The sequence below is a fragment of the Poecilia mexicana genome, unplaced genomic scaffold (assembly GCF_051168715.1).
Source record: "Poecilia mexicana isolate PSO_F unplaced genomic scaffold, ASM5116871v1 scaffold_20, whole genome shotgun sequence".
NCBI classification, from domain to species: domain Eukaryota; kingdom Metazoa; phylum Chordata; class Actinopteri; order Cyprinodontiformes; family Poeciliidae; genus Poecilia; species Poecilia mexicana.
Genome location: NW_028263389.1, coordinates 21675107 through 21746636, shown reverse-complemented (window position 1 = coordinate 21746636; position 71530 = coordinate 21675107). Strand labels below are relative to the sequence as shown.

General features: G+C 40.8%; 4 protein-coding genes across 6 annotated transcripts in view; 3 read left to right on the top strand and 1 right to left on the bottom strand.

Moving 5' to 3' along the window:
- Positions 1–18101: 18101 nt before the first annotated feature.
- On the bottom strand, positions 18102–35357 carry dusp19b (dual specificity phosphatase 19b). The gene is made up of 4 exons (XM_088001133.1): positions 34877–35357; positions 30458–30504; positions 25035–25187; positions 18102–18470 (listed from the first exon to the last, which is right to left on the bottom strand). Exons 1-4 carry the CDS (start codon positions 35103–35105, stop codon positions 18288–18290), a joined length of 612 nt encoding a protein of 203 aa, XP_087857259.1. The 5' UTR covers positions 35106–35357; the 3' UTR covers positions 18102–18287.
- A 522-nt stretch (positions 35358–35879) lies between these two features.
- LOC148153469 (gamma-aminobutyric acid receptor subunit rho-3-like) lies at positions 35880–53853 on the top strand. 3 transcript variants are annotated; one of them, XM_088001132.1, is made up of 9 exons: positions 35881–43643; positions 44338–44398; positions 46399–46501; positions 48285–49804; positions 49914–50051; positions 51206–51358; positions 51951–52012; positions 52414–52545; positions 53327–53853. In XM_088001132.1, exons 4-9 carry the CDS (start codon positions 49747–49749, stop codon positions 53627–53629), a joined length of 846 nt encoding a protein of 281 aa, XP_087857258.1. In that variant the 5' UTR covers positions 35881–43643; positions 44338–44398; positions 46399–46501; positions 48285–49746; the 3' UTR covers positions 53630–53853. The 3 variants fall into 3 exon arrangements, with proteins under 3 accessions (XP_087857257.1, XP_087857258.1, XP_087857256.1); XM_088001130.1 differs by having other exon boundaries at positions 35881–44398; XM_088001131.1 differs by having other exon boundaries at positions 35880–46501.
- A 3035-nt stretch (positions 53854–56888) lies between these two features.
- On the top strand, positions 56889–70059 carry LOC106932346 (uncharacterized). Its single transcript, XM_015011006.2, has 15 exons — positions 56889–58935; positions 60555–60696; positions 60774–60884; positions 60958–61006; positions 61155–61291; positions 61386–61489; positions 61560–61670; positions 62575–62835; positions 62927–63006; positions 66961–67176; positions 67722–67800; positions 67875–67976; positions 68047–68135; positions 68207–68279; positions 69173–70059. The coding sequence occupies exons 1-15, from the start codon at positions 57001–57003 to the stop codon at positions 69299–69301; spliced, it is 3618 nt and encodes a 1205-aa protein (XP_014866492.2). The 5' UTR covers positions 56889–57000; the 3' UTR covers positions 69302–70059.
- A 1387-nt stretch (positions 70060–71446) lies between these two features.
- The window catches only part of LOC148153468 (disco-interacting protein 2 homolog C-like), a 15325-nt gene continuing 15241 nt past the window's right edge, over positions 71447–71530 (top strand). The window contains exon 1 of the mRNA XM_088001254.1: positions 71447–71530. This exon is cut by the window's right edge and continues 500 nt beyond it. The gene's annotated coding sequence lies outside the window, so the exon portion shown is untranslated.

The window sequence follows — 71530 nt, the reverse complement described above, 5'->3', positions numbered from 1 at the left end:
GTCTTTTTCATGTTTAAGAAAAAAAATGTTGGGGAAAGCTTCCAGTGCTTGGAGGATTGAAATAAAGTCTCAGGGTTTTTATAAAGGCAAGACAACATCTAGTTCTTTAGATTTAAAACAAGACCATTTTAAATACCAGGCATGAAAATAAGTCTTTATCCTCTGAAGAAGTCTATGTTTTAGAATTTGAAAGTAACCCAGGGACTATTTTCTTTTTCTTCAGATAAAAATCCCTCTTGCCTTGTTTATAATAAATAATCCAGCTCTAATATTTATAAGACTTTAAGGTTTAGTTGAAAGGAACCACAGAACCTTCTACTCTACAAGGCCTTTGAGCTGTCTATGGCTATGTTCTAAAAAGACTTATTTAATTCATTTATGACAGAGACAGCTCAAAAATATAAGACAAATGTCTCCCTAAAAGAGACGGAAAAGAGAATTCTTGGCTTGTTATAATCTCTGGCTTCCGATATTTAGTCCCTTATAAATCACAAGAAACTGACTGCCAATTCCTTTATCTAATCATCATTTTTATGTTCTTTCTCTTTCATAAATCTGTGAACTTCCCATTCTGTAACTCATATTTTCTCTTCAGAACATGTTTTTTCTCTTATCCCTTTTCTGTTAATCAGAAGAACCAATGTTAGAAGAGAATTAAGGTTTGACTTCCTGTATACTTTCCAGAGGAGTAAATCTTAATGTGCTCTTTTTTGAAGTTAGGGATTTATATTAAAACGGACCATTTATTTTCTCATTCCTCCAGAGAAAACTAATCAGTGAAAGCAGCTCTGAAAAATGGATGCAGTGAAGATGCAAATGAACATCCTAAATCAGCTCAAATCTGTATGTTTAACCTTTGACCTGCACTGGACAAATTATGGAAACATTGAAGGTTGTCACTAAAAGTCAGAATGATACCTAAACATTTTTTTTATCTTCAGTCTAACAGTATGTTCTCTGGTTAGACTGAGATGTAGGTTGAGTTAGACCAGGGGTGGGCAACTCCAGGCCTGGAGGGCCGGTCTCCTGCAACTTTTAGATGTGTCTCAACTTCAACACACCTGAGTCAAATAATGAGGTTGTTAGCCGCATTATTGGAGAACTTGACTGCACTTAAGAGATGATTCTGCTGTTGGATTCAAGTGTGTTGGACCAGGGAGATGTCTAAGAGTTGCAGGACACCGGCCCTCGAGGACCAGGATTGCCCACCCCTGAGTTAGACTGAATATGAGAAGGAAACATATGGCCTAGTAAAAGGAACAAAACTGAGACACAGAGAAGCCACAGAGGGCGCAGCTTTGCCAGGCTGAGCTGGCCAGAGTCAAGCTGTCTCAGCTTCAGTCCCAACAACAGAACCTACATCGACTGAAAACCTAACAAGGTTTCAAAATGCATTCCACACTCAGTTAAATTTAACATTTTAAAGTTTAAAAAATGGCCTAGAAAAATCACAAATGATGTCAGGAAATGCTGTTTTAATTAATTTCTGCTTTTGCCATTTATAACTGCATTATTGAATGAGTTTAATATGATTTTTTAATGGGACAAATAAGCAGAAAAAAGACTGTAATTCTGAAGAAGGATTATACTCAGTTTTACGTTTGTCATCAAACAAAAATCCAAAAAGCATAATGTGCATTTGCATTCAGACACATTAGGTTGTCATTTTATTTAGAGAGAACACAAGTCAGTACTCTAGAAGTCTCCCTCTAAACCTGCAGAAAGACAGAAAAAAAAACAGAAACCACAACAACAAACAACATTCTAAATAAAGTTAACGTTTCTTTACTTAAACAAGTCCGGCGCATCACCTGATTATCAGGAATCATTAGCCAAACACATCCAGGTCTCCTATAAATATCCCCATTAGGTGACCTGATACCCTCAGGTCAACTTATGAAGGAGTGAATGCTAGTACACCAGAAAGGTACAAAGAACAAAGAAAATTGTCTTTATGAGTATGAAGTTCCCTTTCAGTCGATTCACTCAGTACAACACATAGAGTATGGGATATCACACCCCCACGTGGCCTAACTGAAGACACCTTTAATCACGCCTTTAGGCAAATGACGTGTGATGATGGGTGGCAGGCCCTGCCTGCATATAAATACACCCCCATCAAAGTCATTATTCAGTTCTTATGCTCTTCACCTTGCTGAGAGCACCTAATTTCCAACCCGTGCTTTCTAGCTGCTGCTAGCTAGCATTGCTCTTGTTTTTTCCCAAAACTAGCTTAACTGCTCCTGTTGGTGTTAGCTACTCCTGCCTGCCAGTTAGCGTGTCTGCCCGCTGAGCGCTAGTTGTATTTTCTCATTTGTCTATTTTTATTTTCTTTGGTTTCGTGGTTCGGGATGAGCACGAAGCAAAAAATGGCGACATCTATGGCTAACACTTTCTGATGTCCCTGATAGGGACAGGGCCATATACTTGGATGAGCCGGTGTCTACGGATGGGCTTTTTGGACAATCCCTTGATGCAATCCAAGCGAAGTTCGAGCTTAAGAAAAAGCAAATTGAAGCTCTTCGTTGCATCACTCCCAGACGTGACGCTAGGTCCAGGCCCAACATGAGCGCATGCAAGCCGGTGACGGCACCAGCACCACCAAAGACAGCAGCACCACCCGCAGCTCTCAACACTACAATTTCACAGCCGTCAAAAAAGCATACTCCCCGCTAGTCGGCTTGGAGAAAAGGCCCTCCTCTGGGTTTACAACGAGATTTGATGTCTCGAAAGAAAAAGCCTCAGTCATCCTAACGACGTGAGACGGCGTGACAGAAGAGAGGCATCAGAAGCAGGAAGACCTGATTGCTGCTCATTCGTTTATGCGCAAAAGGCATCTTGTTTCTTCTGTTCAGGGTTCCAGCACCAAGAGGCGCTGCGTTTTCCGAACACAGTCTCCCAAGTACAACACCCCAATGCACACACTGTTTGCACCTTCAGGCCCAGGTTTAAGTGGGTTAAATGTTTCTCAAAAAACGAGAGAAAATGTTCGGAATGTTTGTGTAACTGTTCCACATGTTTCAATAAAGAGTGCAATTTTCTTGCCAAAATATAAAAATCAAAACGCTGTGTGCCACAACGTGCACAACAGTCAAATGGAGCTGCTCCTCTCCGTTCCAGCAGAGGGCAGCACCTCCTCGCCAACAGTGCGTCAGGTCAGCTGTCTGGCTGCACGCGTACCTCTTTGGCATGCATGAGCACTTTCCCCATGGATGGAAAGGACCGTTGCTACGGGTTACCGGTTGCAGTTCCGGATAAGACCCCCCGGTTCCAATCAGTTATAAACACAACTGTAGGGTCCGAAGCAGCGAAAGTTCTGAGACGAAATAAATACATTGTTGGCAAAAGGAGCAGTGTGTGTGGCTCCTACTTCGGAAGCAAACAGAGGTTGGTACAGCCGCTATTTTGTTATTCCGAAGAAGGGAGGTGGCCCACTGGTGAGGGAGTGGAGACTGCATCCATCCGTGGTGGTGCAGATTTGGCAATGGTTCGGCAAAGCTTCAGTGGATCTCTTTGCCACCAAAGCCAACACCCACTTTCCCCTATTCTTTTCCATAATGGATCACAGTGCTCCACTGGGAGTGGATGCCCTTGCTCACCCATGGCCTAATGTGCTTCTGTATGCATTTCCCTCAGTGGAAATGATTCTGCCAGTACTGGACAGAGTACGCAGATGGGGCCTATCCTTGATTCTGGTGGCCCCTCGCTGGCCAGCAAAGTCATGGTATTCGGAAATAATCAGCTTGCTGGTAGTGGAGACTTGGAAACTCCCCACCCACCAGGATCTCCTCTCCCAGGGGTGGGGGGAGTATTTCATCCACACCCAGAATTGTGGATGCTGCATGCCTACCTGCTGAGAGGTCCAGCTTGTTAGCAAGAGGCCTTCCTTTAGATGTGGTTGCAACCATTCAGAGTTCCAGAGCAACTTCCATGGGGGGTTTATATGCATATAAATGGCGTGTTTTTGAACAGTGGTGTCACAGCAAAAACATTTCCCCCTTCCAATGCTCCATTGTGGATGTTTTGACATTCCTACAGGAGCTGGTGGATAAAGGTCTGTCTTTCTCCACAATTAAAGTTTACTTGGCTTCCATCTCTGCTTGTCATGTTGGTCTTGATGGAGGGACACCAGGTGCTCATCTCCTGGCTGTGCGTTTCTTAAAAGGGATCCGTAGACTGAGACCAGGGGTAAAATCTAGCGTTCCTTCCTGGAATCTCCCTGTGGTCTTGGATGCTCTTTGTAGCACTTCACTTGAGCACCTTGAGTTGGTTGATTTGAAATTTCTATCATACAAGGCAGCTCTGCTTTTTGCTTTGGCAACTACAAAACGGGTTGGGGACCTGCATGCACTTTCAGTGCACCCCTCTTGTGTTCAGTTTTCAGCTGATGGTTTAAAGGTCACCTTAAGACCAAATGCTGCATATCTCCCTAAGGTGATTGCTTCGGAGTACAGCATAATGACCATTGAGTTTTCTAGTTTTTATCCCCCTCCTTTTGCTTCTGAAGAGCAAGGAAGGGTGCATTTGCTGTGCCCAGTACATGCACTGCGTCTTTACATCCATCGCACTCAGAATGTGCGACTGAGTGATCAGCTGTTTGTGTGTTTTGCTAATCCACCTAGAGGAAAGGCTCTGTCCAGACAGACACTCTCTCATTGGGCTGTGGAGGCTATTTCTCTTGCTTACAACAGCAAGGGCCTCCCTTTACCTCATGGTGTGAGAGCACATTCAACCAGGGGTGTAGCGGCATCCTGGGCCCTTTTCAGAGGGGTCCCTGTGAGTAACATCTGCGGTGCAGCCAGCTGGTCTTCACCATACACTTTTGTTCGGTTTTATCGTCTGGATGTGACAGCCGCTTCTGTGGCTCACTCTGTTCTTTCTGCTGGGTTGGAGGTTTCAAACTAACTTAGTGCATTTGTCTCAGGTTTAATGGCTGCTCCGCAAGGCGTGTATACACATACTCTATGTGTTGTACCGAGTGAATTGACTGAAAGGGAACGTAATGTTATGCATATAACTACTGTTCCCTGAAGGAAAGGAACGAGGTACGACACCTTTTTCTGCCCCGCTGCTTCAGCTTGTCTTGGTGAAGAGCAGCCATGGAACTGAATAATGACTGTGATGGGGGTGTATTTATATGCAGGCGGAGCCTGCCACCCGTCATCACACGTGTCATGCCTAAAGGTGTGATTAAAGGTGTCTTCAGTTAGGCCACACGGGGGCGTAATATCCCATACTCTATGTGGCAGACAAAATATGTGACTGTCGTCATAAGTTGTGTAAGATTTCTTCTTTGAAACACGGTGGACACTTTAGTAGCTGCTAAACGGTGTCATTTTGTTAAGATTACTTACCATCACATTCTGTGTCCCGTCACCGAAGCCCTGCAGTTCGGGACAGAGTTCTGAGATCTCAGGGAGTCATCCGCTTTAGTCAGCGCTATCCAATCGGAACACGTCTTACATTGCTCGTCCTTAAGCCCCGCCCCGGATGTTCATGTAAGCTTCGCCAAAGCAAATAAAGTTGTATAAGCAAGAAAACGAGTTCAACCAAAAAACAGGAGCTTCAACCAAAAAACAAAAAAAAGACTCAACCAAAAAACAGGAGCTTCAACCAAAAAAAAAAAAAAAAAAAGACTCAACCAAAAAACAGGAGCTTCAACCAAAAAAAAAAATAAAAAATAGATTCAACCAAAAAACAGGAGCTTCAACCAAAAAAAGTTTTAAACAAAAATTAGTGACTTAAATTTTTTTAAAAAATCTTTAAATTTTTTTTGTTTCATAGAAAAACATTTTTATGATTAAAAAGTTTTTAAGATTTTTTTTTTGTTTGACATGATTTTTGTTTGAATAATTGTGAAACAAATCTAACTCCATAAAAATTCCTCTTCCATACATCACTGCATTAAGCTTGATCCTCTCATCACCTCTACTCATTTTCTTCTGTCCTGATTGTTGTAAATATGACAAAATTCAAAGAAATGCATTACCCATGTTTTTTAGATGTATTTTAGATGTTTTATTTTTTTTATTTTTCTGGTGTACATTTATGTTAATGGCCAAGTAAAGTGTGACCACTGTGACAGACTACCTCTTTCTGCGATGACACCTTTCCTCCTGCTGTCAGACCGTTTTCCCTCACCGCTCACTGGAATGTGGAACAAGCCCACCAGGGCCCCTCTTCTCTGCAGTGTCCAATTCCACAGTGGACCAGTTAGTTGGAGGAGAGCGTGGGTGGCTCATGCAACTCCACCAATTTTAAAAGTGTTCTAAGATCCCTGGGAGTTTTACTGAGAAAAAAAAGAATATTATTAATCCTGATGTTAGAGAAGGTGTCTCACTCCTGAATCCAAACTAGAAGAGAGTTCCATAGTTCAGCAGCCTTTTACTTACTTTTTACCGCTTAACATTTCTTGGAACCATACATATGTCAAGTAGATTTTAACTTAACATATTATTTACAATACAGTCATAATATATGTTTGCTAATCTGCCAGTCAATCTACTTGTCAATCTGACATAAACTGACTACATGTTTATGTGGGAATTTTTTCTGCCATAATCCCCCCCATGGTGCAGTCATTACAAGTTTTGAGAAGAAAGACGTGAAGTACTGCTTTCAAAATATAAATGTAAGCAAAAGTATTAGAAGTTTTGAGAACAAAAGACATTCAGTCTTTCAGTTTGAAAGCTGAAAGCAGAAAAATTTCCCCATACATGTTCGCAATGTAATTATTCAGCAGATAGAGGTCAAATAGTTTTCCAGATTTCATCAGACTCTGGTGGTGAATCTGTGTTTAACAAGATCTTCTCTTATTCTGATTAGCATCTGGTACAGGGAAGAGGGAGGAAGGTAGGACGGGCATGTTATATTTCTTCTGACTTTTACGATGGTGATATGAGACGTCTGTCATAACTCTGTCAGAGGAAGCCAGATGTAAGCAAGGGCTGAAAATTATAATTCTGAAAGAAGCCTGTTTCAGTGAAGCTCATCATGTCACAATCCCACTGTTGGTTCTGACTCCACATCCAAACCAGTTTGTCTGCAGAAGTTGCAGTCAATACTCCACTAAAGGCTGTTGCAATCAGTTTCTGCTTCATTTGTGTTCTGATTGTGTTGGCTCCCATTGATCAACAACTCTAAAATCCGTCCATAGACGGCGGCAGCTATTATTACTTTTATAAATAGTTTGCTGCTGTGTGACGTCAACACTTTTCTGCACCCGCTGGTCGCTTTGGAGTCATAAACCATTCACACAGGAGTCTGATAGCAATCGCATTTAATTAGTAGTATGAACGACCACGCAAAGAAAAGAAAAGGATTTTAGCAAATGACTGGAAGTGAGCATCAACAAAAGTTAGATGAACAGCCAGATCTCGTGAACTTTCCCACAGTGGGCCCTGCTTATCAGTGTGTTGCTGTGAAGGCACACACAGCACGGTTGGAAGTTCATCCTCTTCTGTTTCTGACTTTCTGTCCTGTCAAAGAATGGCCAAGCTTCAAAAAGTGTTTCTCCCTTCATGGCTTGGTGCCAAGTTGTAGATGTCAAACAATCAGTCATGGACTCTAGGAGTAGATGATGTTTGCAGCACTCAAATTAACCCTTGACTGACAACCATGTCCCCCAGCAAACAGAGGCTTTTACATTTGGCCTGAAAAATACTCAAAGGTCCGTAAAGAAAAATGCAGCCTTTCAAATATACACGTAAACATAAAATCTGTAATAACCACAAAGAAGAAGAATCTAAATTAATCAAGGGACAGTTTCACACCATTGAATAAAACATCATGATGCAATCAAAACTGCTGCTGATAAAAATAAATAATTCCACTGTAGATTTTCAGTCTGTGCATGATAAATAGATTCTATAGCTGCAGACTCACTAAATATCCAAGGTCAGCAAGTTTAGAGAAACTCAAATACTAAAGATGACATCATGTACAAAACCTGAGGGAAAAATGATACTGTAGATCATAATGTAACAGTTTGAGGTGAGCTTTATAAGAAAGTAAATAAGTAAAGGTTTAGTTCCTGAGCATTTTTCAAAACATATAATGTGAAGTTCTTTAGACTTAATAGAGGGTTAAAAATAAAATGCAAGCTGAAAGAAAAATAAGATGAAAATTTAACTGGTCAAAGAGAAAATAACTTAGAGAAGAGGTAGTCTACAGGTGGGATTTGGAACAGTCAAAATTTACAGCATTCCTGCTCTTCAGAGACAGACTGTTGTGAACTCAGTACAGTACTCAGATGTTTTCAGTAGAAAACCTTGGTCAGAAGACTGGAGGGGCCTGGAGAGAAAACATGGAGCTTGTACAGGAAGTAAACAGCTGGAGCACTGAGGGGAACACGCCTGTTGGCTGTCAGCACAAAATGTATTTTACTTTCGTTGTTCTCTTTCAGTATGAAAAGCCTGTTGATGTCCTCACTTCACATTAAATTAATAACCACTCTATTCCAGTGATCCTCCTGTTTAGTCACCATGGTTAACTTCTGGTTTTTTCTCTGTGTCTGAGCCAAATGAAGGAGCGCTTGACACTACATGTGTATTAGCATTGAGTATTAGCATGTACGTTAGAAGTGACTTCTCAAGGGTCTTAACACCATGTTGTGTTAGTATGGATGATGGAGTTTAGAGTAGAATAAAACAGAAAACCCAGTATTTTCTCACTGTGAGGGAATCCATGTGTACCAGCAGCAAGTTAATAGTAAACTGAAGGATCTTCAAACTGTGGCATGTTAGCACAAAGCCAACCTTCCTGATGAGCTTATTTCTCAGCTGCTGCCCAAAGAAGATGGCTGATGCCACCATGGAAACAAAACAATGTCTTCAGGAATGTCGGAGCAGGTAGAGCCTGCTGAGTCTTCCTGTTTCATCAGTACATGTGTTTCCATTGCAAATGTGCACAAAATCTTTTTGATACTCTGCTAATGTACAAAAATATACACAATTTGGCAATTTGTGTGTTTCCATTAAACAAGAAATACAATTAAAATCACACGTAAAGAAGTTTGTTCACACATTAAAAAGCATGGATTTACATGACATATACATATTTAAGCCATATTATCTGTAAAAAGTGTAATACGTCTTGCACTCATACTCAGTTTGAAACAAACATAATATCGCTGCTTGTGTTTGGTGTTCCAAACACAAAATCATCTCTCTTTGTCCCCAGACTTGATTATGGATGTCTTCATACATTTCTCAATTTCTGTGATGCCACAACCCCAAACCCAAATTAAAAAGGAAAGGGGGTAAAAAAGACAACATGTGCTGTTTAAAGTCTGTGACCTGATGACAGGGAACCAGGAGTTGATAAATGATCCCGTCTCAGTTTTAAAAAACAGAGAATCTTCTGGAATGAAGTAGAAAAACACTTATGCTGTTGGGAGACCAACAGTTTTAGACGTGTCGTCAAAAACAGGTGTGATACTCTGGGTGAAAAGGGATCAATTCAATTTTAGCACCATTTACAACAACATGTCATCTCAGGCCTCTTTACACAACACAGGAAACAGATCTTTATCTGTAAGCGCCTGCAAAAGAGTGAGACAAACTTAAAATTAGTTAATTAACTCCAAACAAACAGGGATTGTTATTTTGAAAGTGCTACAGTTGATTATCAGTGTTTGCTAACCTTTGCAGGAACAAATAATTTACTTTCCCCTTGATGTCAATAAAGTATTTTTATTTTATTTTAAGTTTAATTGAATTGAAATATACCAAAGTTCAATGAGAGCATACTCCATTTTCTTATTGTAGGTGAGTTAAAATTACCATTAGTTTTTAATATTTGTAAATGATTTTGTTCAAATTCCACTACGTTGAAACTATAAACTATGTTTGATTTAAATACAAATCAATTTTGTATTTAAATCACATTTTAAGGGAGCACCTAAACACACATCTACACACTTGTGAGGGAAAATCAGAAGAAGGGTGTAAGAATCTCAGAGCTGGTTCTGTTGGACCTCACTGTTGACCATGACATGTTACTGAACCGACTGGAGAGTTGGGTTGGATCTTCAGTCCAGAACTCATCTGGTTTGATTCTTACATAAAGAACAGAGATTTATTTGTTTCATTAGGAAACTTCTCATTGAAGCAGACAGAAGTCACCACCACATGCCATGGGCTACCTCTACTAATTTAATATCTATATGCTCCTGCTGCTCAGGTTACAACAAGAAATTAGCTTAACTATAACTATACAGATGATACACAGCTCTACATTATGATGTCACCAAATGACTCTGAACCCATCCAATCACTGAACAGATGCTTAGACCAGATAAATGTGTGGATGTGCAAAAACCTCCTCCAGCTGAACAGAAACAAAAGTGAAGTTATTATCTTTGGACCTAAAGAGGAGCGATCTAGAGTTATAGATCTAGAGTTATAGATCAAGAGTCAACACACAGCTTTAGTTATTACAATTAAAAACCAGCGATCAGGTCTGAAACCTTGGAGTAGTGATGACCTCTGACCTGAACCTTCAGAGCCACATAAACCTTCTATCTCTAGGATTAGAGGACTGATGTCTCAGCGTGATCTAAAGAAACTCATCCACATGTTAATCTTTAGTCACATCGTTTACTGCAACAACAGCGTCTTCACAGGTCTGGATAAAAAAAGTCAATCCTCCAGCTGCAGCTGATCCAGAACGCTGCTGCTGGAGTTCTGACTAAAACCAGGAAGATGGAGCACATAACACAGTTCTACAGTCCTTCACTGAGAGAACAGACTTTAAAATACTGTTTTTGATTTATAAAGAAACTCACAAAGTCATATTGCTGGTATTTGTAGAAACAAAAGAGTTGCAGACAAACTGCTGTTAAGGAAGAGATTCTCTGAATTAATTAATTTTAGAATAAGTTTGGCTCTCTCTCTTCCTCTTAGATCCCAGGTTCTCTCGGTGGGCCACGTGTAGCCACAAGGAAAACAACAACAATGAGTGTTGACGTCACAGAATTACAGAGTTTAATCCAATATAAAACAATGCATAAAATTACAACAGAAACTGCAGAACAACGGAGACATACATTCATTTACCTGACATAAATGGAAAGAAAGAAAGAAAGAAAGAAAGAAAGAAAGAAAGAAAGAAAGAAAGAAAGAAAGAAAGAAAGAAAGAAAGAAAGAAAGAAAGAAAGAAAGAAAGAAAGAAAGAAAGAAAGAAAGAAAGAAAGAAAGAAAGAAAGAAAGAAAAGCAAAGACGTGCAAGGACGTCTTTGGAGAATTGCAAGAGCAAATCTAATTTGTTACTCCTGTGTAGAAAGTTTTATAGTGAAGGCGTATTCTTATCTTTAATTTATTCAAATAAGGCGTATCTTTGCTCATCCAACCAGGAGCTGTCTCTGACCCTTTATCTGAAGCCAGGAACCCCTGCCATGTTTACGGCTTTTCACAGATGAGTGTGAAAAGCTAGAACTTCTCCTGATTGTTTTCCCACACAGACAAAAGGCAGTTCAAACGATCCTAGCAAACCATCTGCTGTAACTACAGGTAACATAAAGGTCAATAGGCCAGAATACATTACTGATTTCAAAACCACAATTAGGGTATTTGAATCAAGACATGTTAAGTTTTAAAACTAGCTTATTTTAAATTTATTTTCTCAACACTGCCTATCGGCTGAGACTAAACAGAATCTTAAAATAAAAGACAAAACATCTCCAGATTACATAACGTGAAGAGCAACTTCACATTGTAATGATTTGCTTCAAATGTTGTTAAAATAACCTAGTCAAGTGTTTGTTTTGTGCAGATCCGTCATGTGAAAGTGCCTCTTAGTGATGACAACACTGTAACCCTATTAAATAAAAACTACTCCCAGTGGTCTTCAGCTGAGCGACCCGCAGCGCTTCACTGCACTGACTCCCCTGCCGCTCCGAAGGAAATCCCAGCATTCTGTTAAAGCACACCAATATTTGTACAGGAAAATGTCTGATAGCAGTTTTTGTTAAATATAAACACATCACTTTGGTCCAAAACCTTCAATCCTCATGAGAAACATTGCCTGCATGTGGAACTAAAACCCAGCTTTCTGGAGTCCTACTTAGTTTTATTTCAACAAGAAAAAAAAAAAAAAAAAAATCCGTATTTGCATTGCTCACAGAATCACTACATTTGCATTGTCTTTCTTTTTGTTCTTACAACTGGAAATTGTCAGGACCCTTTGTGACTCTCTCTCTAGTTAAGGGAGTGAAAACTGTGGAGCTTTGAGGAAACAGAAGCAGAGTAAGAGGCTTATCTGATCAATTCTCCCTCCTCCTTTTGGTCCCAACTTTCAAAACTGCAATAAACTAAAAAAAAAAAAACTTCTCATCTGCCGCACTTGATTCATTTTGCACAAATCAAAAAGTTTGCCTCCCTGTTCAGCTTTTAGCTAGGTTTATTGTGCAGTTGCATCAGCTGACACTTCCATTGTCTCTGTGCTTTGAGTTTAAATTACATCTCCATGTTTTCTCATTTCACTAACAAAATAATGGGCAGTTTTGTGGATTTAGTTTTGCAACAGAGACAATAAAAAAAGCATAATAATGCCTTGTTTGTTATATCATATTGAGTATAGCCAAACCGAATAAGAAGCCATGCTTGTGCTGAGCTATTCATTTCTACTAACTGCAGATTTAGAAGCAGGACAGAGGCTGGCAGGGGAGGGGAAATGTGGATGCTTTCAGCCTGTGAGCTTCTTTTAGTCGTGTCTTAGTGGTGTGAAATGAAAGGCAGAGAACCGCCTCGTGTTTATGTAATGAACCCAGAGCGCATGCATATCGGAGCGGGCCGGGCCAGGCCAACCCCAGATGTTCTGCTGATTTCCAAACAATGCTGGAGTGGGTGAATCAAATTGAGGTAAAGAGTCAGAAAGGAGGAAGTTTGTGCTGGTTTGGGGCAGAGCGGCTGCTTCTACAGGCTGTGGGTAGAGCAAACCGCATGAGCTGAAAATATTAGAAGGCACTTTGGTGACGAAGTAGACTGGTCGCAGCTTTCCTATGAAATTCAGCTCCATTCAAATCTCCCTTCACAGCTCAGCCTGGGATTTCTCCCACTAAGTGGATTTTTTTGTAGAATTCCAGCCGAGCCAACCAATCAGTGAACAGAACAAGTTGTGAATGATGACGCTGATTTTCTGCACTGGTTTATAACTTTATTCTGCCTGTAACTTTAGCAATGGCAGCGGAGGAAGTTAACAAACCCGTTCGGCTCATACTGGCCACCTTCCACATACTGAATTAACATGAAGAGCTGCTTTGTTAGACCCGCCTCCTGGCTCTGATTGGCTGTTTTCGTCTGGGAGCGGCAGCTCAGGGAGGAGATCGATCCTCTCACAAATTATCTGTTTCAAACTGTCAGGACTACTGTGACATTTTAACAAATATGGAAAATACTTCTTTTTTTTAAGTTACATACTACAGCTTTAGCATGTTGACAACATGTTGATAATATGTGAGAATTTAACACAAACACTTTGAGAAGGCGTTGTTTACATCTCTTACTTACACGTCTACGCTGTGCTTACATGTTGTCTATGTGTTGAAAGTCACATATATTTGAGCTGAATGGCTTTCCGTAGGTGAACAGCCATATAGCTGCTGGTGGTTCGTACAGACCACCTGGGGACAGCCCACCGTTTCCTGGGAGACCAGAACAAAGTGCCAGAAGTTGTGGCAGAGATGGACGTGAGTGAAAACAGTGAATGGAAGGAGACGATCATGTTGCTGAGATTGAAAATGCCATTTGATATTCTTTGTATTTTGCTCACTTTCCATTTTCTGAAGATTTTAAATATTCTGTGAAAATCTCCCCCTAAAAAAAAACAAAACAAAAAAAACCCGTTGTGTCTGTCTGCTGGTGCTGGAGCTGCACTTTTTTACAATTCTTGAATTGAGGTTTGGGGCCACACAAAATCATTCTGAGGGCTAATAACGACCCCAGGGACACACTTTGCTTATTGTGTTATGTTTTTATCATAACTGCATTGTTCCTGAAATGTGCTACACAAATACACTGGACTTATTAGTAAAGCGTTTTCTGTCTATTATTACCACCTTAAACATAGTGTAGCTATTAAGTCTGTGCATTTCCTTGTGCAGAGTAATTGCACTAAGGCTTTTCTTCATATTCCTATTCCAGGCTGAAGCCCGCATTATAGAGGCCGTTTTCAGTCTGTTTCTCCCTGAGACTGTTTGGTAGAAATCTGATTTGTTGGACCTAAATGATGCAGATGTCCTGTTGGAGGACTTTTTGGCACATTTTCTTTTATAGATGATTGATTTCTAAATGGAACTGGGAGTGGAGAACGGTCTGCAGGGACACGCTCGTAGCTGTAAAGTGTGACCAGACCAGAACCGGGCACAAATGAGAAAAATAGGACAGTTTTAACAAAAGACTTTGAGTAAAATGATGTTGAAAGCAATCAAGAGAAACTCCAAAGTGCGAAGGTTACCAGTAATCTTTTCCTTTTATACCCTTAGCTTCTATTTATGTCTTTTTTAAAACTATTTTGGACTTATATAATACATCTTTCAGACTTTCAGATGGATACACAGCAGAAAAATATGCCTGAAACATTATGTTAGAGGAATGATGTTTTCCAGTTTTAGATGATGAACAATTGTAATTATTTTATACATTTTACTTAAACCTCGCTCATGGACTGATCTACAAAACCTTCTTCAACTAAAAACACTTACACACATAAATGATTTTCAGAAAATATAATAAAAAGTGCTGTTATTGTTCTCTTGACAGCTGTTAGAACAACTGTTATTCTGGTTTGTTAAGAGTTTACTTTTCGATTTGTATGGCTGTGGCCTTTTAAAGGACTTCTGATCTCAATGAAATTAAAGTAAATAAAACTGAACAGAATAAAACGATGAAGCGAGGTGGTGGATCTCGGGGAACTATTGTTGACGTACGAGGATAATGATTTCCACCCATCTGTTCTGCTCCTATAGCAACCAGACGTCTGATTACACGGCTACTGAGAGAGAGCCTCTGGCTGGACTCTTCCACAGCTTCACCTGGGCTCAGGATTTGACTAGACTGAAATGAAATCGAACCATCATATTTGTGCCAGGGCAAAAATTAAGTGAAAAGAAAAACATTTATATGAAGACAACTTTTTAAATCTCTTTGAACACACAAAGCAGTAAATAAAAATACAAAGTAATCCCATTATTGAATTCAAAGCTCTGGAGTTACTTTTCCTGCCGAGAAATTTGGATATAAAACATGACAAGCTGATATAGATTTGTCATGTTGGTGTCGAGTTTTCTAACCCACATGCAGAAACACTCCAGAGGCAGGCAATGCAATCGTGAAATTTATTTACAGTGAGTTACAACAACCAGTGTAATGTTTTGATTCCTCTGACGGCTCTCGGGGAAACTAGGAAGAGACGGAGGGGGTTAGTCAGGTTCCGGGATTGTGCCGGGGAAAGGTGGTTTGGAGGGATACCTGATCTGGGGATTAATGGCCTGGGGAAAAAGGTGAGGATCCAGTGGCTGGTCGGCGGGCTAGGAACAGGGGCGGCGGCAGCTGACGGACAGACAAGACCTGAGACGTCTCGAGGATGGTGGCTGGCTCGGTGGCCCAGGGTAGCTGTGAACACAGAAACAAGGTAGATCAGAGGCTGGAAACAAGGTCTAGGATCAGATGGCTTGAGGTAGGCCGATACCATTACTGGCTAACACTCTGGCGGGGAAGTGTCAGCGTCCTCCTCCACTTATACTCCTCCAGACGAGCGAATGGGAAACAGGTGTGCAGCCGCCGACTCCATCCCTGGCTCCCTCTACTGGTGAAAAAACTGCCAACCTTCTGAATCCCGACAAGATTAACTTATTGAAACTTATAGAACTGATAATGTATTAAAACTTATGTGCAAAATGCACAAGTTTTCTTACTAAACAATATTCAAAACAGACTTGTAAAAAGAGAAGGCAAAAATAACTTAAAAATATTTTAAAAATAGATTGAGTGATGATGGAAAGCTGCATTTCAAATAAAGATCTCAGTTTATGGAACAATCTAGATAGTGACTTAAATCATTCTAAATCTCTTTCTGAAAAACGGTGAAAATCATTACAATCAAGCGAAATGGCATTGAGTAAGTTTACATTTTGTTTGTATTTGAAATATGGCTGTAATATTCTCCTGAACAACTCTTTGTGAATACTCATATAAATATGAGTTTATATTTCTTTCCGCTCCTTTTTTATTCATGTTTTTTTTTCAGTTTTTATATTAATTTATATTCATTATTGAGCAAATGAAATCAAAACAACTTGAAAAATCTTTTAAAAATCTGGTATTTAGCAACTAAAAATGCTTTTTATAATCCTAACTGAACCAACTGAACCAATGTGTGTGTTTTGCAAACATTTCCATAACAAATGTGTGCAAAACTTTGTCAATATTCTGCTAACCGAAAAAAAACAACACAATTACATATATGTGGTTTTTCAGCTAAATAGGAAACAAAATGAAAATCACACGTGAATAAGTTTGTTCATGTGATCAGTCATTAAAAAACACGCCTCGCCTTCATCCTCCTGCCACTTCCTGTCGTATTCTTTGTTGTTTCTGCCAGTAGTAACATAAGTAAAAGTGTTTCCATTGCAGTTTTGCAAAATACACAACTTTTGATATGACCAAAAAAAGCACATCATTATTGCCCAAAAACTTCTTGAGTGTTTTTAATTTGCCATGTTTTCTTAAAGCAAGTTTATTTTCGGAATTCCAATTTGTGCAATTTTATGGTTGCTAGTGTAAAAATAGGCTATGAATTTTTTAGTGAAATGTTCATATCTGGTATTTGCCCAAATGCAAAAGAATCTCAGCCGCAGCAGTTATTCTATATTCTAAGTGATCAGTATTCTCATTGTTTTTTCTGTTTGAGAACAGAATTTTCCTCCTCCATTTCCAACTAAAAACAAAGCAAAAAGATATTTTAAAAAATCATCCCAGGGCTTACTACCGTTCCCTTCCAGGGCCCATCAGTAAAAGCCAGCAGCAGATAAGTGTGTACCACTTCAGCAGAAACGATCCCACATCCTGCATGTAAACTACCTTCCTCTCTCTCTCTGTATTCCCAGGCTGAGGCCTGCGCAGACCGAGATGGCGGCCGGACCCCGTGGGACTCCGCAGATGGGGCAGCTTGTGCCATACCGAGAGCCGTCACATCCAGACGGTAAAATGTCACAAAAATGTCAGGGGAGCCCGAGTTGGCTTCGGAGCTGATAGTCCTCAGTGATACACCATTGAACAACAGCAAAGAAAAGGCCAAACTGCCCTACGCTCAAGTGCTGTCACAGACAGAATATTGGCTCTGTTGTCAGATACTGGTTCAATACTTGATTTTCATCTAAAGACTGTTAAAAGCACAGTCATGTATTTATTGGATGGTTCATGGGCAAAATAAAATAAGACGCTCCTAATTTTCACTACTTTTTTTTAACCAAGATGGAAGCTTGATCTTTGTAATCAGTTCACGGCTTTAAAGTGGTGCTAAATAATCTATGACCTTTATAGGGCCAGGAGGAATAGGAACCAATTTGGCTGAACTTATCTGCTCTTCCAAGTGTCTGGCTCATAACCAACCTCCACCTCTTCTTCTGCTGAGCAGCAGCACTCTGCGGCTGACTCAAACCACAAAGCCGGTGAGTGGAAATGAGGATGAGTGCGTTAAGTTGGTGGGACTGAAAATCTAGCACATCGCCTGTTGTAATGAGGCAAGACAACGAGATCTGAAACAGTGGAATAATAAGTCTGATGTTGTTTAGCAGCAAACTAGACTGACACAGTGTGCTGAACTCACGCAACACCCCGAACAGTACTGCCTGAGCAGAACTGGCTTATAACTGTGTGGTACTTTCTGGACTAAAATGAACAAAAACCACAAAACGTGTCCTGCTCTTATGTCCTTGGAAATAAAGATATTAAAGCTATCATTTATAAGCTTGGTTTTTGATTTTTTTTTTCACCTCCAAATGTTTGGGTGTGACACGAACACGAGGACTAAAATGAACCAAACATGTACAGAAAACCCACATCCTCACAATCTCACTAAAATAGCAGAAGCAAGTTGCAATGTTTATTTCACAAATGATTTAATGTGCAAAACGGTTAGATTAGCAAGACATACAGTAAATAGCTTTTCATGGTTCTGCTTCAGTTCAAAGCTTATGGAGAAAACATTGCAGTACCATAGTGTTTATATTGTTAACATGACCGTTATTTTAGTAAAGGTCAGAACAGATGGAGCTGTCTTGTCGTCCTTTATGGCTTGTAGTTCTGTAACTGCTGATAGAAACCGGGATTTGGTCGAACTGAAGGTCTAGCCAGCTTCACCTGGTTGTACGCATCATCAAATGAAAGCCCCTCCCTTAACATCAGGTAGCCGATCACAATGGAGGAGGAGCGTGACACACCTGCGTTACAGTGGACCATCACCACTCCACCCTATAGGAAAAACACAAAAATGAGGAAAACACATAGAATTATCAATCAGTTAGCATAAATCAACTCTCATCAGACTTTAGTGTTTTAACATATATTTTTTTAAGTGTGAAGACATTTACTGAGATATTTGATCACAAAATGAAGTAAGCCGGTCTTACTTTTAACTCACTAAAATAATATCAGGGTTTACTCCAGTGTATTATAAGCCTGGTGGCCACCATGCTTTACTAGACCCCCCAGCGCCTGGCTCTGTCTTCCCTGTAAAGCAGGGGTGTCCAAAGTTGGTCCTGGAGGGCCGGCATCCTGCATGTTTCAGTTCTCTCCCTGGTTGTAGTAACAACCTTCCCAGCAAGTCAATGTTCTTCTTAGGCTTCTAACGAGCCAACATTTGATCCAGGTGCTTTAAACCAGGGAGAGAACTAAAACACGCAGGATGCCGGCCCTCCAGGACCGACTCTGGACGCCCCTGCTGTAAAGTTTATGTATGTGGTCCTGGTTGGCCGGTGCCTTCGTGCTTAACGAACCAGTGCTATCTTCATCATGCAGGTTCAGCCCGGTGAGGAAATTTTGCGCTCGCTTCGTAGAGATGCATTAGCTGGTTTTATATTATTTTATTATTTTTGTTTAGTATTACTTTTCCGTAGGTATTACTTTTTACTTTTTATTACTTTTCACACACTGTTGACATGGATTCTGTATTTTCAAAAGATTTTGCACCCAAAGCTTTAAAGTTACATTACTGCTACGCAGACGTTTCATCCAACTGAGTTTGCTGGGAAAGATACATTTTTTTGCAGAGTAAAGCTAATGCTCAGTCAAATTGGGCCCCTAATAAAGCCTGTTTTTAGGTACTTTTCCAGGAAAGAACAACACAAAACATTTTTATGGGTCTATTTTTACCCCATTGCGCTCACGCTGTACTTACCAGTAGGGGAAACTAATTAACAGGAAAGATATTTTTCTTTCCCAGTCTGACTACTGTTAGCTTTTCTCCGGTTCTAGATTTTTATGGTTTTTCTGCAAACTTACTTAAATAAAATATATGACTATTACAGGTATGGGACCAATTACTGATAGAAACTTTATAGAAGCCCTATTATAACATTCAAATTACCCCATATATTATTATACAAAAATCACCAGGTGGTGACCACTGAGGCAAAAGTGTTGAATATTGCCAGTTGAAAGAATCCCAACATGCACACTTATTACTAAGAATAATTTAAAGTCACTCATGTCAGATTTACTGTCATTTCAACAACGTATATAATATATAGTGGAAACTCACAGCAAACACAAATGACTTGTTGACTATTTTCATAAACGTTGAACTGGTTCTCTAAAGAGGAGAAAGTCTTAAAAAAACAAATTCAAACCTTGGTAATGCTGCTGCTATGAAGCACTGTTTACCAATAGAGATGTGAATTTTTCTATGTCAATTTATTCAATTCAATTCCAATTTTTAGGGTCACAATTCAATTCTGAAACAATTTTTGATTCAGAAACAATTTTCAATACAGACGCTAATTTTTCTATTCAAATGGTCCAGAGATTCTGTTTAAATTATGTGACTGACAAGAGGGAAAAGGCAGTGTCACCAGTAGAACATGAATTTAAAACAATTCTATAAGGTTCCTTACATATCAAATTCCATCAATTTATATTGTATAAAAAATTCTGTTATAAAATTCTGACTTAAATCACCTGCATTAAGTGATTTAAGTCACCAATACAGGCTAAGCTTACCTTAGTTGTCTGACCTTTCCTTAAATAAATAAATATAATATAATAATAAGAATTATCCAAAATACATACAGTGGCTGAGTGGACTAATATGATATGCAGTATGCTAGAAACCAGTAGCGGCAAAGACGTAAAACCTAAACACATTTTAAAACCAATGTTTGAGCATATTGAGCCAATGCTCAGAATTCCCAGCATTAGATGTTCTCTATAGAATCGGTATTTTAGTAGAACTTGAACACACCAGTCTTTTCTAACGCCCCATCAGATTGTTTCAGAAGCAGAAATGAACCCGGATTGTTGTCTTTGTGTGCGGCTTTTGTCTGTGGGTCAGATATTCGGGCGTAACAGAAGCAGAACTGGATCATTGACCAACATAGTTGATGTGTATTGATGATTTTGATGATGGCACTTGACAACATGATTTGTTTTTTCAATTGCTGACTGTATGATGTTTTTATAACTTTTTATTTTTGTGTTTTTAAGGTGTAAAACATTTTGAACTGTCTTGTTGCTGAAATGTGCTATACAAATAAACATGACTTAATTTATTGATTTAGGAAAAATGGCAACAATTATTACAATTTATTTTCTTTGGACAAGATGTTAAATCGGAATAAAAATAATTAAAATTCTTTATTATTCCCATAATAATCCAGTTTCCGGTGTAGTGTTTCAGTCTTAACATCAGATATGTAATAAAACTTTAACAATGAGTTGTTTAAAGAGCATTCATTGTTTTTAAGATAACTATGTTATCTTTAGCATCTTAGGTTTAGAAAATTTGTATTTGGTGAAATTACTGCATTGCTAGTAAAAAGATAATTAGACAGTGTGAACCAGAAATTCATGAGAGACAAACATATTTACCCGTCATGATTAATTAAAAAGAGAGACAAAAACAAAAAACTTCCGTTTACTGAGGCTGTGACAGAAAACCAAAACCTGCTATCTCACCTAGCCAGATACAATAAATGTTAAGCGGGTAAATACATTTTGTGTTATTTAAATACAATTATCTCGTTCTGATAAATGCTTGTCATGTTTCCCGTGGCGACACATTTGGAGGAATCACAGCTGGAAGCGTCATTTGGCTTCTCTTTGTTCCTCTGGAAACCTGTTATTTCTGGTTTTCCTAAATAAAAAAAAATCTCTGAAAGCAAGTAGAGATGGAAAAAAGACATGCGTCAAAGTCAACAATTGCAAAATGATTAATATTAATGTTGATGTAATTATTTTTCTGCCTAGTGTGCCTGACAAGGGAACAGATTTTAAAAAATTGTGGCACGTCGTTAGACAACGTGCGCCAGTCCTGACCTCTGAAACTCGCCACTATGACACGTTTGCCTCTTTTGTTCGGCCAATAAAGTTGTTGTTTTTTTTTTCAGATGGAAATGGAGCGGAACTGAAACTCTGAGCACACTTTTGATTTCCGTGTCAATCAATACCCATTGAGGGACGGGAGATTTAAACTGCCTCTCTGGGACTGAAGTGCTGTCACTGCTGCCTCTGTTTTTGCTTTTAAAAAAAAAAACAATCAATCAGCTCCTCTGGCTAAAATATGATTTAATCTAATGAAGCATCACAGGGAGAAAAAACTCAGCATTGTTTTAGTCATTTTCTAAGTTTTTTTATCCATCAAGAAGTCTCATCTGGTTTCTCCTGACATCTGTAAAGGCTTCTGGAGTCAATCTGGCTACATGTCAGGCCTTGTTTTGCTTCTTTAGAAATAAATAAAAGTTTCTGCAGATGGAAAATTGCCTCGACAACATAGTCCATCACAGCAAACACACAGACTTAATTTGGTTTTGTCAGAGTTTCTTGTTTTCCTGTTATTTCATTGTGCTCCAGTTGAGTGTTTTCATATCAGAGCTCACATCACATTATGTTCTGCTTACGGTCAATCTCCTGACACACACACATGCACACACACACACACACACACACACACACACGCACACGCACACGCACGCACACACACACACACACACACACACAGACAGTCAAACCGCAAGTCTGTTCCAGGAAACACAAACATGATATATATGATATAACTAAAAGGCCGAATGGTGCAGAAAAAGTCGGGGTCTTTTAATAACTAATCGGACCGCCATGCTGCTCTCCTTTGTGCTGAGTTGCAGATAAGTGTGTGAATGCAGAACAACTGTGTGTGTTAAATTGGCCGACAGATATGAAAGAAGGCGTTTTCAGGTTGTGACAACCTCCTGAGAGAAAGTGGATGCAGATCTGTTTGAATTGATTCACACAGTTGTTTTTCTTTCTGAAACACAGATGAGTGTTTGTGAGTACTTCTTTTCTGAGATACATTAGGATTCTTCAAGCTGTTGATACACTATGCACCATAAGAAGAAATATATCCACTGGCAAGTGTTGAATTAACAGAAAATATCCGTGGTATATACAATATCTTTGTTTCCATTACAAATGTGAGCAAAGCTTTGTTGGTAATCCCCTAATGTCAAGATCCGTGTTTTTGTGTGTTTATTTTTGAGTTTTCTGTGTTCAGTCCTGTTTCCCTGTGAGTCTCTGTCCTGTCCTCCCCGTTGATTGCTCCCCAGGTGTGTCTAATTCCCTTAATTACCCCGTGTGTATTTATACCCACCTGTTGTCTGTGTTCCTCGTCGGGTCCTTGTCGTTTGTCGTAGTTCGTCACGCCAGTAGAACTGTAAAGTCCTGGTTAGTGCTAGCTCCCGTTTTCAGTCTTATAATCAGTTGCTACCGGTACTTAGCTGTGTGCTAGTCTCTGCCGTGCTGCCTGCTTTGGACTGTTTTTTGAGCAACATCATTATTAAAATCATCATCATCATCACCATAACCTGGGTCTCGGCGTCTCTCCTCACCACCGCAACCCCACCATATGACACCTAATGTCAAACAAATACAATCTTGCAATTGCTGTGTTTAAATTAAATAAAAATGTAATTAAAATCACATATGAACAAGTTGATTAAGTCATTAGAAGTCATACATCAAACTTGTGGGAAATGAAGTACCGTAAATTCCAGACTATAAGCTGCTACTTTTTTTCCACACTTTGTCCACTGTGGCCTATAATATGGAGCGGCTAGTAGATGTTTTTTTTTTCCATGGCGCTAAAAACAGTAGAAATTGATGAGAATAAAATTGAGTTGTTCACAGAGGTTCGATGAACTTGTGCGATACATCATGCTCACTTTCACAGTTAGTTACGGTCTTGTAAATCAGTCAATTGTACAATGCCGGTTTTAAGTTAAAGGCAATTCGTCTGGCGCTTGAAGTAGGAAATTGAGCTGCTGCACATCATTTTGGCATAAATGAGTCAATGGTGAGACGGTGGAGACAACAGCGTGAAGAACTGACTCGATGCAAAAAGACTACAAAAGCTTTCAGAGGTAACCATAGCAGGTGGCCAGAACTTGAAAACTCTGTTGAAGACTGGGTGAACACACAGCGAGTAAGAGGCCACTGTGCAGATCAGGCTGAAGGCTAAAGCAATAGCCACTGATATGAAAATCGAAGATTTCAGAGGTGGACCATCGTGGTGTTTTATATTTATGAGACAAAAAGGCCTGTCCGTCCGCGCACGCACGACGCTGTGCCAGCAGCTCCCTCCCGACTTCAAGGAAAAACTCTCTAACTTCTGTACATTTACTCAAACAAAGATTAAAACAAACAAAAAAAAACAAAAACAACACAAAAACATTCCCCAGGCAAAAAAGTACGTCAAAACACCAAACAGAACATTCTGTCCATTTCAGATTTATATTTTTGAATCTTAATCATTGCGCAGGAACACTCACGGTGGTTGATTAGCTAACTTAAACTCCTGCTCTCCTGATAATCTGTCTGAAAATGTAGGTCGCATATTTTTGTGTTAATTGAACCGAAATACTCCGAACTGCGCAGCAAGAGTACATGTTATGGTGATAAAGGTTAAGCTCAGATAACTACCCCCACTTTCTTTATATATATTTTTTTAATTAATGCTTTTTTCTGACCTGTGATCCCCTTGGACTTTATCTTGCTGTTGTAGCCTTTACAAATAACATCTCATAGAAAGTCAGATACCTGCGGCTTAAAATCCGGTGCAGCCTATACAAGTACAAAATTGATTTTCTTTCTAAAATTAGTTCGTACGGCTTATAATCAGGTACGCTCTGTAGTCCGGAATTTACGGTAATTTGTCGCAATAAATGTAGGCAATTGCTAGCCTGGCTAGTGCCATCTTGTGCAATTCCACCTGATTAAAATCTCGATTCACAGCTCAGCCTGGCCTTTGTCCCGTTTACTTGGATTGTCTTTGGCAGAATTTCTCCTGGCTCAATCAGCGAAAACTGTTTTAGAATGATAGTCTGTCTGTTTTAGCAATGGCAGCAAAGGAAGTGAACGAAGTTGCTCAGTCCGAGTTGACCGTGCTTCCAAATACTGAATTAACATTAACAGCCACATCGTTCGGTTTGGCTCTTGTCTCTTCACAGTGGAGGATGGCTGTTTGCAGTGTTGGCAATTTGCGGTGAGTGTTGAACTGCCGTTTCACATATATCACGGGAAAAAAGTTAGCGATTGGACACTTCACCAAAGTCCACGCCTACAGCAAGCATTTGTTTCTCAACAGCCAAGAGTTCAGACTCTATGTACAAAGCAAAGCGTAATAAAGGGGGGTTTTACCAGGCTCAGCAATCGCTACTCTCGACTTTGAAATCTCAACCGCCTGTCAACAGTGCATGCAGAAACTGAGTGGCTTAAAGAATGCACCAAAGTATGTGGAAGCCTCAAATGTTACTCAACGTCAGCGAGATGTTGTGTATTTTTAAAGTGTACCTGCTCTTTGGCCTGGTCTATAAAGGAGCCGCATTCCTCCAGATGTGACGAGAGGTCAGTCTCTGGAAGGTCCAGGATCTGAAGCGTCTTATAGACCACCTGATCTGGAAACAGGTTGGTGACTCCATAGGCCACATTTAGCACATGGGACACCTGGAAATCGTTTAGGAAGAGACACAGGAAAGGTGGGTAAAGAGAGATAAAAATTCTTGAATAAATGACCCCTAAGCATTGACTTGCTTTGAAGGCTCTTTTCTCTCCAGTCAGAGACAAAGAGGGATGCTCAGTTTGCCGTATTGATGACATGAGATGAGCTGAATGTGACAGAGAGAGGACTGGAAAGAAAGAGGAGAGTAGACAGGGGAGAAAGGGGGGGGGATAAAGATGAAAAGGAAAGAGTCATGGGTTGGCAGGAAAGGAGACAGATGGCTCCAATTCATTTTGCAGTATCTGTCTACTCTCACTTAAATTTAGCTCACCTCAGAGGGCAAAGTCCTCTCCTGTGTTGCATCTTGGCATCACACTAATGTGATCTTAGACTTCTAGCATCGTCTAACATCCTTTTCCGCATGTTAGGGGATATGTTGAGCACCGCATAACGCTTGCGTTACTGACAGCAGATCCCATTAAAGTCCGGACTAACGGTGAACTCTTCCTCCTAACAAGTAATACAACCGAGGAACTAACTGCCTTGTGATCATTAAACCCAGGGTTGGTATGGTGATCACACGTCACACTGTAACACCATATAAACAGTCAGTTATTCTGCGGCTGAAAATAGCCCAATCATATGCTGGGCTTGTTTAAGTTTTATATTTATTTTATTGGGATTTTTTATGATTGGACGACACAAAGTAGTGCACATATGTGAGGTGCAATACAAACGCTTTAGTTTTCAGGGGGGTTGGCAAAAAACAAAACTGAAAGCCACCAGCTTTGCATGTCTACAGATTATAATATTTGCTCATTCATTGCAAAACAGATAAACTAAGTAGGACTGGCTTGAGAACATCAACAATGTTTTTAGTCTTGTCACAGATTCTCATTTGGACTTAAGTCAAAGGGGTTATTCACACTCAAGGATACATAGTATAAGCACAACAAGAAAGAGCTTTTGTATTTCAGTTCATGGTGTGAAATTATGGAACAACATAAATGAAGCGTTAAAGTCAAAATTTAATACAATTTAAAAGGAAATATAAGGAGGTCATTTTCAGAAGATACAGAAATATGGGTTAGAGTTAGCACTAATGTGAGGCATACATCCATCCATACCCACACACGCATATGAGTGTGTGTGTGTGGGTATGGATGGATGCATATATTTAGACATATGTGTGTTTGGCGAGTCTACAGTTAAAATGGAAAATTATTTAACCTATGTCAAGATTTTCCTTTTTTTTATTTAATAAAAAATTTAAACATGGGCCCTGCGACAGACTGGCGACCTGAGCATGTTAAGATTATTGTGGTACAAAAACATGTCTTTTGCATTCCTTGTTCATTTTCTGTTATTTTATACTGCTATTATGTTTGAAATAAATAAATGAAAATAAATAAGTCTGGACTTTGTCTGGACCATCCTACCACATAAATAAGCTTTGATCTAAACCAAAGTGTGGCCTCAGGGCTGTTTGTGCCGCCCATGACTGCACAATGGACAGGAACAAAGATTTATCAGGATAGTAAACTCAGCCGTTGTTTTTTTTTGTTTTGTTTTTCAAAAGTCCTGTATTTGTTGAGAATAATCACAAAAAATACAGATAACGACTACATAGAAATTGAGTTTTAAAACATTATTTACAATTTTGAAAACAACTCAGGTTTTTTGACAAAAACTTTTTGCACTAGCGTGACATGTTTTTTTTAACACTATCAAAAAGATGTATTTTGCAAAACTTCAATGGAAACACTTTTTTTTGCATCGCATGAGGCATGTGATCAACATCCCGGATGTAACTACTGGGAAAAACCAAGAACAAGACAACAGGAAGTAATAAGAGGATGATGGTTTGTTTGGCTCTCACATCACACATTTCATAAAGTTGTGTGTCATTCCAACATGTTGAATCCAAAGCCCTCCTTAAAATGGATGACTACAATTTCCCCAAAACGCTGCATGCATAGTATGTATGTACCAAATATGTATTTTACAGTCTTAAATTCATTGATGAAACAAACAATGCACACACTCATATAAGAAGAATTTAGAGACCAATTAACCAAACAGTCATGTTTGTGGACTGAAGGAGGAGCCACTGTCCATCTATAGCAAAACAATGCTGCTTGTAATAAATAATATGACTTAAAATTTAAATAAAACCATAAAAAAGTTTGTTTAAAAAGCTGCAGCAGAGCAGAGGCAAACAGCGTTGTCGGCCCATTAGACACAACTTGATGAATTACAGCAAACCTTGGTATTTGTACAAGAGTTCCCAGAGTTCTCTTCTTCCCCCCCCCTAAAAGCACAGAAATACATTATAATAAAATATGATTCTTTTGGGGTTGTTTTTTCTTTTCTAAAGCAATTCCAAAGTTGTTAGTTAAATCTAGTTGAGAATTAAAGTGCTAGATAAGAGTGTGTAACAGAGATTGTGCACCATCCTTTTGATATCCTCAGATAATAAAAACTGATTTATGACAAATAACTTGCTCCGGGATCTTTGTGTTTTTGATTATGATTTTATAAATCAACACTGTGTCAATTCGAGCTGTTGAAATACATTTTAAAAATTACAATATCACAGGCAACACTTTTCAAATGATGATGTGGACACATTTACTTTCCAGTTGTTTCACAGCAGTTACATTTCAGAGCACATCACAACAAATCTACAAAGGAGTTTAAAAAAGCAGAGAGAGAGAATTGTTGATGGGAAACAAACCCAGACCAGCTGCATCTTTTGTTTATTTTGCTTTCCAGCCGTAGCTTGCCAACAGCTTCAGGAATCATTGCTTTTAATGTTTCAGTCGGTGACCACTCGTTCTTCAACATGATTGGAATCACATACTGGAAAATAATAACAACAAATGTCCTTTGGGCAGCTTTTCCCCCCTCTCATGTTGGACTGATGGTGGGCCAGACACTACAGTGACTCGCTTTTCCACTTGTGGTGCAATTATTACAATAGGAGCAGGCTGGAGCAAGCCAGGGCATGACATGCAGACCTGCCTGAAGACGACTTTTCGGACGACTAAGTCTAAATTATAGGAGAATAGATCAATAGAAAACATTGTGACTCTGAAGACTCTGATAAAAAAAAAAGTCTGATGTAGCCGCCATCTAGGGTAAGTTCATACGTGTTTGATATCAGTGTCTGGTTGTGTAAATTCTCACGACTGAGTGAGTTCGCGCATCAGTGAGACGACTCCTTTGGGCTTTTTCAATAATTTTCCTCACACATAAGAGTCGCTCACACGTACATGCTCTGTTAAACACGGCGAGTGGAGCTGGTGCATTCAGTGATACTGAAGCAGCTAACACAGTCATGCATCACCTTCAGTGTGTCACCACTTTAAAGTTTGATCAGATCTTTCTAAGTCAGCATTGACGGGATTAACTAAAAAGTTCAAGCTTCATTTTTCCCTGCTGAAAGGTCTGCAAATGTCTGTTAATTAAACATTAAGCAAGCAGCAAAAGATACTCTGACCTTTTTTTCAGTCAGATTAGTCCTGTTCAGTACATGCTTCAAGTTTGACTTCATATATTAACAGACAAGAGACCAATGAACCAGAAGGGTTGATGCACTTCATTAGCAATGGCTGTCCCAGTGCATTCTGGGATTTATAGCTTTGGTGTATTCTGTGCTGTATAAACAAAGGTTGGTTATTATTTGCTGAAAACATGATGTTGCAGGCCTTTCCAATGTCTGACCTAAATGGTTGGTAAACCAAAGCAACTTTTTCGTTTAAAACAACTTATTCTAACTTCCTGTGAAAGGTATCTGTACTGCAGCTAGTTTGTACGGAAACAGGAAAAATTAGCACTGATTAAGTTAGAATTCTGTCCCTCTCTGTAAACGCTAATATTTTTGTTAGCATCCCTGTCTATTTAAAGGGTTAGTATTACATAAGGTCAACTTTTTTGAGCTTTACATCATATTATGTCATCCCCTCATCAAAAACAGCCCTCGAGTGTTGCCTTGATTTTTTTCATGCATGTTTGAGAAATCCTTTAATCTCAATGGTAACCATTCACCTGCGCAAGACAGAGTGCCACTTACAGAGCTGCTCTCCACCACAACTTCCCCACTCCTTCAGACTAGCCAGCAGCAATAAGCAGACACCTAGTGGAACCGTGCATCTGCTGAGCTCATTATAGTAGATACTTCTCAGGGCAAGGCTGGTAAAAACGTTGTTAAAGGATTAATAGAGGAGCCATGCTGCGATGACTTCCTCAAGGTGAAATTTCAGAAAGAGCAGGAAATTGGGCCTCTGTCTCTTCAAAGGGACAAGAGGCCCAATTTCTCTGTTGTGCCTGTTGTCTGTTTTAAACATAAAAATAACAGATGGCAAAAAAAGTTACTTTATTGCGCTATATAGGGGCACCTTGTGCCTGGAAAACATAATGCTGCCCCTTTAAGAAAAACATTTATCTTTGATGTTTTTTAAATTCTAAGTGCATATTGGCTGTCCTGCAACGTCCGCTAACAATTAAATGATAACTTTTATTATCAGATTATTGGTTCAGTCATTGAAGCAAAGTTCCTAAGTTAATAGGAAGCCCTTAAAAATACTCGATGTAACTTTTAAATTAAAATGTAATGTGGAATGACAAACTAATGTGGTGAGTGGACCTTAATCTTAAAGGACTTAACAAGAACATTTGAGTGAAGGTAAACAGAAATCATAATACAACAATTTGTAGTCTGGAAACAAAGCAAACAAATGCAGAAAAATAAAGATCTCCAACAATAAATTTAAAAAACGCAATGTTCACCAGAGCAATACATTTCTGTTGAGTTTTTCACCTCCACTGTGAGAACATACTGTGCTTCAGATACATTTTATGACTAGCAGGAAAAAGATTTTTACAAAGTGCCTTTAGGCGAAGCGTCACCTCTCCTGTGCATTAACAGCTAGCAGAGAAACCTACTTAAAGCAGCCAGGGCTTCATCCCTGAAACAGGAACGGAAGGTGTTTGTAATCTCTCTAATTCATCATCCTGAGACTGCACAGGCAGCAATATGCTCATGCCTGGGAGCAGGCACTGCAGAGAGGAGCAGCGCCGACACGTCCTGTAATCATTTACTCCCTCTGCTGTGCTAAACTGTCACTGCATGAGTCATGAAGCTCCTCAGGGTGGTTTTGCAGGGTTCCAGGAGGAAAACTCTGTATGGCCGGTTCTAATCTCACGTCACCCGCCCACGCTATCGTGGCAAAAGGCAAGGTTATGCCCGCACTATTGATCCCCTTGTACTGACCTTAAATCTCTGCATGGTGTCGATGTCGTGGGCTGCATCCTGAGAGGCTGAAACGGCAGAAACGACCCGATCAGAAGACAGACACCAAGGCTTGGCCCTTAAGAGCATGTTCAGCAGCTCCTAAGAGTTCAGAATCTGATTACAGTCACTTAAGATAACCTTGATCTTTTTTTTTTTTTTTTGCTTTCTCTTTGGGATTTTAAGGTGCATAGATAGATGGACGGAATTAAAACAGGGCTGTGCAAACATAATCTTGTTTTCTTCACAATCTAACAGACTTGGATTAGTAATAGAGTTGATTCAGAAATGGTAAAAAAAAAAAAAAAAAAAAAAAAAAACCTCTTTATTCTTATGTTTTTCACAATGACAAACCAGTGAGTTTTCTGTTGCTTACAAAGTGTTAAGTTTCTGAGATGTCTACATGTTAAAGAGTTCTTAAAACAAAATGAGATTGATTAGTATTGTATTTAGCTTAAGTTATACTATACACTATATACATAATATAACTAAGAACTATCACTCATGGTTTCTGTTTTAATAATTGTTGGGTACTGTTGGGTACTGTACTCTGTTGCTAACTGTTGCTGATTTTGCTTAATTGACCGTGGTAGGGCTTCAATCAGGAAGAATAGTAGATTTTAAAAAGTTCATCGTAGAACTGCATTCTGGGAACCAAATATGCCATTTGCTGCACTGTATCATGGGTGGAGAATGTGAAGAGAGGAAACTGGAACTGCTAAACTAAGAGAATGAATAAAAATGTGCAGCTACTTGAAGAACTCCTAACAGCAGATTACCAAAATTTTATTAAACCAAGCAAATTAGCACTTTAGAATTTATCTGAAAAACTTAGGGGAGGATAAGTGGACTAAATTTAAAATTAAAAGGTGAAGAGCAAGTGGAAAGTAGAAGAACTGAACTTTATTTAAGGTTAAGCAGGTTAAATAGAACATATTGAAATGAAACCAGGCCTAACACTGAATAACAAACTCTCCATTTAAGAGTATGCATGCCTGCTTTACTGAGATATTGCCAAACTAAATTCATTTGGTTTTAGTTCAATTTTACAACATAAATGCTGTATTGTGTGTGGAAGAAGTTTTGTAATTGTCCATCCATCCATCCATCCATCCATCCATCCATCCATCCATCCATCCATCCATCCATCCATCCATCCATCCATCCATCCATCCATCCATCCATCCATCCATCCATCCATCCATCCATCCATCCATCCATCCATCCATCCATCCATCCTCTGTACACCCTTGTCCCTCAGTGGGGTCGGGACGGCTGCTGGTGCCTCTCCAGCTAACGTTCCAGGCAAGAGGTGGGGTCACCCTGGACAGGTCGCCAGTCTGTCGCAGGGCAACACATCTTGGACTCATTTATCACAAAAACCTGGAATATTAACAAGTGTCTGTTGACTTTAAAAGACTACATGAATTTTCACTTTTAGGGAAATGTTGCAAAAAAATTAGTTGGAAAGCAAAAACTGCAGAGTATCAGCAACATTATCCCTTAGTGGAAAACATCCAGACACAAAATCCTTTCTGAACAGCTGCAGCTGCAAACAGGGAAGATATCAGTCAGCAGAAACCAACAGTGAAATAGCTTAAAGCCTGAGAAGGGAAAAAAAAAAAGGGGTTAGAAATCAAATTATTTGTAGTTACACCAGTCGTGGCTTATAGAGAACTGCTGCGATAAACATTCAGTACTATCTACGACTGCGTGCCGGCACATTCATGATTTTTCCTGAAAAGACTGAGCGGAGGCATTGTCATGATGATGCCTGAACACAGCTGAAGAAGAAGGTCGTAGAGGAAAGGAGAAAGTGAGGAGAGGTAAATGAGTGACTATTTCAGCTGAGGAAGGCAGAAAATCCCTGACAGCTAAATAGAAAAAAAGAGTCTTCCTCCATTTGTCAAACGGCTCATCATGACAACACCAGCAGTGGTTGTGAATGGTGGAGCTAGAAGGAGATGTATGGGCAGGAAGCAGAGTGTGATGGAGGGAGCTCCTCCAGGTCTCCTGCATGGATTCTCTGCGGCAGCTTACGTCTTCAAAGTGCAACATTTGCACTCTCTGCATAAGCCAAGACACTTTGACATAATGCCAGACTCGTGGCGTTGGGAAGTAAATCTAAATCCAAGTGATAGAAAGTGAGTGTGGGGAAATAAGCCAGCTATGTGTCACCAGTGGAGAAAGAAAAGATTTAAAATGACATATCTATGAACAGATGTGAGCAGGATTTTAATTCTTCTAAACAGCAGAATACCGATAGCCGTAACGTTTTTTCCATTTTCATTGTTATTGAGCTTGAGAAGCTCAAAAACTATGTTTGGGCTCAATTTTAATTTCTTTAAGAATGCTGATTCTGCCTGAAACTTTTCAAATGAAAACTGCAGTAAATAACATTTGATCGACCTAAGGGCAGGAATCCAAGATGGACAGTCACTGGAAAGACAAAAGGACAGAGAGAAAGGAAGGAAGGGATATAATTTTTATTTTAAACTTTCACAACCAGATTCTAAATTTATTAAAGTCTAATCTCAAATGCACAAAACAAAATTTTCTGCATTGCCTTTAATTATTAAAGTAAGTTGAGATGAAGCCATGATTGAAAAGGTGTGTGTGAAAAACACACCCAGTGATTCAGAAGCTTTACTATTTATTGCACATTATATATAGAATTTCCAATTGTACCTTCTGAACCATATGAAAGAAGGTTTGCTGCAGTTTATTTTCTATATGTTTGATAAAGGTAGTCAAACTATTGTTTTAGTCGGTTACAGTTTCTTTATTAATTATTTTACATTGGCTGTTAAACCTCTCATACACTGACTGAACAAATTAAAGTTATGTTGTTTTTACATGTTGGATCAAGCTTGTGAAGCTGTTGGTGTATTAAAGAGTACTGTACTCATGCCGTTATCAAAAAATGTGTAATTCAGCACATTTATGTCTGTTTTTAAAAAAAAGAAACGTTTCAAGTGACTTCAATACTGTTTTTCTGTATCGGATCGGTATCTGCTGACAGTAAAGCTCAGATATCAGTATCGGAAGTGAAATATACTGATAGTAAATGTCGCCCAAATTCTACAAAGTGAACATTTTTTCACCATGTTATAACAACGGTATGAGTCACCTCTATGAGCCAAACGGAGATCTTTTTTTTTTATTAATCCCTGCTGAGGAATTTGTTCTGATTCTTGCTGCGAGGTCAAGTATTTGCAACAGAAATGAGCAGCCCTCCAGAGCTGGTTGGGGATTCAGCGCTGAGCTCAGGGACACTTCAGAGTGGACGGACGGACAGATGCTGACGTGGAGACAGCAACCTGCGTCCTTCAGCAAGCGGGATGGGTCACCGTTCTCCCTGAGATGAATTTAAAGTTAATAACATTGATTTATTTGTCGTTAGGAATATATATTTATTTAATACAGAAACAATGACCTTTGTGGTCTTTGAGACAGAAGATCAAGTGTATCATTAAATCTCAAGAGCAACTATGAGGCCTTCCTAGCATGCAAAGTGTTTATTTGTAGACATGCTAAATGTGTGGCGTGTTAGTCGAATCACATTGGGTGGCAGGGCCACATCAGCAGATGAGACTTTATGAAACACATTTTCAGCAGCAACATAGGCGCCACTTAGGGGTGCACATATTGCAATTTTCTGGCTGAGCACAAATTTTTAAAGTTAAAGCCTGAATTACCTATTCCAATTTAGGTCCTTACTGGTTTAAATATAGTGAGAAAGTTGCTAAGTTGGCAACAGTGGAGTGACTATTAACCGCAGACATGACTAGGTAGGGGTCCCCTTGTTACCAAAGTCAATGCACAAAAATGAAGAAAAAAGAAATCGAAAGAAGACTAAATGAGCCCTCAAATTATGAACATTTATTAGGGTTGTATTTAATGTTTTCTGTTTTTATTGCAAGACACTTTACTTTTTTATCAACTAAAAATATTAAAAATTATCGAAACTCGGTGCAAGTCGAACAGGCACATACTATTTATGAGAATCGTTTTATGTTATATTCTTGATCGTGACCTTTGAAGGTTAGCGTTTGAAATGTGAAACAATTAAAACTGTTTCTCTTCATCTCCTCTCCTCTTTTTGGAGGTCTAACATATTTGATAAATTTATCTACAATTTATGTTACTTTTTAGTCTATTTCGTGTTTCCTTTGTCTAGTCTCTTTTACTAGATAATGGAATTGCAGTAAAATTGCATTTTACTGCAATTGTTGTTTTTCAGCTAAACCTGCTTTCTGACTTTAGAAACTGATTATATAATAAACAACCACCCCAAAACTTTTCTAGTTTATCTAGTTAATCACAGTTTTTTCATTACCACATTTTTTCCCCATCAGAACATTTTACATTATAAAACAGCAAAATAATGAAAACTGTTACCGAGCAGCAGGAAGGGTCTGACTACCCCAACTTGTAGATCAAGGCTAGTATCTTCTACAAATCCACACCCGCCTTCCTCTTCCAGCTCCTCCACCTGCTCCTCTTCACCCTCTGCTCCATCACTCCTCTTTTCCAGCAACGTCCTGCCCGTCATCGTGGTGACACGCGTGGACTGCTTCTTCAGGCGGTTTTTGGAGAAGCCCTGAATTTCCTGAGCCAGTGAATGCATTGCCCCAGGCCCTACAGGATGCAGGTGAAAGCAGAAGAAACATTAAGACTTATAGTCACGCTTTTGAAAGTATGCGTTGAGCGCGTGAGTCAAGACAGCAGCATGGTGCTTATTGTTAACCCGTACGTTGTAGCCGCATCTCCATAAAAATAAGCCTTCATAGAGGGTTTACCGTTTTCTAAAAGGGTTACCTGCACCTTCAGTTTGTGTGAAAGGTGGCATGAGTTATAAAAATTCAGAGGCACACAACCAAGAGCTGCGAGAGCATGCGAGGCCAACGAGCAGGTATGGCAATCCATAATGTGTCAACTATTAACCTAGCTTTAGATTTACAAAGGACATTATGTACATCTATAAAAGCAACATGGAAGTAAAGTTGTCAGTAGCAGACAGAGACAAGTATTCTTGTTGAGAGAAGCCAGAAGTTTACATATGGTAACGTTACTAAGATAACCCTCTAAACTTGTCGTCACCCTGTTCAAGAAGCTGCTTTGTCCCAGAAAATGTGGTTTGAAATAAGTGAAAAAAAAAAGAAAAAATATCTTGTAGCTCATGTCGTTACATGAGCATTTCATGTATCAACATGAAAGGCTCAGTACATGAAAATTAGTTAACTAACTAACTAAGTAGTTAGTTAGTTTGGTAGGGAGGTAGGTTTGATCTTTTAGTATTTTTTCAGATAACGGCATTTTACTGCAATTGCTCATTTTTAGAAAAATTTCACACAGAATCAGATCAGCATTATGTAAAGATCTTAGTTCAGCAAATAAACTTAAAGCAGCAGAAAGTGTGCGTGCGTGTGTGTGTGTGTGTGTGTGTGTGTGTGTGTGTGTGTGTGTGTGTGTGTGTGTGTGTACTTGTTTTACCTGCCGCGTGGGGACTTCAGCCTGACTCTGTGCATACACGTGGGGACCTGATGACACGTGGGGACCAAATTTGAGGTCCCCACCGGCACAACCCCATTTTCAAGTAGAAAATGGTGTATAAACATGCCTGGTGAAGTTTTCCAGGAAGTCCCCACGAATTCCATTCCAAGACAAAATGTGTGTGTGTGTATAAGGGAACCGCCCCTAGTGGTCACACAGATTATTGCAGTCCCCATTAGGCTAGGTGTTCCGGAACAGTGCGTCACCATCTGCTCACTCTCTAGCTCCCTCTATTGGTCGGTCAGAGGTTTTGCAATTTATCGGTGAAATTAAACTTTAACTGTAAAAATGTAATATTTTTAACTTATTTTTTTACATTGTGGGATTAATGGAGTATTTTTCATTTAATTTATTTTATTGCAATTTAAAGTGAAGTTTACCAGTATTTACTTTTTTATTTAATTTATTGCAATAAATTAAATAAAATTTATTACAATAAATAATAATAAATTTATTGTAATAAATAAATTTATTATTTATTATTATAAATATTAAATAAGCAGCTTAGCTCAAAGCTGCGCTCTTAGCTTTGAGAAGCTAAGCGCACACACACTATTGAAACTCAAGTTAACTGGCAAATAGTAAAGAGCTGAAATTTGGTACATCGGTAGGACCCACTGAAACAAGAAAAAAAGCCTTTTGGAGGAAATGTTGCCATTTTGGGTCAAATTTTTTGGCATTTTTGACTTTTCATACATGTCGAACTTCAACAAACTCCTACAGATTCTGAGCTATCTTCAAATTTGGTCAATATGACATTAAGGCAGTGGTTCTTAACGTGAGTTCATTCGAACCCCAGGGGTTTGATCAGTCGGTCTCAGGGGTTCAGTGGAGCCTCTGCCGCACTGATTGAAGAAGCTCCACTTCTCAGCATGAATTTGAACTTGTGTCTTTTCTTACTTCAGCAAAGCTCACAGTTTTTACCAAATTCTGTACCAAATTCTTTTCGGGGTTGCTACTGCCTCTAGTGGCATGGGGGTGGTAACATAATTACTCAGTCAGCCTCCTGCAGTGATTAACAGGCAGAAGCAGCTGTTGGAGCTGATCTGATTATTGGGTGAAGGAGTGAGGAGTGAAATTGTTTTTGTACCGCAAATTAACGTTTTATTTTAAGTCAACTCAGAGATTATTTTTTGTTATTTTTATAAGCAAAAGAAACTCCTTTGAAACAGGAAAAGTCTCCCCAAGTGCTTTTTATTGTTTTTGAATGAGTCGAAAACCTCCTCCTGAGGGACTACTCTGGTATTTTTGTTTTCTGGACCTTTGTGATGCAAGAGTGGCCATAACAAGTACAAAAACCTTCACCGACGACTTGAAGAAAAGCACAAAGTTGTGGGATCCAGCCGATCACTCACAGAAGAACAAAGAAAGCAGCCAGCGGGCAGTGAGTAAAATCAGCTGATTGAGTTTATGAATGAAAGTGCAGCTGCGCTGCAGAGAAACAATCAATCGCCACAGAAAGCAAAGTTGTGGATTTTGGAAAAGAATTGCAACAAAAAAGGATGTTTATGGATGAACTTATTTGAAAGTGAAGGGATTGTGTGATCATTAACAATGTCTGACCCTGACACTCCGCCTGCGTCTCAGGACATATTAAAGGTGTGCGTTCTTTCGCGCAGAGGCAGATTGGGAGCCTGCACTAGAAGGATTACATTACTAAATCAGAATACTGCAAAGTCTTTATTTATTATTAATTTTTCATTCTCTTAAGAATGTAGAGCTAATTATTTGATCTAAACAAGACCTTAAAGTGGATCCAGTTTCTCTCGATGGTCAACCTGTTGAAATTGTGGCAAATTTTAAATACCTTGGGTCGTTCCTGGACAGTCAGCTCAACTGAAAACACTGACTATATTTTGAAGAACTGTTATCAGAGACTCTACCTTTGAAGAAGACTTAGTGATCTTGGGGTGACCCAAATAGACTCTAATTGGGTCACCCCCTATGTCTTGAATTTTGAAAAAAATAATTTTGTTTATCACTACATAAGGGTTCAGCGAGTGCGCATATGAATTTGATGGATTTGGTACCTCAAAAAAGATTAAGAACCACTGCATTAAGGTGTTGGGGAGTAATGATTATCAATTTTTTTTTTGTTTTTGTGGATGTTAAAGGGGCATGGCCAGGCCTTAACTTTGAGCTTCATACCATAAATTTGGAAAATCTATAACTTTCTTAAAGAAAGACTGATTTATACCAAACAATGAGTGATCCATGTGGTATGCCAAATGATACTATTTGGTCATATGATGACATAAATGCACACCCTATCAGAACAAGAAGTCTGTTTTTTTCCTTTGAAAGTTCCATTTCTGACTCCCTTGATCTAATCAAGATGATACTGAGGCAGATACCAGAAAAATTGGTCTTACTTGCTTTAAAGCTCAACAAGTTTACACTGGAAGGTGACTTCCCCATGCCCACACAATATAGCAAGCCATTGCCATTCATTTGGCTCTAAATTCCACATATTTCAGCCAAGCAGCACCAAAGTCACTAGGGAGAATGGACATGTCTGGCACATTCCGCATCATGGCGTTTACCATAAGCGAAAGAACATACTGAGGGTGGTGTTTGACTGCACATCCTCATTTCAAGGAACCTCTCTGAACAAGAAACATCTCCAAGGTCCTGATTTAACAAACACCCTGATTGGGGTACTGTTAAGGTTTCGCCAAGAAGCAATCACTGTTATGGCAGACATTGAGGCAATGTTTTATCAAGTTTATGTTGATGAAAAGGACAGGGACTTTCTGAGGTTTCTGTGGTGGCCAGAAGGGGACATTAGTAAACCTCTTGAGGTTTACAGGATAAAATTTCACCTCTTTGGTTCAGTATCACTGCTGCCGACAACCAGAAACATTATTCTGATGAGGTTATCAAAACCATTAAAAGTAACTTATGTAGATTGTTTGCCTCTGATCAGTGGCAACAGAGAACCCTCCAGGACCCTACTGAGGGTGTAGAGCTGGTCCAGTGTTCCACGACCAGGACGAAAACCACACTGCTCTTCCTGAATCCGTGGTTCGACTATCCGACGGACCCTCCTCTCCAGAACCCCTGAATAGACCTTACCAGGGAGGCTTAAGAGTGTGACCCCTCTGTAATTGGAGCACACCCTCCAGTCCCCCTTTTTGAACAGGGGGACCACCACCCCAGTCTGCCAATCCAGGGGAACTGCCCCCGATGTCCATGCGATATTGCAGAGACGCGTGAGCCAACACAACCCTACAACATCCAGAGCCTTAAGGAACTCCGGGCGGATCTCATCCACCCCCGGGGCCCTGCCACCGAGGAGCTTTTTGACCACCTCGGCGACCTCGTCCCCAGAGATTGGAGAGCCCGACCCAGAGTCCCCAGGCTCAGCTTCCTCAACAGAAGGCATGTTGGTGGGATTGAGGAGGTCTTCGAAGTATTCCGCCCAACGGCCCACGGCCCGAGTTGATGGGACGGGGTCAGCAGCACACCGCCCCCACTATAAACAGTGTTGGTGCTGCACTGCTTCCCCCTCCTGAGACGCCGGATGGTGGACCAGAATCGCCTCGAAGCCGTACGGAAGTCTTTCTCCATGGCCTCTCCAAACTCCTCCCATGCCCAAGTTTTTGCCTCAGCGACCACCTGAGCCACATGCCACTTCACCCGCCAGTACCCATCAGCTGCTTCTGGAGTCCCACAGGCCAAAAAGGCCCGATAGGACTCCTTGACAGCATCGCTCACCGAAGGCGTCCACCAACGGGTTCGAGGGTTGCCGCTGCGACAGGCACCAACAACCTTTGCGGCCACAGCTCCGATAAGCCGCCTCGGCAATTGAGGCACGGAACATGGTCCACTCAGACTCAATGTCCCCTACCTCCCCCGGAACGTGTTCGAAGTTCTGCCAGAGATGAGAGTTAAAGCTCCGTCTCACAGGGGACTCCGCCAGACGTTCCCAGCAGACCCTCACTACACGTTTGGGCCTGCCAGATCTGACCGGCTTCCTCCCCCACCACCGGAGCCAACTCACCACCAGGTAGTGGTCAGTGGACAGCTCCGCACCTCTCTTCACCCGAGTGTCCAAGACATACGGCCGCAGATCCGATGAAACGACGACAAAATCGATCATCCAACCTGCGGCCTAGGGTGTCCTGGTGCCAAGTGCACATATGGACACCCTTATGCTTTAACATGGTGTTCATGATGGACAATCCGTGACGAGCACAGAAGTCCAATAACAGAACACCACTCAAGTTCAGATTGGGGGGGCCGTTCCTCCCAACCACGCCCCTCCAGGTCTCACCGTCATTGCCCACGTGAGCGTTGAAGTCCCCCAGCAGAACAAGGGAGTCCCCAGGAGGGGCACTCTCCAGTACCCCCTCTAAGGACTCCAAGAAGGGTGGGTAATCTGAACTGTTGTTCGGCCCATAAGCACATACAACAGTCAGAACTCTTACCCCCACCCGTAGGCGGAAGGAGGCTACCCTTTCGAGTAACCTCTCAGCTACTTCAAGCTGAGAGGTTCTACCCAGAACCTCTCAGCCTCGCACACTGGCACCTGTTCCTTCCCCACCAGAGAAGTGACGTTCCACGTCCCAAGAGCCAGCTTCTGCAGCCGAGGATCAGACCGCCAGGGTCCCCTCCTTCGGCCGCCGCCCATTACACATTGTACCCGACCCCTTTGGCCCCTCCGACAGGTGGTGAGCCCATTGGAAGGGGGACCCACGTCTCCTCTTCGGGCTGAGCCCGGCCGGGCTCCGTGGGTAAAAGCCCGGCCACCAGGCGCTCGCCATTGTGCCCCACCTCCAGTTGTATTGTACCTCTATTGTTGTATATTTATTTATTTATTTATGTATGTATTTATTTGTTTTGCTTAGACCCTCCTCCTGCAGTGATTAACAGGCAGAAGCAGCTGTTGGGGCTGATCTGATTGTTGGGTGAAGGAGTGAGGAGTGAAACAGAGTTTTTGTACCGCAAATTAACGTTTTATTTGAAGTCAACTCGGAGATTATTTTTTGTTATTTTTATAAGTAAAAGAAACTCCTTTGACACAGGAAAAGTCTCCGTGAGTGCTTTTTATTGTTTTTGAGTGAGTCAAAAACCTTCTCCTGAAGGACTACTCTGGCATTTTTGTTTTCTGGACCTTTGTGATGGAAGAGTGGCCATAACACAGAGAGAATACCCTCCATGGATAAAGGAGTTGGAAACTAAAATAAAAAAGGGTCACACTAGAGGTGGTGGCTTGGTGCAGCTACTTCAAGCTCAATACCCAGAAGACAGTGGAGTTAATGATGGACTTAGGAAAGTCACAGACCCATCATCCCCTCTCAGAGTCCTTTCTATCTCCAATTTGGACTCATTCTGCTTCCTGGACATCACCATCATCCAGGACTTCAAGTGGGAGCCAACCATCAGCTCCTTTATCATAAAGGCCCAGAACAAGTTGTTCTAGCTATGGCAGCTGAGAGAACTCAAACTGCCAATTGAGTGTTGGTGCAGTTTAACACAGCCATCATCAAGTCCGTCCTCACCACCTCTGTCACTGGGTACAATGGAACCACAACCAAGGACAAACCTAGATTACAACACATCATGCATACTGATGAAAAGGTGATTGGGTGCAACCTCCAACATTTACATGACCTGTACTTCAGGGATGTAGGTCGTGCAGGTTGGATTGCAACTAACACTTCTCAAGAACAGCTTCTTTACCTCAGCCATTAGACTGTTAACAATAGATAATTGAATGTTGCATAACACTGCCACTTTATCTACCTGCTATTCTGCACATGCATACATATTTTTACTTTTTAGTCATATTTTGCATCAATATATCAAAGCAATTTCCTAACACATGACCCTGTATACTAGCAATAGCAATAAAAGTGATTCTGATTCTTCATGCGACAAGTCTGACGTTCTATCAAACAGTTCTAGGAATGGGGTACTGTTCTATCCCATTGTGTGCTAGGGGAATGGTATGACTGAAAGAAACAGGAATCTTAATAAAATGGTAAACATAGCAGTTCTATGTCTGGAAATTGAATTAAAACTAATTGAATAATTCCTAAAGAGAAAGTATTTCACTCCATGTTCATTAGTCAAGTCAAACAGGTCATGTTTAGGCCTGCTTAGTAGAAATGACAGTATTAGGTGCATTAAGTGCAGAAGCTTTCTGCTGAACACAATCCTTTATTTGCTCTTTGTTTTATGTAAAGGTTATGCAGTGTTGTCCATCATTTTAAGTGACTTACCCATACAAAATTTAACAGAAATAAAAATCTTATCCACATATTTATCCACATGTAGTATAATAATAGTAATATATAGTAGTATAATAATAGTATAATAGTATAATCTTATCCACATATTTATCCACATATAGTTTTCCTTATCTACAATAGGCCTCCACCCAATTTCTCTGTAATGGCTGCCATCTCACACACATCCTGAAATTTGACGTCCCCACCTCACCCATGCCCATCCCCCCTCAACATTCCCTCCATGGCCTGGAGGGAAACATGCTGAACTATAAAGTATAGCATGTTTGAACTTTTTAAGGAAAATGCTTGGTTGACAATAAAGAATGGTGGGAGAAGAGAAATAAAGAATCCGCATGCAACTCAAGCAGGTTGACTGGCTCACATTTCCTCATATAGTTTTTCTTATGTACTATAGCCATCTACCCAGTTTCTCTGTAATGGCTGCCATCTCACACACTTCCTGAGATTTGACGTCCCCATCTCACCCATGCCCATCCCCCCTCAACATGCTTGGTTGAAGATAAAGAATGGTTGGAGAATAAAAAAAATCAGTATGCTAATCAAACAGGTTGACCACCTCACATTTCTTCACTTTCTTTCAACTTTCCTAATTTATATATTTATTTTTCCACATCCTGTTTTTCTGATATGCTATAGCCTCTATCCCCAGTCTCTCTGTAATGGCTGCCATCTCACACACTTCCTGAGATTTGACGTCCCCACCTCACCCATGCCCATCCCCCTCAACATGCTTGGTTGAAGATAAAGAACGGTGGGAAAATAACAAAATCAGTATGCTAATCAAACAAGTTGACTGGCTCACATTTCTTCAGTCACTTTCTTTCAACTTTCCTAATTTATATATTTATTTTTCCACATCTTGTTTTTCTGATATGCTATAGCCTCTATCCCCAGTCTCTCTGTAATGGCTGCCATCTCACACACTTCCTGAGATTTGACGTCCCCACCTCACCCATGCCCATCCCCCCTCAACATTCCTCCATAACTTGCTCTCAAACTTTGCAGAATTGACTGGTGTTGAACCTACAAAATTTCCATTACAAAGAATAATTTTGTCTCCTGAAGCATTACTGTGGGAGATAATAAAATGTAACTTATTAATTTCATAGTTTTAAAACTTAATTGATGGCGCGGGAAAGTTGTGACGCCAAAGTTAAGGTGTCATTAGTTATTAACACAGGGCTGGGCCGTCAACCTCAGCTCAATGCTTTTTGCAACCAAGCAGAAACTCCGGCGTGTGCCGGAGGAAAAATCAAGCGCTCCTTTTTGACTACTGCACACCGAAGGAGGGGATTCATGCTAACACATCCGAGGAATGAGGAGCGACATATGACGAGGAATGAGCTAAAAAAATGGTAAGATTATAGTTATCTTAATGGACTCCTAGTTTTTATCCATTATATCACTCGGTCAGATATACTTTTAAATGCTGTTTAAACGTGTTGATCTGTAAAAACTGTTTCAATTGTGCTTCACTTGGATGGCTAGCTTACATTAGCCTAGTACAGCTAATAAGAAACATGCATGTTTTATTTTCAATTTATTGATGTGCAGTCTTACAAGAAAAATAAAAGTGATAACCTAAAAAATATGTTATTAAAATATGACTGCTCAAAAAATAACTCAAATGCAAAATATAAAAAGCTAAGTTAGCAAATTGCAAACCTCATAAAGCAGAAATAATGAAATATGCACTATTTTCAGTCACCCTGCTTGTGTGATTGAAGAGGGTTTTTGCTTTTTTGCATGTGTTTTGAATGGAGAGACGATAGACATGAGGATCTAAAACACGAGGCTGAAGTAAATGGATACCTTGTGGGTAAAGGTTGATTCTGCTGGGAGGGGGGCCTTCAGGGCACATTACACCAGACTACATTCTCTTTAGAATAATAAAGGTTGGGATATTTGGGGAAGAGCTGTGAATTAGAAACTAACTTCAGCATCATAACTTTAGTTGAGGGGAAGAGAGTGAATCTGCTTTGTTAAAATGAATTTCAGGGCTTTGACACATTTATAATCATTGAATGTTTGGGGGGGGGGGTTTTCCAGGAAAATCCCAACCAGAGATGCAGATCCAGTGATGGGAGTGACGGCTGTTCCAGTTTAAAAGGTGAATTATCTCAGGGAAAGATGCATTAGCCCACAGTGTTTTTCCCACTTTTAAATTGTTTTTGCATAACTGTTTCAGCTAAATTAATGTAACCTGTGCATAACCGCACAGGTAAGAGAAGGGAGGTGTGCAGGGGCGGATCTAGCAAAATATTTATGGGGTGACAAGAGGAGGGCAGGGATTTTTTCAGGGGTGGCAGCATATGCCAGTATCTAAGTATGAATCTAGATAGAGATGTGCCAATACCGTGATCGGCGATCACCGATCATACACTTTTTCACGGAAATCGGCCGATTATGATCGATGGCCGATTGATCGGCACACCTCTAATAGATAGATATGTCTCACTCTCACATTTGGCTTACACAGACCTAACATTGGACTTAATCTGTTTTTAACTTGCATTGTTTCAAAATGAGCTTCATGTAGCACTGAGGATTAAATAAAATTTCTTAATATAGTATAGTTAATTATTTTTATGTATTTCATACTGCTACTAATTGATTTGTATTACTGGATTGGACTAATCGCTTTGTGACTCATTGTGTCCAGAAAATCATTGTGTCCAGAAAATAATTTTATCCCAATGCAGGACAAGCAGAAATCTGTCAAAAAACAAAAACATGGGGTGGCAACTGCCTCCCCATGCCACCCCAGTAGATCTGCCCCTGGAGGTGTGAAAGAGGATTTACCTGATTTTAATTGCCTAGATTAGAAGAAGCTAACACAATATCAGTTAATGTTTGATTTAAGAGTACACAGTCAGGTTTTTCTTAAACAAAGAAAAGGCTCAACACATCTTTCCTGCAGTTATTTTATTTCAAATGCCAGTTGTTTCTAAATATCCAAAGAAATAAAGATTTGTGTTGTCATCTCTGACAGCGGGAGATGTTTTGGTAGGACCCAGTTCAACTGCTTTCCTTTATACATTCATCTGTTATTGACTTCTTATAGCTTTGCTAATTTTATTTAGTAACAGTCTAGTTGTTCCTTTAGTTGTTCTTCTAGTTGGGGAAATCATATTTTATTTATCACTGCAGGAGGGTTCAGTGAATGCGCATATGAAACTGGTGGGTTTGGTACCTCAAAAAAGGTTAAGAACCACTGTCTTGCATATAAATGTCAAATAATTTAAAGCCTTTTAATTTATGTATGCTGAAACCATTATGTCAAATTTAGCAGCAATGATAATCTCAATAAACAAATGGTGGTCTGTGTTAAAATATTAGCTTTTATGGGGCCCCTGAAGCTCTGGGGGCCCAATGGAGCTGCTGACTTAATTTGGATTTAACAGAAGTGGACAGAATTGATATTCATTTTAATTGTATTTTTTGATTAGTTGTTTTTAAGACTAGTTGTGGGTTTATATAGCAGTTCAATGATGATGTTTTCCCATAACATAATTACCCAGTGATATTTTTACTTTTATTGTCAACTTAACATCTTTTAATACAAAAAACACGGTGGACCACCTGGGCACCCGACCACCGGGCTTAGCAAGTTTTCTGGGGGAAACCCTGCATGTTGAAGTATAAAATCAATGTGCATAGTTTGTGTCATTTAACCTACAGTTAATAGGTCAGATTAGGTGAAAATGGATATCATAGTCCAAATGTAATTTGCTGCGGTCAGTACCTAACTCCTGTGTGGGTGTCTGATTTTTAACTGTCAAATTTGGACACAGCAGAATATTAGCTTTTGGTGTATTTGTGACAGATCTGGGTGGATCACTTCATGGTTAGTATTAAATATATAAGTAAGGCTTTTGCTTTATTTGTCCTCCCACCCCCTCTGTTAAGTGCTGTGTTTTCATATTATGCACCATGAAATGCAGAATCTCCAGTGTAATCTGATGGAGCCTGTACACTTTTGATGCTGTTAATATGTGACATATTTGGGATTTCTAAATACCTTCATGAAGTTGAAGTTGACTCTGTAGCTCTGTATTAAGTTGTAACAGCTAATTTAGGCATTTTACTGTTAAACTTGTCAATTTTTAGGAGTTGAAACAGTCATCCGATGAGAGCGACGATACCGTCATCCTTGGTCCAACACCAGCTGAAGTACGGGACATGAGCGTGCCTGAGCTCACAAGAACTGATTGTAAGTTTATCTATAAATATCATAGTATCACACTTTTTTTTAACTGATGATTGTAGATGTTTTGATGTTTATGCTTGTTTCTGTATTTATCATCAGAAATAATTTCCCAGAGAACAAAAAGTCATGGGAATAGAAATTATTTTCACAGGCGTCTAAGAAAAATGCAATGAACATTCAGGTTAACATCGGTAGGCCTAACAGCAGCCAATCAGAGTGGAAAAAATATTATTATTTTGTGCCATTTTCTAGTTGTTAAATATTCCACAAAATGAGGAGATAAAAGATGAACAACATGCCAGTTTAAACTTTGGACTATTTGCAAACCAACTGAACTCTGCAGCATTAAAACATGGATAGAACTGTAACTACATTAATCATAGCTCTTCTTCTGTTCAGTGTTTGTCAGTTTCTTGTGGTGCAGCTCTGTGCTGCCTTCAGGAGAATGGGACATCAGAGCATCATCCATAAAATTTCACCCAAATGGCATTTACTGTGCAAACCAGAGCTTTTAGTGGAAAAACAAAAGTTCCTTTTAATGCCACACAAATATGAGACAGAAATATGGATTATTTCTTTATATAGACCTGTCTATTGATTATAGATTAATAGTTTTACTGAACAGAAATTACAAAGAACAAATCTGGTTCTTCATCAAATCCTAATGAGTCAAACTGAAAGTGTCATGGAGTCACTGAACACCACCATGACATTAACACTGACATGAAAAATAATATTGAAGAAATAAATATATCAAATATAATTAAAAACATAAATAAGTGATAAGTTATTTACTGTTATGGTCTGTAAGATATATTTATTCTCAATATTAGATATGGTCTCAGCAAACCCATGGCACTTCAACAATATTATTTTACCTTTTATCTGGAAATAGTGTCTGTTTATTCTTGCCATACAGTCCTCTGTATTAATTATTGCTCGAAAGGCCTTGCCATACCAGTTTATTCCTCTGTATTTACTTTAGTTTCTTAGTTTATTCTTGCATTTTGTTCTTCATTCATTTCCATTTAGTTTCCTTTGATTAGTATTGTCCTCTCTTGGTTTATTGCTATGTCCACTTTAGTTTCTTTTCTGTTTCTAGATTTATTTTATCATTTATTGATGCTCAGTAATCTTCACTCATCACCTGCTGCGCTGCCTAATCATCATGTTTCACATCATGTGTTCATTTTTCACTGTTCAGCGTCGGATTCTGTTTTTATGCCATAATTCACATCTCTGCCAGCATGCCTAGGTGGGCCCCATGTGGGGAAAAGGAGGGCAGACCATGTGGGTTTGTCCGCGGGTTCCATGATGGCCCCACATGGGTTTGCCCATGTAGGGCCACAGCCCACATGGGCCATACATGGGCAAACCCATGTGGGCCACCACCATATAGGGCATGTAGGGCCCATGTGGGCTGTGGCCCTACATGGGCCCTACATGGGCAAACCCATGCCGGGCCATTGTGGAACCCGCAGACAAACCCATATGGGACCCATATATCAGCCCTCCTTTCCCCCACATGGGGCCCACCTAGGCATGCTGGCAGGGTACCTGCTGATGCTTTTTTAAGGACTGGTGAGATTAATGTTTTCACTCATTACTAGTTGTCAGCTTCATCAGTGGCAACTATTACAGCTGACAACTGACCCTTTAATATTAAATACTTTACTACAGCTGTGATTGAAAAATGTTTTTGTGATAGCTTTATAACTTGCCCTGTCACACAGACTGAAACCTTTTTTCATTGAAGAACACTTATGTGCCCCTAATTATTTTTCAGGCCCACCACAAAAGAAGAGACTCAAGTGGAGCCAAGAAGAAATTCAGGCGGTGGAGAAAACGCTCATGGACTGTATTGAATCTGGAAAGGTTCCTGAGAAAGCCCAGTGTACAGTCATGGCCAAAAGTTTTGAGAATGACACAAATATTATATTTTCACATTAACTGTTGCCCTCTGGTTTTCATGTGTCAGATGTTTTCATCACATACAGAAATACAATTGCAATCATATTATGAGTAACAAAAGCTTTTACTGACAGAATGAGTTAATGCAGCAAGTTAGTATTTGCAGTGTTGACCCCTCTTCTTCAGAACCTCTGCAATTCTCCCTGGCATGCTCTCAATCAACTTCTGGACTAAATCCTGACTGATAGCAGTCCATTCTTGCACAATCAATGCTTGCATTTTGTCAGAATTGCTAGGTTTTTGTTTGTCCACCCATCTCTTGATGATTGACCACAAGTTTTCAATGGGATTAAGATCTGGGGAGTTTCCAGGCCATGGACCCAAAATCAAATATTGCTGTTAAGCTGATCACTCTTTATAACATTCTGGAGTACATGCAAATTGCCATTATAAAAACTGAAGCAGTAGACTTTGTAAAAATTAACATTTGAATCATTCTCAAAACTTTTGGCCATGACTGTATGAAGTGCATTGAAACCTCACCAGTGGCCCTCAAGGACAGGACATGGCAAGGGGTTAAATTCTATGTGAAAAATCGCATAGATGCGTTAAAACGAGAGACTTTCAAAAGAAGGTAAGCGTTGACTTTTTTGGTATCTGGATCTGTTTGAAGTTTCTGCCAGTTTTGAAGTTCTGAGACAGCTGCAGTCAAGTTTTGTAATCCAAGTATGTATGCATACTTTCATAGAAGAGGAAGTGTGTATGTTAATGTTTATGGATGCAAATCAATGAATCCATTTCATATATGTATATCCATGTTGAATTGTACTACGTATATCTGGAAATTGTGTAATAAAATGGTTCACATACAACCTGAAAATGCAGTCCAATATTGATGGTTGGCTTTAAGCAGGTTACCAGGAACTTAAAATAACATTAAACAAAAACAAATCTAATATAATGCAGTTTATTGACTTAAAACAACTAGGATTGCTCATATTTAACAAACTGTGTTCACAAAAATTACACAGTGCCACCTGGTGGTAGTTGGTGAAGGACAAGTCCCCACGTGCACCCAAAACCTGACAGATTTTTGATTTTCTAAACTTTATAAATTTTTATGTTAAAGATGATATTTCATGTTCCAATGTCCCTAAAAAAAATCCAAACCTAAAATGGAGTCTTTAGCTCATTTAGAAAGTTGAGTCCCCACGCGTAACCACCTAGTCACTCGCTAAAAATGGTCCTCACGTTTCACCTAATACAAGTATGTGTGTGTGTGTGTGTGTGTGTGTGTGTGTGTGTGTTTCAGGGTGACGGTAACGGCTCTCTGCTCCATGGACTTCAGCAGTTTTCCTCTGGACACTCAGAACTGCTCTCTGGAGCTGGAGAGCTGTAAGAATCAAATCCGTAGAGAATCCCTCTGAGCCGTTAACGAGCTCAAACTGCAAGACACAAACTTCATCAGTTTCCTCCTCTTTCTGTCCCCGTTTGTCACCTGCAGATGCTTATAATGAGAACGACCTGATGCTTTACTGGAAGAACGGGAACGACTCTCTGAGGACGGATGAGATCGTTTTGTCCCAGTTCTTCATTGAGCATTTCCACGCCTCCAGCGGCCTCGCCTTCTACAGCAGCACAGGTACGAAAACTGACAGTTTCCATGTTTAGACTTATTGATATGCAAAATCATTTAACTGAACTGCAATCAAACCAAACAAAAACATCTTTTAGTGACAAAAAGTTGTTTATCAAACCTAACATGGCTAAAATCACACAGACATGATGAGAACATGACGACTCAGCGTTTTCACTGAGATTTATCCTGTTGAACCTCAGATGTTTAGTTTGATGCTCCATAAGGAAACCTAGACATCCATCTGAGGCCTTCAGGAATCATACACTGCAAAAACACTAAATATTACAAAGTGTAATTCTCTAGTTTCTAGTTCTTATATCTCCGTAAGCTTGAAATAAGACAAAACTAACTTACTAACTTTTCAGCAAGATAAATAAGTTTGTTTTAAATAAGTAATTCTTGAATATAGATTAAAAACTACTAGTTTCACTGGCAGATTATTTCACTTCTAATGTCTGAAAAATGTCTTGCAATGATGAATTATCCTTCCACCAAGTCACAGCTAGTTTATATTTAACATTTATAAAATAATTAACTTCTTAGACCGTCCTGAAAATGAAACCCAGAACAAAGACATTTATATGCTCATTATTGACTAAAAACATGATTAGTTACATCACTTCAGTGTGATTAATCAGATTAACTACATAAATAAGCCAAATAAGCTTATAATTCTAAATACCCGTAGTATTTTAAAAATGCAGATTAAGTTGTATTTTCTGTTTCTGTGCATGTAAGAAATATGACATGATGATCAGAGTATTTTAATATTAATAACATTAACAAACATCTTGTTATCAGTTCTCAGGGTTTGTAGTTAATCTCATTAATCTGAACTCTTAGAATAATTTCTGTCATGTCACATGCAGAAGTCTAGATTATTCTACGTATGGCCATATTCTGCATTGTTGCCATATTTTGGAGTGAGACACTGTAAAACTGAGTTTTAACTGCATTAGTTTTTATTTTTATGTCCATCCTTGGTGGCCGTAGCAGAGACTGTTGGTTCTGGTTCTGGCCTGAGTCACAGATCGACCCGAGTTGGTTTTTAACACAGACTGTTGGTTGATGTGGTTGGATGTCGGACGACGTTAATCCATCGTTAATCTGTCAGACGTTTGAAGTTTTGCAGTAAACACCGTTGTGTGTGTCTGCAGGTTGGTACAACCGACTCTTCATAAACTTCATCCTGCGGCGCCACATCTTCTTCTTCATGCTGCAGACGTACTTCCCCACCATGCTGATGGTTGTCCTGTCCTGGGTTTCCTTCTGGATCGACCGCAGAGCCGTTCCCGCCCGCGTGTCTCTGGGTAACGCATTATACCCTCCATCACAGCACGGCAGCTACTTTGGGTTATTTCCTCTTTTAAATAATGACGTTATGATGTCACCACCTCTCACACCTTTACATTGAGTCTATCTGAGCAGAGAATTGAAGTATTTCTAGATAAGCTTGAAATTTTTTGTTATTAAGTGTGTAAAATTATAGTTTCCTTGAATGGTAAAGTATTTTTGGTAATTAAGTCACTCTCATTCTATGATAATGGCATCACACCAGCAAATATGGTAATTTATTACATTAATGAGAAGTTTCAGTTTATGATTAAAATGGCTAAATGATTTTTTAAAATGTATTTAGGATTTTATCTGTTATTCTAAGGATGTTATTTTCATTATTTTCTTAGGAATAAGCAGCAGACAAATCCTAAAAGCACAGAAAAACTGTTAAAACTCTTTGTTGTGCTACAAACTGCAGCATTAACATTATTTTAGCCTCTTGTTCTGCGCACCTGTTCAGGCCAAACAGGTGCGCAGCGCCCTCTGTCGGACTTTTGGGGGAATGACAGTGAATAGACTGAAGCAGTAAAGTCTGACAGAACCGTTTGCTGTGTCCTCCTGCAGGTATAACCACCGTCCTCACCATGTCCACCATCATCACCGGAGTGTCCTCATCCATGCCTCAGGTCTGGACGTCTCCATGGAGACGGACACCGTCTCCGACTCTAATACTTAGTCTAATTATTTTCTAGTTCAGAGTTTCTGTCTTAGTTTTCTAAAGAAATCAGTGAGACAGAAACATGGACAGATAATCACCTTGGAAATTATACTAAATTAAATAGCATATAACTTTATACTTTCATAATTCTTCTAAAAAAAAAACTTGAACCTTGCTTTTTAAAGAGGTTTTGGTTAGAAACAGTCCAGTTTTGCTCTTCAGATGTTTATATCTGACTCTTTCTCTGTAACTTCTGCTACACATGCCACCTGACCTTCAAATAATAAAAAAAAAACAATTTCTTAGTTAAATAAAAGTTTGACTAGAAGCAAACGTGGGGTTAAAAAGGAGGCGTGTCTTACTGTGCAGGTGTCGTATGTGAAAGCTGTGGACATCTACCTGTGGACCAGCTTCCTGTTTGTCTTCCTGTCTGTCATCGAATACGCTGCCGTCAACTACTGCACCACCCTGGAGGAGATGAGGAAGATGAGGAGGGGGAAGGTCAGGACGAAGACGCCGTTTCCAAACCACAACAAAAATCTACAGAATTATGGCTTACTTTGTCTCCCCCCTGTGGTCACACTTTGATATTACAAGTAATTTCTAAGTTTAAAACTAGAAAATTCAAAGGTCTTTGTCAAGAGCTTTAAAGTTAATTTTGATTTTGAGATAGAACTGAATATCTGATTTTTTTGTTTTCCTTTACATTTTGAACTATTAACAGCTGAATATAAAAGCAAGAGCATCTAAAGTACTAAGATTTTGACTAATTTACTTTTGGCTATTTAACAGTGTTAAATAAATACTCTGTGTAATAAATATTAAATTAGATTTAAGTATGAGATTTTTTTTCAAGCAAAGGGAATATTTCTACTTGGTGATAAATTAAAAATTAAATGTTTCATTGCTATCATTGTTTGAAATTCTGTTGAAAATAATTAGAAAATAGTTTACAGGATTAAGGCACATTTCATATGTTGGAGGTTATTAGCATGTAATAATAATAATAGCAATATTATTTGAGTTATACATACACATTTGGGCTATGTGGTTTGATTTATTTGAGTATATTAAAACAATCTCAATGTTTTTTTATGTAATTTTTGTGTAGCCATAATTTTATAGCTATATTTTTTAGATTTTCTTGTCATAACTATGAATAAAAACATAAAAGTACAGACAAAGTAACTAATAGCTACACATCACATAATTAAGAATTACTCAAATTTTCATAATTAGATATTTTTATTTCATAAAACAAATAATTTCTTGCCCCTTTCAGATCCCCTCCACCTTCAACGCCAGCCAGGCCATGGCCTTTGATGGCTGTTTCCATGACAACGACATCGAGCTGACCACCTTCCCTCGGATGGCGCCAGCGCTGACCTCCGACCCCCTTATGGCCCCGAGCTCGAACTCGGACCTGCGGCCGCCGGAGGGGACGCGTTTGCGGCGGCAGCGGTCGGTGCGGGAGAACGTGGAGCTGCTGGTGAACAACAGCTACATGATCGACTCGTACTCACGCCTGGCCTTCCCGCTGTCCTACCTGCTTTTCAACACCGTCTACTGGAGCCTGTACTGCTGACCGGATCCGTGCTGACCAGATCCGTCCTGCACAGTCTGCAGGACGAGTAGGACTGATTCAATCAGCCAAACGCTTAACATCCTGACTGTACAACATTTGTTTATTTGGATTTTTTAAACTGTGTTTTCTTTTTGTGTTTTGTCATGATCAAATGTTACAATATTTTGTGTATAAGAGCTAAAATAAAGTTGAATTCATGTAAAAATGGCTTCCTGCAAGTAAAACGTCCATTTTGATTGAGGGTATAAAACTCAAACATGATAGCTATAGATTCTTGTCACAATTCATTGAATTCAGTTTAGTTTATTAAAGTACAGGGCCGAAAGGCCCAAAGTTATATGGGGGCTTAGAACTGTGGAATCTAGAGAAGGAGGTGGAGCTTAAAGCAATTATGGATAATTGAACAAACTGAAGCTCAAACACAACTTGTCAGATTGTAACCATTGTAACACAACAATCACAATACAATTATTTATGTTTTAATTTATTGATGGTAAGAAAAAAATAAAATCAAGCCTAATGTTCTCATTCTCTATAAAAGAAATTAACATTTTAGAAATTTTACTTGGGTTTAAAATCAAGCATTCCTGCCAAAAGCATCAACGTACACAACTCTTTGAAGATACTTCGATAAAACATTTAGTTTCCTTTTGAAATAATTACAATATAATATAATATAATTAATATAATATAATTAATATGTTTGCTTTGCCTACAGGTGAGTGTTCGCGCGCGCCCAATCAGCCAATGTTGTTATTGCTTCAGGCGGACCCTCCCGTTGTTTCCATAGCAACCGCAGAATTTAGGTATGATTAGCAAAGTGTCAACGGTTGACGCTTTCATGGACGCTAACGCAGAGAAAGTCCCACTGCCACGAACACGGTGCGAGAAAACCTCTAACCCGGCGTGACTTGAGCCCACGGAGGAGGCGGAAGGAGGATCCAGGTGAGTTTCTGAATCCGGGAAGACGAGCCGAACCGAACCGAGCCGCTCTCTGCCGAGCTGAGCGCCAAAAAGTTAGCATCAGCTGGAACCGTTAGCCTAACAGACGTTGAGCGGGGGAATAATTGACTGACTAGTGAACTGAAGAGGTCGTTTTCCTAAAAAGAAAAAAAAAAGCAAGCAAACGAACTCGGGTATTGACTTCGGTTAGCTTGACCCAAAGTGGCGGAAGCGGTGATTTTTGTTTTTGCTTGTTTTTCTTTAAGGATTTTGTGTTGTTTACTTTGAGCTGTCCGAGTTAAATCGGTTGTTTGAAACGGAGAACTGAGGCTACCATACCAATGATGAATATTTACACCTAATGACCTGCAAATGTTTGAGACTACTCTGTTTCTTTGAAATTTTAAACTAGGAATATGTTAAAAATGCGTTTAAATAAAGGGCAGGTCACTTCAAGTTAGCTTGAAAGTGACGTAGCCGTTAAAAATCAGTTACTGTACTCCAGATTTGTGATCAGTTAAAAACTTACATAGTTCATGTTACATTTTTATGGTTCATGTGTTACTTAGACAGCAAGATACTGCAGATTAAATGAAAATAAAAACGTTACAAATCATGTGCGCAAATTCAATCTTATGAAACTTGCTCTTGTTTTTAGGTCACTTTTTATGCAAATGTTTTAATAACTTGTGTTTGTGTTTTGTTTTTTTCCAAACAGGTTTCTTGTAAATGAGTTTTATCTCACCGGGATAACCTGTATAAATAATGGCTAAATAAATAAAAAAATAAGTCAGAAAAAGTATTCCTACCGCTGGTGGATTTCTGATAGGACGACACTCTGGACCTCAGATGTCAAACTCCAGTGCTGGAGGGCCACTGCCCTGCAACTTTTAGATGTGCCCCTGCTGCACCACACCTGAATAAAATAATAATTAGGTCATTAGCAAGGTTCTGGAGAACGTATCTACACAAGAAGGAGGTAATTAAGCCATTTCATTCCTGTGTTTTGTACCTGTGGCACATCTAAAAACTGCAGGACAGCTGTCATTGAGGACTGGAGTTTGACACCCCTGCTCTGGACCATAATGGGTCCAGATCGTAGCCTTGCAGCACACGGCTTCTTCTCATTGGCTTAATAAACTTAATATATTTAATTGGATAAACTTAATTTGATTAGTTGTAATAAATAATATTTTTGAGTGTAATTTATTTTTCCAGTGGTCTAGAAAAGACTGGAAAAAGTTGTCATTGGTATCTTAAGAAGGTTGAGGTCTGGACTTTGACTGGACCATTGCAGCTTGATTCTTTGTTTTTGTTTTCTTTTTTTTAGTTATTTTGTTGTTGACCCAACCTGACATCTCATTTTGAGTTCAGATCCATGCTGAGTTAGCTAACTGCTGCTCTGCTCCCCCCCCCCACAGTCTCCGTGGCGACCAGCAGCAGCAGCACTCGTCCCATTGAGCCCACGTCCTCCATGACGTCAGAAGTGAATCCGTTCTACCCAGCTGATCTAGAGGTGCAGCTGACGCTCGGAGAGCTGGTTCCTGGTTATTACTGTGTTTACCAGGTAAATCCGCCTCAGAGGACGGCCACAGACACCTGACACGTTTTCAGGGTTTTAAGTTGTAAAACAGACAGTTTTCCTTCCAGTTCACTATTACACTCTACTTATGATTGTTAAAGGAACTCGAGCCTTCACTGCAGCTTTCTGTCATGTTTCTAGAGCCGACTGACTCTTATTCAATATGTTCAAAAAACAAACAAAACAAAACTGACTATGTCAAAAACATGTATCCATACCAATTGTTTTTCATTTCTTTGTTTTATCTGTATGGTTTTGTTAATATCATGTTTTATTATTTTACCTTATTATTGCCATTTCACTAGAAAAACCCAATCTAGGGAGAAGTTTTGCACATTAGCTTGTGCTATTAGCATCATGATTCAGGCGTGGGACTGCTGCTTCATTCAGGTTGTTTATGTTATTGTGTTTTTGTCCCTATCAAATAAAGCTAATGAATAAAATCAAAAATAAAAGAAGGATCCTCCATGAGCAGATTATCCTCACACATGGCAGGTTGAGAAGGGAAGGACCTGGAGTGGGGTGGGGGGTATTTCCTGGAAGAACTCAGCTCTGTGATTGGTGGGCTGCTGGATCATCTGACTCCGCTCAGTCTGTGCCCTAATTCAAACACATTGACCACCCTCCTGGGTTGAGTGGCAGGGACATGTGAGCCCCTCATTCCGGCTATTCTGGGAAGGCCGGTGAGGCGGCAGGGGGGGCGGGGCCGGAGGGGGGAGCGTTCCTGTTCCCGCATGCGGGCCGGCGGCGGCGAGGAGCAGCTGCTGTGTTACTCTCATGTTGTTTGGCTCTTGGTGAGTGCGGCCGTAGCAGACTTGTGTTTTACTCTCCCTCCAGGCCGGAGAAGATGGGCTGCTGCTTTAGTAAGGAGCTCGGCCCCGAGCCGCAGACTGAGAGGAGTGTTCTGTTATCGGCGCCCCTCCAGGACGGGCTCAGCACGCTGACGGAGCAGGTCAGGAGGCAGGCTGAGGCCGTGGCCCACAGCGCCCACCTGGAGGACCAGGAGCCGGCCAGGGAACAGGACCGGCCCGGCCCCGACCCGGACCGCACCCAGGTGGCTCTGTCTGGCGGTGAGGCGGAACCGCAGCGGCCCCACAAGAGCCCAGAGGCCGTCATCACCACAAACACACACACAGATACCAGAGCAATGGCTGCTGGGACGCGGGAGGCCAGCCCCGGCCGCGGGACGCCTCCCTACATGGAGGTGTCCACCCAGAGTCCGTTCGGCCCGGAAATGCTGGAGATCGCCGTGCACTGGGCCGCGGGGTACAGCGGGGCGCCGGAGCACGGCGAGCAGGGAGGGCCGGAGCCGGGTCCCCTATCAGGCCCCCAGGACGCAGCAGAACTCCCGCTCAACGCCGTAGCAACGCACCGCAGCTTCTACAGCATCTGTCCCATCGGAGCCGAGGAGCTGGAGCCCAGCTGGACCCAGACGGCTCTGCCCTGCACACCCTCCAGCCAATCAGAGGCCAGCCTGTTCAGGGACCATGCCAACACAGGTACCACCTGGTCACATGACCAGGAAGTGGTCTCTGCTGACAAACTGGATCCTGGCTCAGTTCTGGAGAAGGACGGAGTGTTAAACCAACAGGGTGAGGCCGCCGTGAGCGGTGAGGACCCTCAGGCATCCACAGCGGACAGCTATCAGCCGAAGGACTCCGGTGCCGCCACAGAAGGAGAAAACATTTGCTTAAGGAAGAAAGAAGCAGAGCTGAGCAGTGATGGGTCTGGGTTCAGAGCGGAGCAGGAAGTCCAGAACCGTCCAGGTCCGAAGACCGTCGAGGTCCGAATGCTGCTCCAGGAGGAAGACGAGGATGACCTTCCTCTGCTGGAGGGGCCGACGCTCCGACTGTGCCACACAGAGATCATCTGCAGGATCAGCAATGCTACAGCGACCCCGACCCGACGTGGTCAGAACCCCACCCTACTGGCTCCCGGGTCAGACTCCTTCCATCAGGAACCTAAAGAGCCCACAGGAAGCACTGAGCAGGGGTCAGAGGTCATCATTCAGAGAAGCCCTGCAGAGGCCGGGGATGCTGCCTCCAGTGTACAGGAACCAGAACCAGAGGGCTGGGACCGGATTGGACCTCAGAACCATGAAGGTATAAGCCACCATCCGCCCAGCCGCTTTGAGCGCTCTGGGCCGCCACCTTCCTCTCCCGTTTCCTCCTCTTCCTCACACGAAGAGACGCAGTCTGACGGGTTTACTCCTACGGGTCAGAGACGCCCCCCCAGCCCGGATCGGACCTCTGACTCTTCCTCAGACAGAAACAACATGGAGGAGATGAAGAGTTTACTCCCCGTTGCCCCTGGTTACTCAGACTGGATGGTTACTGATGCCAGCTGCCAGGAGAGTTCTGGCTCGGTGCCGGTGGACCCAGATCAGATCGATGTCTACGCCTCCACTCCGTCCTACGAGATTCACTTCCTGAACCAGGAAGTCCCAGCCGCTGAGGAAGAGGAGGAGGAGGAGGAGGAAGAGGTGGAGAAGGAGGGCGGGATCAGGGACATGGTGTCGGAGCTGCTGGGAGAGCTGGCCGAGGCGACCGTCTGCCGCCTGTACCCCAAGCCCTGGATCCGGCTGAGCCCGGACCAGAACCCCGACGCTCTGGCCCAGGACACGTTGGAGGCGGACGGGACGAAGGGCGAGGATGAGGAGCAGATCCCGGCCCTGGTGTCAGAGCTGCAGCCCTCCATGGCCCTGCTGGGGGCCTTCCCCTACAGCACGGCGACGCCCCAGGGGCCCTGCGTCTGGGACTGGCACACCAGCAGCTCCCAGGCTGTAAGTCTGGCTCCAGCTCTGCTGCTCCATGTCTCTCACACACACACACACACACACACACACACACACACACTGGAAGGAAAACATCTGGAATATTCTAGGTTTAACAAAACACATGGGTTATTATTCACATTCACAGTTTGAAGACATTATGTTTTATTGATAATCCAGGCTGGAGTTAATTTGGAGTCATGGTTTTCGTTACATTCAGATGTTTGTGCTGACCTTTGACCCTAACAGCACTGTTTTCTACATGATGAACCTGAACTGTTCACTGAGAAGGATCAGTGAACAGTCGTGCTGTGTTTCATGTGTGTGAAACACACATGAAACACAGCACGCAAAAGTTGCGTGCTGTGTTTAGCAACTAATTTAGCAAAAGTTGCTAAATTATGATTTAGCAACTTTTCAATCTGAGGTGTTTTAGTGAAAAATGGATTTGTAATTCTGGAGCAGAGAAGATTCATAACAAAATATTCATTGGTAAGAAAAAAATGATTGAATCTTGAGGGTCAGGAAGGTCTGAGGAGAAAACCAGACCAGGTTCATGTCTCTGTTGCATCGTTATGGAGAAGATATGAGGTTATGAAAACATACAGCTGCACTTTGTGTCTCCTGTAATGGAGTTTCTTATTCCTGATGAGTTGATGCTTCACTTTGGGACGATTTGCCAGAAAACTGCAAGTCCCACATCAATGAGGGTTACATTTTCTGAATTCAGACAAAATTCTTACATTTGGTGTATAATACATGTAGAAAAAGTGAAAATTAAGTGAGTTAACAGAACTTGTTCAGAAACCATCACATTTTTTGCTCTAGCAGCTGAAGAACTCTGTTATTGGATTCCATTAAAAAGATGACATCTGACAATAATATGACCAAAAAATTGATTTTATGAAAATGATTAAAAAAAATAAATATGAAAAAACTGGAACATACAGAAGTAGCCAAAAGGCATTACGATAATTCAAAGTTTGAATGACATTTTTAAGTGAAAGTAAAATGCAAATGTTAGCAGATTGTTAGGGGTTTCCATTTATTTCATTCTACAAAGTGAAACATTATTTGGGCAAATTTCAGTTTTAGTTAGAATTTGGCTAAATTATAATAAAGTTTATGTGAGACGATCAGTCAGTGTTTATTTATCCATCATCACATTTAAAAGCAAATTTCTCTTGATCAAAGTTTTCTACAGACAATAAAGAACTTTTCTTATATAATCATGTAGAAACAATAAAGTATAATATGATAACTAAAATCACACAAGATAAAACCATTAAACCACAGAGTTAAAATCAACAGACTGGTTTCCAGTCTGGAACTGGGAATCTTTAACAGTTTCTGATTTGTGATGCTGTCAAAGTTCTGACTACTAAGGTTGTTCCAAACCACTTAAACTGGTAAAAACAAGAAATAAAGCTGTGACTCATTTACCTGGTGAACTCTGAACATGAACAGATTCAGTTAACCTGAGTGAACTGAGAACTAGTTAAGCTGTTGTTAACCCAAGAAGTGGCTCAACATGCTGAACCAGATGTGGATGTTTCCTGTCTGCTCACACCACCAGGAAGTCTAAACGTGTTTCAGATTCTGAGTTAAATGTTGTGTTTGTGTTTCAGGAAGCTGCTGCAGCTCCGTGTCTCAACCCTGAAGCTGAAGTATGGAACGACCCCAACCTGAGCTTCCACATCCCCGACCCGGACTACCAGCAGCTGCAGCAGCCGTGGCTGCAGCTCCCCGACAACCTGAACCACCAGGAAGGTGAGCCCAGGCTCCCGCTGCTTCACCGCATCACGCCGTCCTCTTTCCCTCACCTTCCCCTTTCGCCATCCCATCAGGATTCGTGTCGGAGTTTGAAGGGAACGTGGGCCTGGCGGAGGCCGAGTATCTGACTCCAACGCCTGAAGCTCTGACGGTGAACGGAGAAACCTCTGATCCTCCGGTTACAGGTAGCAGCTGGATACACACGCAGCAGCAACTCTTTTCACGCTGTTGCACTGAAAACATCTGCTGTGTTTCCAGATGAGATCCGAGAGGAACTGAGCAGAGCTCTGGAGTCCTGCCTGACCAGGTAACATCTGGAACCACAGCGGCCGGCGCAGCGGGAAGCTCCTTTGCCCACCGTCTTTACCCTCCATGCGTCTCAGTACAGAGAAATGTGCGTTTTGCTGTTTTCTGGATCTGACCTCTCCGTCAGCCTCTCCTGCTCTCCTTCTCAGGGATTATCTGAGCAGCGACCTGTACCTGAAGTCCCAGATGGACAACGACCAATACGTCTCCATCGCCACGCTGGCCAGTCTGGACGGCATCAAGAACCTCACCACGGACCTGGAGCTCATCTCTGACATTCTCAAATGTGGCTCCTTGTTTTAGCTCCCATCAATATGTTACAATAAAAACTTTAATCACTAGAATAACTGAGCTCTAACGTCCTGCTGTCTGCTTGGCAGCCATGCCTCTGGTCCAGGTGGCCCCATGCGGGCAGAAGGTTCGGCCCAGACAGAACCGCTGCGTTGTGATCCTGCGGGAGATTCCTGACACCACACCTGCAGAGGTGAGTCCCGCTGCTGCACCGACCCGCCTGCTGCTCTCTGCCGTCCTCAGCGCTCTGATGTTCCCTGCAGGAGGTGGAGGCTCTGTTCGAAGGAGAGAACCTGCCCAAAGTCCTGAGCTGTGAGGTCGTCAACAACGACAACTGGTTCCTCACTTTTCAGTCAGAGGCTGACGCTCAGCAGGTACATCAGCTCCTATCAAAGTCTTAGCTGAGTTTCAAACCAGAGCCAGCGGGTCACTGATTCAGCTGTCATAGACACTAACAGGCTGATGTCAACCACATAGATGTGACAGGAAACACAAGAAAAAGACTGAATGCCACCAACTAATGAAAATCTGGAAAGTGTGTCGTGTTGGTATTCAGTCTCCAGTCAGAACCGTGTTTGGCCTCAGCTTTTCACAACAGACTCAGTCAGATTGGATGGACATCAGTCCAACTAAGCTCACACATGAATAACAAGAATTAACTAATGACACATTCTATGTATAGCAGCTCTATGCTCACTCCTTTACCTTCAATTTAATGTTGCAAGAGTGAAATGGATACTGGTCTTCATGGTATGACTAGTATGTAGTTATTAAAGCTTTAAAATGGAAATAATGTTGAAAACATTCAGTTATCTTCCTGTTACGAACTTGAAGTCGTTCTCCATTCAGAAGCGAAGCGTCAGACGCCGGACTGGGCCGGTGGAGGGACTGAGAAAACCTACAGGAGGTTTTACTGTTTGCCTCTCTGTTCGGTGTTTTCTTTAAATCAGTTAAATTGATCCAATATATCACTCTTACTTAAACCTGGGCTTTGACTGGGCCATTCTGACATGAGTCTGCTTTGATCTGAGCTCCAGTCGTCCAGATCTGGTGTTCATCATCAGGTCTCTGCAGAGCTCCAGCACTGCAGAGGTGACTTAGTCATTAACTGAGCTGTTTGTACAACACAGCTGCATGTTCAGGGTGGTCACCCTGCTGGAAGGTGAACTTTGACCCCAGTCTTAGGTCTTCTGCTCCCAGCAGCTTGGCTGTGTTTCTGTCAGATCCTAATCCTGTCAGTCAGTGGGATGTGACAGAGTAACATGGCCGGTCCTTCAGGCCTACAGGTACCTGAGAGAGGAGGTCCGGGTGTTTAAGGGGAAGCCCATCATGGCCCGGATCAAAGCTAAGACCATGGCCATCGCCTCCTTCGCCCCCAAGAACGGCTACAGGCCCGTCCAGTTGGACCAGTGCAGCAGCCGCTACAGCTCCTACTTCCCCCCCACCACCTTCAACCCGTCCTGCCTCCCTCAGCAGATGTTTGACCAGAACAACGAGGCATGGCCCGCCACCGCGGCCCAGTACCAGGAGAACGTGGAGGTGAGAGCAGAACCAGGTTTCCTGGCCCGGACCTGGTTCCTTTTGTGGTCCTGCTCAGTGTTTCAGTCATGAACTCTGATTCTCTCTGCAGCCTGAGCTGCTGATGAACAACCTGATGAACGAGTTTCCAGCAGCTTCTACCTTCAAGCCGCACGCAGCTCACAGACAGAGGTACAACCACCACCCTGCTGCTGCCGTTCTTAAAGGGCCAGTGTCAAAAAAATCCACTTTGATCAGCTCTACATCATCTTATAATGTTACTCCCTCCTTCAAAAACAAAAGATCCTTTAATCTCCATGGCAACCATTTAGGAGCTGGACCTAGCTCCGCCTTCGAGGCAAACCTCCTCCCCTTCCACTTCACAGAGCAGCTGTCTCCCACTCAGCTCCTTCAGACTAGCCTGCAGCAATTAGCAAATATCTGTTGGAACTGCTCAATGTAGGAGCTACTTCCCAGAGCAACACTGGTAAAAATGTTGTTAAGGGGTTAATAGAGGAGCCATGTCATGATGACTTCCTGTAGGCGGAGCTTCATTTGATACAGGGGTGTCAAACTCAGTTTCACCGTGGGCCACTTCAGCATATTGGCCCCCCTCAATGGGCCACATTGACGGTACAGATCAGGAGTGCATCCCTGCTAAAACACCCCAGACAAAAGGTTGACTTCCCTCATTCAGTTCTGTAGAGGCTTATAATGAGTCAATGGTCCAGGTGTGTTAGAGAAGGAATGCATCTAAAGCTGCAGATGGTAGCTCTGGAAAACTAGACTTGGGCAGCCCTAGCATAAATGTATGAAAATACAATGTTAAAAATAAATTAAACACCTCATATTGTTGTAACTGATTTTATGTACTGAAAAGTTTTAAATATTACATTTGAGTTTCCATGGATGTAAAATTACTGCTCAGTTTAAAAATTACAATATTTAAATCAGTGATTAAAGGTAAGCAAACAAATAATAAAAACAAGTCACATGGGCAGACATTATAGACTTTACGCATAGATTTAGTCTCACAGGCAACTGAAATCAATTAATTAAAAAATCCTTTCTGAATATCATCTCATGGTCTCTGAACTAAATGCGTCTTTCTGACCGGGAGCTGACGGCGTGTTGAAGAGTTATGGACCGGACGCTTTGGAGCGTCTGGTTAGGAAGCGCATTACAAACCTTTGGTTGAAATGTAGTTTGTAGTCAATTCGTGCTCAAAACCTATTTTAAGTCAATCATCAGCCTATAAAATGCTGGGGGGCCACATGTGGCCCGCGGGCCTTGAGTTTGACACATGTGCATTACGCCATAGAACTGCCAATTGGTAACTGAAGTAAAGTATCTTCGATTTCAAAGAAGCCGACATTGAAGTCGATTGGCAAATGAACCATCACCAAAGAGGAAGGCTCTTGTTGTCTCACTGCACCCCAAGAGATGCATAACCTACAAAAACCGTTTCTGTCTGGTTTCGAACCAGAGACCTTTTGCGTGTAAAGCAAACATGATAACCACTACGCTACAGGAACTGAACTTGTCTGCTTTGTTTCAGTTTGAGGTTCCAAAGTTGATGATGTGAGATGCAACGCATGAAAATGTCAACTGAGGCTTGCACTCAGATGCCTGGATTCAGAGTACAGACCATGACACCACAGACCCTTGTTGACCTTTAGTAAACACCTGTGATGAAGAGAACATGCAAAATCTGTTTCTGTCTGGTTTCGAACCAGAGACCTTTTGCGTGTGAAGCAAACATGATAACCACTACACTACAGAACCTCATGCTGTCTGCAGTGTTCCTGGTAGATGATCCACATTTTGTTAGAGACTAATGTCAACGATGGGCATGGAACAATGTCAAATACTTACAGATCCTCTCAGAGAGCACAGTAACTTGGTGAACAAACTGTCAGACTTATACTTGTGCCTAATTTCACATTACAGTCCATAAACTAAGCCTGGGATCAAAAAAATGTATTGAAGATGTCATTAGCAGAGACAAATGGTTCTACAGAGACTTGGCTAAATGGCTAAAAAATAAAATCAATACTTACAAATAAAAGATGGTTCAAAAATAAAATTAACACATTAAAATAAAAAATATCTCTGAAATACAATCAACACTTGAAAATTAAAAATGGTTCAAAAATAATATCAACACTTAAAAATACAAAATCTCTGGAAAATAAAATATTATGTATGTTGTTTTGAAAAACATTAGAATATAAGCACTTTTATCAAATCTCCATTGTGGTAAAATCATGTAAGTTCTTCTTAAATCCATGGAAACTCAACAGGTTGTAAGGTAGGTGAGTTAGCTCAGCAGGTTAGAGCACCGTGCCGGTAGTGCCAGTAATCCCAAGGTCATCGGTTCAAACCCCATATGGGGCAATTCATGTGTAAAGTCTTTCAGACAATCAACACTTCAGAATAACTAAGGGTTCAAACATAAAATCAACACCTTACAATAAATAAGGGTTCAAAAACAAAATCAACACTTTACAATTAAAAAATGGTTCAAAAATAAAATCAACACTTTACAATTGAAAAATGGTTCAAAAATAAAAGCAACACTTTACAATAAAAAAAATGGTTCAAAAATAAAATCAACACTTTACAATAAAAAAATGGTTCAAAAATAAAATCAACACTTTACAATTAAAAAAATGGTTCAAAAATAAAATCAACAGTTCAAAATGTATTATGTTAACTGTTTCTGTCTGTTCAGTCCATAAACTAAGCCTGGGATCAAAAAATGTATTGAAGATGTCATTAGTAGAGACAAATGGTTCTACAGAGTCATGGCTAAAAAATAAAGTCAATACTTACAAATAAAAAATGGTTAGGAAGCGCATTACAAACCTTTGGTTGAAATGGCGCGTTAAATTCAAGTCTCCATTACAGACCAGAGAAAACTAAAGAGAATGCAACGTTGTGTTAATCCATCTGAGGAGCCGGCAGTTTATCTTGAGGAAATAAATGACGATGCAAAAGTTAATTAGACTGTAACATGCGCAGTCCGCTGCTCAACCACTGCGGACGCGGCTCCGCTGCTGCGAAGAATTAGAAACCGCTGGGAGAAACTCATCCAGCGGATTTAACAAATGGAGCCTTCTGGGTTCATGTTACCCAGGAGAGCGGCGCTCTAGAGGAGCTGCAGACGTAACATCTGTCCGTTTGGGAGAAGCGAAACCACGCAAAATAAATAAATAAATAATCCTGGTAAAAGCTCACACCGGACCGCTCAGGGTAAAACACTCACAGAGTTCAGTTGATCTGTTTGGATCAGACAGATCCAACTGACTGATGAATTAGCGCAGATTTTTCTGCAAATGGGAACCAGGAGGAAGTGCGTTCAGACCCCAGCGGGTGAAGTGATGCTAATTTAAGTGAAGTCGCTTAATTTAATTTATTAAAAGTTATTGGGGCGGTTTTTGTCACTACAGAGAAAAATGTAGATACATTTATCTGCTTAATCTGTGATGGGATCTGGATTCACGGTGAATATTAACTAAGCCACATAAAATGCGACTAAATAGCCGATGTTAGTATGATTGTAATTTCACGGATAAAAATAGTACATGACCGATTTTTTTTATGTTGTCAGTCAAGATAACGTCTAGCGCCACCTGCCGCCCTGACACCAACTCACGCATCTTTATTCACAGTCTTACTTGTAAATCGATTTTTCTTTTCTTGGATGTTTTGATGTTAGCTTGTCGATGTCTCAGTTTTATTTGCTGGGAAAATCAATAAGCAGCTTGAGGTGACTCTGCTGCTCTCTAGTGGCGAGAAGCCGTAATGTTAGCTGGTAACAATCAGAATGCATTGTGGGAGATGTAGTTTGTAGTCAATTTGTGCTCAAAACCTATTGTAAGTCAATGTCGGCCTATAAAATGCTGCAGGGGCCACATAAAATGACATGGCGGGCCACATGTGGCCCGCGGGCCTTGAGTTTGACACATGTGATTTGATATATTCAGGATATAACAACTGAAGGTAACATAGTAACGTGATTGTGCTATAAAATGGCTCTATGTGCCTGTAAAATACATAATGCTGCTCCTTTAATGCACCGGGTCGGAGCCGGTCCTGTCCTGTTTGGACCGGGTTGGGGCTGATTATGGTCTCTACCCGCAGGAGGGGCTCCAGGATGCTGAGCTGTGGAGACCGCTGGCAGACCCACCACCCAGACCTCTACCAGCCGTCGGAGCAGCCGTCTGCAGACCAGTACTCCTCTCCTTCCCTGAGGGCCCGGCGGGGCCGGCTGAGGGGCGGCCTGCGCCGGCAGAGCCGGGGCGGAAGAACAGAATCCAACAACAAACAGGTTCTGGTGCCCCCCTCTGACCGGGGAAGGTAACGCAACTGTTCCTGTTCCAGAGTCACAGCTGCTGTAGTTCAGCCTCTGCAGGCCTTCCTGTTCGCTTTGGTCATTACTAACCAAACCTTAGCAAGCTAGCAGCAGCTAGCAGCAGCTGGGCAGTGGAGGAACATTTAGTCCTGCATGCAGAACCCTGTGTGTGTTTAGAGTGGGAAACTCTGAAGATCATCCAAACATTTCAGATGTTAGATGTTTGAAGCTGATCAACAAACTGACAGCTGTAATTGTAGACAAAGTATTGACTCAGACTGCTGAATACAAATGCACTCCACATTTCTAAGATTTTCTTTTTGTTGTTTTTGTTGAAGACCATATAAAATTTTTCTTTCACTTCACAGTTGATCTCCACTTTTCCTTTGTCGTTCATAAAACCTCCAAAAGCACTGAAGTTTGAGCTTAGCAAGCAACAAAACATGGAAAAGTTTAGTTTAGTTTAGTTTAGTTTAGTTTAGCGACGCTCTGCAACATGAGGATTTGACTGCAGAGACACAGAAAACAGGTTTTTGTTTTTCTGTCTCAGTTACAGCAGGAGGGGAGCCTTCGGCCAGAAGAGGAGGGAGACGGAGAAATCCTTGGAGAGACCCAAACTGAACTCTGAGGTAAGAAAACACAGCAGAGGTCAGAGGTCAGACTGGAAAAGTGAACCACTCCCATTCTGTCTCCTCTTCATCAGCCTCCTCCTCCTCCTCTGGAGCTCAGCTTGTCCAGCTTCCCTCCCCTGTCTACAGCAAATGTTGCCACGGCGACGACACCTGCAGCTAACGATAGCGTCAAGGTAACACACACTCCCACACACACACACACCTGAATCAGTTCCAGTCTGAACTGTGTGTCTGAATCCTCAGAGTCCGACGAAAAGCAGCAGCTCAAACTCATCGTCCTCATCCTCAGCTTCATCACTTCCTCCAGTGGAGCCTCAACCGGCGTCTCTGCTGTGAGTATCCAGCTGCTGCAGCTGTGCGGCCGGAGCGGAGGCTTCACATGCAGCTGTGTTGTTGTGTGCAGGAAAGATGGGGACGGCGGAGAAACGACGACGGTGGAGGACAAACCAGTCCAGCTGCCATTGGAACCAGCAGCAGTAAGACACATTCAGGACTCAGTTTATCACCTGGACCAGCCAGACGGGGAGGTGTGGGTTGTTTAATGGTGCTCGTCTCTGGCTGGAGCTGATCTGGGTTCAGTTCAACAGGAGAAAAGAACAAAATGTTTCCTATTGCTTCATCTTAACAACACAAAGCCTGGAAACATTAGAGACAAAAACACAACCAGCTCTGTGACAGCAGGCTGTGATCCCTGATTGGGTCACTGCAACATTAAACATTTCAACCTTTTACTTAAAACAGACAGTCTGTCCATGGGACAATGTTAAATAGTTGCTTTGTAATTGTTCGCCAATACATGCTGCCCCTCTTTTAAAGACATTAAACTAATCAGGGCATTTAAGATGAAAACCTTTTTCTGTAAATCTGTTGTTGATGTTGGAAGGATTTTTATCTGCAGATTTACCTTTTTCTACAAGCGTTCACTAAAGGAATGATGACACTGCACAGTAGACAATAAACTGTATTTTCTTCCTTTAAAAGGAATTGAACTCTGTTGATTTTCACCTTTTAATTTATTTCTAATATTGCATAAGAGGCTTATGTGAAAAATCATCAGAATATGCCCATTTCTTTTGTCAGAATAATCAGTTACTAAAATAGTTTTCTGTTTTCTGGGTTATTTTGTCTGCTGGTTTTAATGCAGCTCATCAGGTCTGTTGTGTGATGTCATTAATCGCATCACAGTCCGCTTTATGAAAACGTCGTACTCTGTCACAGTGGGAAAACCCAGCTGTATTTGAACTGTATTCATTTGTTGGTTTAAAAACAAACAGTGTATGGTATACGTAAAGATGAAAAGTACATAATAACTGAAACATGTCGGCGTATCGGCCTCCTGATGCCCGCTCCTGTTCTTCACTTCCTTCAGGAGCTGAAGAAGCTGAGCTACGCTGAGATCTGCCAGAAGGCTTCGTCCAATGAGGCGTCGGCGCCACTGGCTGACCCCGCCCCCTCAGCGGAGCACCAGGCATCCCAACAGCCTCTGCTGCCGCTGTGAGACAAAAACAGTCCGATGGGAATGTGTAGTTGTATAGCTGGCTGTATATTTATTATAAAATTGATCAGTAAGCAATGGAGATCAACTCTGAGCTAAACCAGAAACCAGCCTTTACAAGCTCAGGATTTTTAATCTTAGAACTATAAAAACTGCTGATGCTGAATAGGAACTTTTAACACTTTAATTTTTTGGCAGGAAACTGAAAATAATCTGTAAATGTTTTTGTAATTCTTTAGTTTTGTTTCTTGTCTTGTTGTTGGGCTCAGTGTAATGAGAGCCAGGCGTTATTTTCAGGTTTATTGTGTTTGGCCGTCGGCTCTGTACAGGAAGTTCTGTCAGGATTCTGTTTTTTATTCTGAATTTTTAAGTCTGAAGTGGATCCTTCCCATGTTAGAAGCCCAACAATTAATAACCAGATCTGTAAAGCCTTCCTGTATGTTTGAAAGTACTGAATATCAACTCTTTATTGTTGCTCTGACTGTTTTATTTCATTTTAAACACGGATTCAGTTTTATTTGTGTTAAACTGGCCTGTTTTAGTTGTTGACTTTATTTAACTTGCTGAGTTTTGACCGCTGAGCGTCCAAGAACAAACTGATTCAACTTGAAGAAATGTTTTCTTTTGATTGTAAAGAGACAAATGTTGTTTCCTGATGTGAAGTTTGAATGTAAAGCTGGCACCACTGTGAAATATGTTGTTGTGTACAAATGTACAGAATACTGAACAGAAATATATTAAAGAAGTGCCTTTACAAGTAACCTGTTTAGATTTGTATTTGTATGAAGCTCTGAGTCATTCCGCCTCTTACAGATTTATTTCCTTCTCCTAACCAGCAGATGGCAGTAGAGCCACATCACAACTCTAATTACATTGTTTGGCTCAGTATTTGTTTATCAGCGGCCTAATGAATAGCATACAGCATACTAATGAAATGATCCGTACTGGGCTCCATTCATCACACTTTACTCAAATAAAACTCATGACTTCAGGATCCACTGCTGAATTCAGTTTACACCAGAATCACACCAGAAGGACCAAATTTGGTCTGAGCAGATTCTGGTTTAGTAATAAATCCTGTCGTTGCTCCACCTGGCCTGAGGTGCATTCAGAGGAGACCCGCACACTGAGTGGCAGGTGTCAAAACCAGGGCGCCACATTTTTCCTGCTTCACATGAAGTAAAAGTTTTAAAATGCAGGAAGCTGCTGTTTGTCCTGGCAGGACTCATAAATCTCCTCTAATGAAAACGGGTCACAGGCTGCGCTCAGACTGAACACGTTTTAGTTCATTTCCCTTTCAGCTGCAGGTCATCTCAGGGCAGAAACTATCATCAAGGGGACAGAAATAGAAACGCTTGTTTTTTCTTCATGGAATCTGTTATGAACTTTTCACCTGAAAAATGTGGTTCAATGATCAAATAAATTCAAGGAAATTATTTGTTACACAGGTTTGAGTTTGGCTGATGACTCACATGTGCTGATATTTTGTTACTGAGACTTTGTGCTCCAAAGAGGCTTTGCTGCAGAGTGGATCACCTGCAGATAGGAATGTTATAAAAGGTTTGAGATGCACAATGGAGACATAACCAAAAATGAAACAAAGTTGTGCATCTGATCAAGACGCCTCCTGAAACATATTCTGTCTTCAGAGCACCTTGATGCCACGTCTGTCTTTCCCTCAGCTTTCTTTTAGCATTTTTATTTCACCATAATTTCATGGACACTATTCTTATAGTTTTAATGCAATATTGGCATGAAGTTGCCAATATTGGAAGGAGACATGAGAAAGACAAAATTCCTCAAGTCAGTCCACCAAAATTATTTTAAATGAAATAATTCAATACTAAATGTATTTTTAAGCAAGAAAATTAACAGTTGAATTTCAAGAGTCTAAGATTGGATTAATTTAAAATTAGAAACATATTTTGTGAAACATAAAACTGAAAAAATAAAGCAGCACAGAAACATAATTTCACGACCTAATGACACTATTACAATTTACATTTTCTCTCAAAAATATGTTTTGTAAAACAAGACAATTTTTCAATAAAAATGCCTAAAATAAACTTAAGGACTTTATAAAATAATTCATTAAAACAGTTTTTAGTTAATCAAAACTTAATTTAATAGATACATTTAATATACATTCAGTGGATGAAATATAAGTTATGCTGATCTCGTATTTCAGTCAGGTGTAACTGAAGCGGTAGGTGTGGTTGTTCGCTGCGCCCC

Bases quoted from the DNA above. Each gene is read 5' to 3' on its own strand.
- LOC106932346 (XM_015011006.2), top strand. From the start codon at position 57,001: ATGGGCTGCTGCTTTAGTAAGGAGCTCGGCCCCGAGCCGCAGACTGAG. The intron at 60,697-60,773 runs GTGAGCCCAGGC...CCATCCCATCAG, and splicing joins CAACCTGAACCACCAGGAAG to GATTCGTGTCGGAGTTTGAA. The intron at 61,490-61,559 runs GTGAGTCCCGCT...TGTTCCCTGCAG, and splicing joins CTGACACCACACCTGCAGAG to GAGGTGGAGGCTCTGTTCGA.
- dusp19b (XM_088001133.1), bottom strand. From the start codon at position 35,105: ATGCATTCACTGGCTCAGGAAATTCAGGGCTTCTCCAAAAACCGCCTG. The intron at 30,505-34,876 runs GTAACAGTTTTC...CTGCCGTTTCAG, and splicing joins CAGACCCTTCCTGCTGCTCG to CCTCTCAGGATGCAGCCCAC. The intron at 18,471-25,034 runs GTACACTTTAAA...TTTTTCCTATAG, and splicing joins TAGACCAGGCCAAAGAGCAG to GGTGGAGTGGTGATGGTCCA.
- LOC148153469 (XM_088001131.1), top strand. From the start codon at position 49,747: ATGGACTTCAGCAGTTTTCCTCTGGACACTCAGAACTGCTCTCTGGAG. The intron at 49,805-49,913 runs GTAAGAATCAAA...TGTCACCTGCAG, and splicing joins CTCTCTGGAGCTGGAGAGCT to ATGCTTATAATGAGAACGAC. The intron at 52,546-53,326 runs GTCAGGACGAAG...TGCCCCTTTCAG, and splicing joins GGAAGATGAGGAGGGGGAAG to ATCCCCTCCACCTTCAACGC.